Source organism: Pinus tabuliformis, chromosome 4_1 (assembly GCF_031772625.1).
Source record: "Pinus tabuliformis cultivar Carrire ecotype Pingquan chromosome 4_1, CPIR1, whole genome shotgun sequence".
Classification (NCBI taxonomy): Eukaryota; Viridiplantae; Streptophyta; class Pinopsida; order Pinales; family Pinaceae; genus Pinus; species Pinus tabuliformis.
The window spans coordinates 798,242,989-798,315,077 of NC_142303.1; the positions used below are offsets into that span (position 1 = coordinate 798,242,989).

General features: G+C 35.2%; 1 protein-coding gene and 2 pseudogenes across 2 annotated transcripts; 2 read left to right on the forward strand and 1 right to left on the reverse strand.

Moving 5' to 3' along the window:
- The first annotated feature begins 7,164 nt into the window (after positions 1-7,164).
- Positions 7,165-7,966, forward strand: LOC149178608 (uncharacterized; annotated as a pseudogene).
- A 5,899-nt stretch (positions 7,967-13,865) lies between these two features.
- LOC149178609 (uncharacterized) lies at positions 13,866-27,745 on the reverse strand. Its single transcript, XM_089422168.1, has 2 exons — positions 27,205-27,745; positions 13,866-14,029 (listed from the first exon to the last, which is right to left on the reverse strand). Exons 1-2 carry the CDS (start codon positions 27,743-27,745, stop codon positions 13,866-13,868), a joined length of 705 nt encoding a protein of 234 aa, XP_089278294.1.
- Positions 27,746-39,522: 11,777 nt separating this feature from the next.
- LOC149178610 (luminal-binding protein 3-like) lies at positions 39,523-40,714 on the forward strand (annotated as a pseudogene). The gene is made up of 4 exons (XR_016258863.1): positions 39,523-39,625; positions 39,731-39,885; positions 40,000-40,082; positions 40,170-40,714. The product of XR_016258863.1 is annotated as a luminal-binding protein 3-like (transcript).
- The last annotated feature ends 31,375 nt before the right edge of the window (positions 40,715-72,089 follow it).

Sequence of the window (72,089 nt, forward strand, 5' to 3'; positions counted from 1 at the left end):
TAACTCATGAACCGATCTGTTTCACTTGTCTCGTGGTGATGTGTCTAAGGAACACCTTTCCTTTACTGAAGATAACATCATAGCCTTTATCCTCCAACATCACAGTCGATACCAAGTTCTTCTTCAGTCCAGGCACATACTTCACATATGTTAAGGTGATAGGAGGTCCATGCTCCCTCTGAAAAGCAACCATGCGCACTCCTGAAACACTATACCTTTCGTCATCACCCATATCTATGCGCATCTTGAGGTCTTTCTCCTCCAAGGTACTGAATAAAATTTTGTCACTGGTCATGTGGAATGAGGCTCCACTGTCAAGATACCAACCACAACCCATCATCGATGACACCATGCATGCGATGAGGGTAAAGTCCATTTCAAACTGAGAGGCTAATGCCTCACCTTCTGATCCTTCCGAGGATCCCTTCTTGGGCTTCTTCGATGGGCAATTAGTTGCATAATGTCCCATCTCGTGACAATTAAAGCATCTCTCTTTAGACTTTCCACCCTTCTTCCCTCCATGAGAAGAATTTGATTTGGAATGGGAAGTCTTCCCCTTCCCTTTCCTTGCCTTACTTGCTAAGGCCAGATTTTCTTCATCATCATCCTTAGATGAAGAACCATCTCGTATGATCCTCTTGATCTCCTCCTGCATGAGATCCGACCACAGTCATTCCCAATCAGGAAGTTTCTCCATTCCATTCATAGAGTCCTGGTAGTTATTCTAGCTCTTTGGAAGGCCAAGGAGAGCGAGGCTCAACATATCATCATCGGCAATAGTTATTCCCACACTGCTAAGCTCATCTCTGCAAGTGGTGAGCTTGTTCAAATATGTGGAAATAGTATCACCGTTCTCCGTCTTGATTCTTTGAAGCTTATCCTTGAGTGCCAATTTCCTCTGATCGCTACTGTTCTGGTAAAGGTCCTTCAATGTATTCCACATTTAAAATGGAGTATCCTTCCCATGGAGACTCAAGACAATATGGTCTTGAACTCCCTCAAGGATGATCCGTCTCACCTTCACCACACACTTCTTCCACTCAGCCAACTCTTGTGCATTAGTTGAGCTTGGCTTTGGGATTTCTTGATTGATGAATTCCTTAAAGCCGTTGTCTTCTAATACAACCTCCATGCAATCTTTCCATGGTATGTAATTCGAGTTGCCTTCCAAGGAATACTCGAGTCTCAAGCCATAGAACACCATTGGCCAACTTGGAAGTATGATAAGAATTCGATTTGCACCTGCAACCCCGAACTTCAAACTTCGAATTCTCTTCTCAATATATTGTTCACAACTCCAATAAACTAAGCTTTGATACCATGTAGAAATTCTACAAATTCTCTACAACTCTCGCACCAAGATCATGTAGAAAATCTAACTGTAGATTAACCCAATAATGTAATATAACTAAAGCAAAATACTATAATCTACTTCTACTATCAATTTGTGGAAGCTTGAAGATTGAGCAAGATCGAGCTGAACACATATAACCATAAGAAGAAGAATCAATGCACATGAAACACAAAAAATACTCAGGGGAAAGCCTCAAATAAAAACCCCACTATATGTATTATCATGCAAGGTGGAAATACAACATTCATGGGTAGGGAAGTGCTACTGAAGAAGACTAAGAAAATGAATAAAAAAGAAGAAGCAGAGATTGTTCCCATGGTTAGAGAGGTTCAGGCCGTAGCCGAGGAACTGAAAAGTCTAACATAAAACAAAGAAGAAATCGAGGGTGATTGGTGTAGCTTTGATCTGCTACCACCTCCTATGTTTACAGGTGAATATTTTTATCATTGAGTTATCAAGATGTTAACTTTTCTTAGAGCTAAAGAGTTAATTGAGTATGAATCTAATAACCCATATGATGAAGTATTTGATGTTTTAGGATTGAATTTTATAAAATATGCATTGGATGAGAAGTGTTTGTGCAAGGTAGCAAAAGCTATAACTTCCTTGGAAGCATGGAAGATCTTGGAAGCGGAGTTTGACACAAAGGAGGGTGACATGCAACAACAGGTTATGTCACAAGTAAAAGCCGCAGATCTGAGAGTAGATGAGCAAGACTTTGAGAAGAAAACAGAGCTTAGAGAACCCATAAAATTGAAACCCATTATGCAAGCATGCATATGGGTGAAGAAGATACGACAAAGATTGCAGAGAGAGAAGTTGAAGCCTCTATGTGTGAAAGAGAGCAAGAGCAAATAAATGCTTAAGGACTCCACTGTAAGGTGGATGATGCAGATGATTGTGAATCCCATTGTGATGAGACACATGTGTATGATGACTATAAAGTGATATGTAAATTGGTGAATCCAGCCACAGTTGATGGATTTAGTGAAGTTGAAATTGACAATGAGCACATGGATGCTCAAATATCCCACCATAGTGTGGATGAACATTATGTTAATGATATGTGTGGTTTCTTTTTTGAAACGGGGATTGATTGTGACAATATGGTAAGCGCAATGTTTGATGAAACATTGAAGGTTGAAGTTGCCAATGTAGCAGCAAGATATGAAGAAGTTGGAACTGCTCATGAAGCAATGTGTCATCTAGCAGGAGTTGATGATCAAAAACAAGATAAAATGATTGAAGAGTTTTTTATGAGAATATCCACTAACAACATAACAGTGGAAGACAATCTCCATGCAGTTGAAAAGAAGGCATATGTAGAACAGGAAGCTCTCACTGAAGATCATAATAAACATGTTTTTAACATTGTCTTTGAATATGCAGGTGTTTAGAATAGCATGGGCAAAGAAGTTGAAAGCAAGGTCGTTAATAAATTTGATGCAAATTTGAAGCTCATTGAAGAATGGATTTAGAAACCAATAGAACAAATTGAAGTGAGTCAAAGTCATGAATATAAAGCACAAGAAGCAAAGCAAAGAAGACAATTTGAAGATGCAATGTTTTGGCAGCAGCCTGTGGTTGAACAAATATTTGAAGAGGAAGTTGTAGAAGACATGATCCAATTGTTTTTTAGAAGAAGCTCAAGACAAGTCAAAGAAAAATGGCAGCAACAACGAGTCAATAAAGCCTACTTCAAGAAAGTTCAACAAAGAATGAAGAAATTTCGAAGATACAGAATCTGGAAGAAGAGAAAAAGAAAATGCAAAATTTTAAAAGTTTTGAGTCATTGTAAACCTAGCTGAGACATAGACTAGCAGGCATGTTTGTGTGATAGTTAACTCATGTTGAGTCATACAGTCGTAATTAACGAGGAGTGTTAGAAATTGTAATTACTCCCGCATGTGGTGTTAGCTAAAATTAGAGACCCAGTTAACTTAGTGTTGAGTGTTGAGCGTTGAGTCAAGTCGAGTGATGGATGAAGAGTTAAGTGCAGTTCATATTTACAGTGTGAGTTAACTAAGTTAAATGTGTGTGCATGTTAAAATATTTTAGGCAAGTTGCTAGTTGGAAAAGGTTAAATACCCTTCACCGAGTTCATTGTAAATATCATGTTTTGTGTGATCAATAGAGTATCATGTTTTGTGTGATCAATAGAAGAGGAGCAGCTAGTGTTTTATGTGTGAATAGTTCATGTTTTGTCTTTTCCGCCTTTCCAACACAATCCATTATGTTGGGAGATTTACTCGTGGCCAAATCCAAACCTAAGTGGTGAGTTTTAGCGTAGTTTAAAGAACTTATAAATTAGTTTAGAAAATAATAGAAAAATTATGATAAAATCAAATAGAAATTTTTGAAAATATAGATTGTAGTTGTCAAACTTGGATTTTGAGCGTCTACACATTCTTGAAAGTTTTTAATAAAGTTAAATCCGTCTCTATCTTTAAGAAAAAAAGCATTTTGATTTTTTAAAATTGTTTTTGCTTCCCAGCCAAATTTGTGAGATCATCTACTCTAGAAATTTGCGGTCCCATCCAATTTGTTTCACTTCACGCCACGAGACTCCTATACCTGCCAAAACCCAACTAAGCTCCGGGTTCAAGAAATCTAAGACTATCCCATACCTGCCAAATTCCAAACCTAAAGCCCGGGTTCAAGAAATCGACAATGGAACGATGCTTGACGCTTACATAACCTAATGGCCAGCGCAACGCAGAACGTGCGATCTGAACATACACTCAATAATTTAATACTGCAGTAATTACAGGTTAAAAACACAACACAACAATATACAATCAAATTGACAGGGCAACAATAATTAAATACTACAGTAATTAAAGGCTAAAAACACAACAATAGTAAACTAAAAATCAAATTGTCAGCAGAACAATAATTTAATAGCAGTGAATGGCAGATGATAAAGTCAATTTCTAAAGGAAGGTGAATTTTTTGGCTGGACGCTGGAATTTGGTGATATTTCTTTTGAAAAAAAAATAATTATAAGAATGTTTATTTTTTATTTTATTTTTTTTTTGTAAAAATGGATTAAGTACTGTCAAAATTTTTTGTAACATCAAAACCTTAAAATTTAACTACACCTAAGATTTTCTAAGGTTTTTTTAAACTTCATACCAAAATTTCTATTATTTTCTAAGCGCAATTACAGCTGGTTTAGATTACGGGATTAACAACACCTAAGATTTTCTAAGGTTTCTTTAAACTTCATACCAAATTTTCTATTATTTTCTAAGCGCAATTACAGCTGGTTTAGATTACGGGATTAACTTTTTTGAAAATTTACACAGCACTACAATATTGGTATCCTTGTCCCATTCAGAAAAAACGCATTTAATCGTCGTGAAATCCCTCCCACTATGGCAAATCTTAAATCTTATGAATCACTCTCGTGCTTATTTTTTACAAACATTCATGTGACGTTTGTCTGAAGCAGGGCAGACAATCAAAATTTCATTCATGACATTAGATTATTAAATTTAAACAATGAAGACGGATGACACTTACATTATTTTTCTTCTGTAGAAAATCATGTAAAATATATTTTTGCACACATTTCGAGTGTTCCAGATTTTAAAGTGCCATTATCTCAAGAGGCCGAGTGATCAATAAATAAATAAAATGATGTAAAATACATATGATGAGGACAACATCGTAAAGATCAGAAATTTAAAGCATCTAAAGTTAGAAGAATGTAATAGTTTAATGGGTATTCCAGATGGTTTGTGTCACCTCTATTCATTGAACAAGCTGTTCTTGCCATCGAGCAAGAGATGTGCTATAAATGTGTGGGATTTTGCAAAATTTCTAGAATCTGATGGAGCTGAGGGCAAGAGTCAGAGTAAAACCAGAAATTAAAGAAAGTACAATGACTACATGGACGGACCTAACGAGGTTGGATGTAAGGTGCGTCCACGATGCAGTTACGGATGTAGCGGAGGATATTTTTCCCTTCAACATGGAGAATGTGAAGAAGTTGGAACATTTTTCCCTGCACAGTTATGAGGGGGTAAGTTTACCCAGTTGCATTTCTCAGTTTCAAAATCTGAGAACTATATATTTGTCAGTGTGTCCCCAACTTAGGGAGCTTCCTGCGTGCAAAATTTGGAATGGAATTCTGGGCTGAGGTTTTCCAATGTTGAAAAGATTGAATCTTCGGATGTTAGACAAGTTAGAAAGTATGGTGGGATCGTCTGTTGTGTCTAGTGAAGAAACAATGCCAGAGCTAGAAGATATAGAGATAAGATATTGTAGATCGTTGAAGAGATTGGGAATAAAGAAATTACGTAGCTTAAAGAAGTTAGACATATCCGATTGCCGAGAGTTTGAAGCACTAGAAATTGAGACTGGTGGTCTTCCGCTGTTAGAGGACTTGAGCCTTCGCGAGCTGTACAAGTTTCAGACTATAGTGGGGCCCTCTGGTGTAATCAATGACGGAGTAATGCCCAAACTTCAAGTTTTGATAAATGATTGTCCACTGTTGAGAAGATTGGTATTAGAGAAGTTACCGAATCTGAGGTACATTTCAATATGGCGGTGCCGTGAGCTTAGGGAGTCACAGGTTAGGAGTGGTGGCCTTCCCATGTTAGAGAGACTGGAGCTGCAATTGTGTGTGAAGCTAGAGAATATTGTGGGACTCCATGATGTGTGGGATGACAAAACAATGCCTAAACTTCAATCCATGAAGATAAGGAGGTGTCCATTATTGAGAAGATTGCCCAGAGGAATGGAGAAACTCTCCATGTTACAGCAAATTATTGCAGAGACTGAGTGGTGGCAAAAATTATTTTGGGAAAATGAGAATGTGGAAAGGAATATTTCTGGGCTTTTCAATGAATGCTGATAACATTTTCAATGTTTTACCATACAATATATGAATTGTAATGTTACTTTTTATATGAAAAAAATCTGTTTCATTAATATAAATATAGTTTTGTTTCATCCTTTTTATCTTTCAGCATCTTCCATCAGTCTCTGGACCCTTCATTTGCTTCACACCTCAACAAATAGCGCTAGTTGTCCGTTTATGACATTAGTTGAAAATGATCGGTTTCATGACTAAACAGATTTTATTAAATTTTTTGACCCTCTGTGTTTTTATTTATTTATTTGGTTGATGTGGAAATTTTCTTTCATTTCCATTTAGTATGGTTTTCTGGTATAATAATGATCAGTTAATCTACATTCAGAAATAATAGTTATTAATAATTATTCCACAACCCATTTAATCGCTAAATTATCATAATTTTTTCTAAATTTTTCTCATTATGTAAATATAATAATAACGATATATTTCTTCTTTCCCTATATTATTGTTTTAATGAAAAGTTTAACTCTGCGAGAGATTTTTGCCTGCCTTATCATGCGAACCTTAAAATTCGGAGTCAAAGTCAACTTGAAATTTAGTGACATTTTAAAAATGATATCACTGAAATATAGAATTATTGTTATTATAAATATATATTTTTAAACATATAATAATATGTTTTCCGTAATTTTATATTTTTAATATAAATTTAAGTTATATAATTATAATTTTTCCCACTCTATAGTTGTTAAAGCAAAGGGTTTTCAATGACGAATTTGGCATATTAATTTTTATGGGTAAATATAATTAAGATGATAGGATTTTTATTATGAGATTCATCCTCATGACATTGTAGCAGATTTGTTGGCCTAGAAAGAATATGTTTTTCATAGTTCACTACGATAATGAAAGACACGGGTAGTTGTGTAAGTTGTGTACCTAGCTCTTTCACTACGTACAACAGAGCATGCTCTTTCACTGCGTAATGGGTTTGTTCATGTGCCTCCTGCCTACATCCCATTGTCCTACAGAGGCACCGTTTTTTTTCCTACAGAGCAAGACAAGAGGGTCATTGAGACTTCTTTTTAACTTGTAATTTATAAACAAAGAGTGGAGATGTACATGGGCGGTGGTGGTTAGAGTTTACCCTACTTGCACCAGAGGATTCAACAATGTGTTTTATTGAGGTGCACAGATGATAAGGTTGAAGTGCATTATAATTCAGCCATGGTATTGATGGCGATTATAGTTGTACCAGAGGAGTATCCTAACTTCAGAAGATCTAAATTTAAGACCAAATCTCTTGTTGCTGAGGCATTGGTTGATCAACTTCTCATAATTATACAAGAAGATGATTTTGAATCTCAACTTTTGATTCCCTGCATAAAATCGATTGGATGCCTTGCTCGGACCTTCCCTGCTAGAGAAACCAGGCTCATCCATCCCCTTGTGAAACATCTAGATCATAGGGACTTATCTATGGGCGGAGAGGTAACCACTGCACTCGGAAATTTTTCCTACAGGGAAAATTATCTACATATAGAGCATTCCCAGGCCATCATTGAGTCGTCTTTTCCTCCGCTCTTGGTCTAAATTGTGTGCCTTGGAGAAGGATGGCTTAGGTTCCTACATTGATTCTTCTTTGTTACTTCACTTTACATGTTGGTGAAAGAGCATCTAAGGAGGTATCTCTCGTCCAGAATATTGATTTGGAGAGCCTGCTTCCAGAGGCCAAAAGCCATCTCGAACTCTACTAGTCCAGAGGAACAAAACAGATTTTAGCTTAAAGGCTAAAAATGAAATTGTTGTCAAGATAGGGGAAGGGAAGGTGAATGGTTTTCAGAAGCTGATTGAAGTTGATTGATCACATAGATCCTTCCTAATCGACATTGGGCTCTTCCCTCTATCACATGTATCAGAGATCATATTAAAATAGGAGAAAAGCATAATCAGAAACCAAACAAAAACTAATGCCCACAAAACCATCAGATATAGCGACTTTCAATTACTATAAGAATGGCCTCATAGGAGGGTGAAAAGTGGCAACAACAGAGGGTATCAGAGGAATGGATGTTAGAACTTATTATAATGCGCACAAACAAAAAAACATCGATATTGGGAGGGTACGATATGGAGCGGATGCGATATCGTATTTGAATTCCGTTTATAGACCATATTGGATCCGCATATCGAAGGGGAAACATATATAGGAGATCGGAATGAAATGACATATCAGAGGTGCATTGGGATATCGGTGATCGGAGATTGGAGGGATATGATTATCGGAAGTCGAACATCAGAGGTTATATCACTATCGGACATCGAAGATCAGAGAGAGTGTTGTATCGGTGATTGGAGATTTGAGATCGGAGGGGATATGTTGTATCGACATATATGTGGGATTCACATATCAGAATGTCGACGGGAACACCAAAATCAGAGTATCGGAGAATGGTGTTATCATAGTTTTTAAAATGTGTCTCGAAAGGAAATCTCCAATATGTGGGAGTGGAAGCAATGACGTGGAATGTGGGTCCTCCCTCCAATAAAATACAACCACTGTTGAATGGGCCCACGACTTATGATATTGAGGATTTTGAAAGGGATTCCTCCGATATCATAAATCTAGAAACTATGATATATCATATATTTTGTTAATAAAATATCTTCGTTGATTTATGATAAAGGGCTATGGCCTATAGTCATTTTAAAATAGATCTTGGTCTCAGGGGCTATTTTCATAATTAATTAAATTGATTAAATCCATCCCCTTGTGAAACATCTAGATCATAGAGACTTATCTATGGTCAGAGAGGCAGCCATTGCACTCGGAATTTTTTCCTACAGCGGAAGTTATCTAGATATGGAACATTCCAAGGCCATCATTGAGTCATTTTTCCTCCACTCTTGGTCCAAATTGTGTTCTTTGGAGAAGGATGGCTTCAATTCCTACATTGATTATTCTCTGTTACTTCGCTTTACATGTTGATGAAAGGGAATCTAAGTAGGTTTCTCTCATTCATGATATCGATTGGAGAGCCTGCTTCTAGAGGCCAAAAGCAATCTCAAACTCTGCCAGTCTAAAGGATGAAAAAAAAATTCTAGCTTAAAGCCTAGAAATGAAAGTGTTGCCAAGATAGCTGAAGGGAAGGTGAATGGTTTTCAGACGTTGATTGAAACAATGGTTTTTAGAAGCTAATTGATTGCATATATCCTTCCTAATCGACATTGGGCTCTTCCCTGTATCACAAGTAACAGAGATAATATAAAAATAGGAGAAAAACATAATAGGAAACCAAACAAAAAATAATGCCCACAAAACCATCAGATATAGAAACTTTTAATTATTGTAACAATGGCCGCATAGGAGAGTGAAATGTGGCAACAATAGAGGGTCTCAGAGGAATGGATATCGAAACATTTTATATTGCGCATAAACAAAAAAAACGTCGATATTGGGAGGCTGCGATATGAAGCCGACACGATATCATATTTGAAGTCTGTTTATAGACCATATCGGATCCACATATCGAAGGGGGAATATATATCGAAGATCGAAATGAAATGATATATCAGAGGTCAGAGATCAGAGGTGCATTGGGATATCGGCAATCAGAGATCAAAGGGATATGATTATTAGAAGTTGGAGGTCAGAGGTTATATCACTATCGGAGATCATAGATCCGAGAGAATGTTGTATCAGAGATCGAAGGGATATGTTGTATCAACATATCGGTGGGATTGGCATATCAAAATATCAACGGGAACACCATATCGGAGTATCGAAGAATGGTGTTATCAGAGTTTTTTAAATGTGTCTCGAAAGGAAATCTCCTATATGCAGGAGCGGAAACAATGACGTCGAGTGTGTCCTCCCTCCAATAAACTACAACCATTGTTGAATGGGCCCAGGACTTATGATATCGAGGATTTTGAAAGGAATTCCTCTAATATCCAAAATCTAGAAACTATGATATATGATATATTTTTTTAATAAAATATCTCCATTGATTTATGATAAACGGTTATGGCCTATAGCCCCTTTACAATAGATATTGGTCTTGGGGGCTATTTTCATAATTAATTAAATTGATTAAAAACAAAACAAAACAAAACAAAAAACTAGTATTTACAAATAAAAGTTTATTATTTAGAAACGAATAAGTTTATAAAACAACAGTAATATACATTTTATACATTTAGTAGAACAAGGCAGTGAAAATGTTCAATCTTCGTTTAAGCACCATTTGCAAACCAAACAACCAAATGAGATAAAAAAGTTATGATGGGAAGATAGGAATAGATTGAACTCATTGAAGCAATCCAAACTCTCAAAATCAAATAGTAATATGGCCAACTATTCAATTAAAGGGTCCCCATAGTGATAGTTAAGTGAATAATGGGGGGGTTCTGTTTTTACCACAACAATGACGACACATTGGGAAGAACCAGTTATCTCTGGTTTATTATTAATGAAATCCTCAAAGGAAAAGGAGCAAGGTTGAATAAAATCAAAATGCGAAGATTCAGACTCTATGAAATCCCTTAAAACAAATTTTATTCATTTTGAACATTTTGAAGATCATGTTTACAATAACCATTAATTAATGACAACATAAACTAAAGGACAAAAGTTTAGCATTGTGTTTGGTAAGAAAGGTGAACTCTCATTATCATAGGTAGAGACACTATTGTGATCAAGAGTTCATAGCCTCGACAAGGTTACCTTTTTAACCCAAAGGAATGTCAATATCCCATATATTATTTAGTATTTTAGAAAAGACATATTTCATTAATAACTCTGAAAACCATTATCGTGACTTGGTGACCAGTTTTACCAATGCCATTCACAAGTGTTTATAGTCATGAACAAGTTGACTCCTGATGAGATCTCTTGTCTTACAGAGAAGTGCTATGAGCCATTATCTTAGCTTGGTGACCAAATACAGTAATTTCATAACAATCAAAGCCCATGATCATGGTAGGCTGACCATTGCGGAGACCCCCTATCTTTCAGGTTTTTCACACAACTTTTAATTTATACTTTGATATTTTGTGCTAATAGATGGGGAGACAATTGCTCTCCTTAAGACATGGGGATGTCATGGAAGAGTTATAGAATACTAAACTGGTGTGGTGCTTTTGTAACCTTAGTATATTTTTTATGATATGACTTATTGTAAAGTATTTTTCTTATGTGTATTAAGGTAAGAGAGCATTCAAATACTAATAGAAGATAATGATGTTAGAAATTCAATATGAACCTGAAAAATAATAGTTTAATTATCTTCCTTTTACTAATGGATTCCATTAGATAAGAGTAAAAATTTCCCAAGTATTAACCAAAGGTGGGTGGAAAAGGGCCTCCAACTGAAATATTGGTAATATCACCAGGATTAATCCCAAACAAAGGTGAAATATACACACAAGGGGATTGCAAAAGGGTCTAAGAAATATTGTGGAAACAAATCCAACCAAGAGACAAGAGAAAATAAATCCAAATTAAAAAAAAAAAAAAAAAAACCATAGAAGCCAACCTACTACAAGCAAAATCATGAAATAAGCAAAACTCGAGTGAAACAATATAGAAGTAATATCTTGATATAAGAAATAAAGATTTTGTTATGTTCTTTGCATTATGTCAAGCATATGAAATGTTGTCTCTCTTGGTGAGTTTGTTATTCAAGACTTTTATTTAAATGGATTGTCTAACTAAAAGGAGAGTTGTGATTAAAGTTTGCATACGAAAATTTAACAGGAATGTTATTGCCTTTATCAAATATCGCTTTAAAACATGTAACTTTGAATAAACATATCTCGAAAGAGAATAAGAAGGATGATAAGAAAAACTCATAAGTAAAGGAAATCTCCTTGAATGAGTTTTAAAAATTGCTCCTTTTAGCATTAAGATTTGTCACAACTACTTTATTGGTAAAAGTTGATCTTCTAACTCAAGCCAATACTTGCTAGAAGAACAACACAATATAAGAAAGAAACAATGATTAAAAGAGAAAATAAATTCTAGAAAACTAAGAACATATGGAAATGAACATGTAAATGTGTACCTGGGAGAATTTGATCATAGCTTTACCTGATGAATCTTCATATTCTCCCATGTATTTATCAAAGTTCAAAACCATCTTCTTATTTAATTTAAACTAACTGCTAAACTACACCTAATCCTAATCTAAAAAGTAGACTAAGACTAAGTAAAGTCGTGCTTCCAATGTAACCATTTATGTTAGATGATCCAAAAATAAATATTATCATAGGTTATTAAGTTAGAAAAAAATAATTATTAATTTAAGATATTAGATTAATAATTATTAATCTAGAATATTTAATTATTTAATGGAGACATTTAGAATTAGTATATTGTTGTAAAAGATATGACTCTACAAATGTGTCGTATCTTAGGCTCTATTTTAGGAGAATTGTTAGTAAGATTGTTTGAATAGCTTTTATTGTAAGTGGACACTTGTTATTGCATAAGTGATCCATAATTAGAGGTAGTTAGGACATTGAGCTTATAAATAGCTCATTGCAAGAGTGTTTGGTTGTTCGGGTGTAAACTTTTGCAAAATTCCAAATTTGATTGTTTTTTTTATTAATAAAATTATGTGTCTGAGGACACTTCTGCCATTATTGTGGTATCAGAGCTCTAGTAATGCTGTAGTGGATGTGAGGAGGATATTCCAGCTCAATAATGTCCTGGAAAACTCCATTCAATTGACCAGCAAATGATTGGTATGGAAATTGTCCAATTTTTGTTTAAAAAAGAAAATAAATTTTATCATTGATTTTAGATTTTTAAAATCTGAAAATCATTTTTTATTATTATAAAAAAATTCCTCTGTTTTTGGAATTTTTGTTGTTACTCTACTCCAACACACTGAGGAACTGAGGCGGCCCGTGGCCTGTCCAACGCTTAGGGCTCCACCAGAACCACCACCCAAATATCCATTGCTGTCATTATCATTATTATAACCATTTCGATTAAAACGGTCACCATTGTAGCTGCCACAACCACGATTGCTATAGCCCACATCTTGATTGCGGTCTCCTCCTCGCCTGCCTCGACCTCCTCAGCCCACTCCATTTCTCGACTCTCTCACACCCTTATGTTGGTGGCAATCTGAGCCTAAAACATGCAGATCTTATCTGGAACGCAAAGATCTGAGATCTCACAGCATGAGCTGGAGGTAGGGGTTTGGACGGGAGCTTGACCGGAACCGATGCCCCGCTTCCTTGCATCATCATTTGCTAGCATACGCAGATTCGCTAAGTCCTCTGCCCCCAGTCCTTGTTGATCCTCTTTGATCTGTCGATGCCATTAGTGTATTAATTACAACTCACCCATATTAGATACTGATTGAGATTACAAACATCATTCAAATGGTAAAAAAAACTACAACAATCGGTATACCAAAGCATTACATACAACATTTCTTTGATCTTTTTTGTCATGATAAATGAATCAGCACGGCTTGGATTTGGTTTTATAACCCGGTAGGATGAGTTCGAATTCTGGTGATGGATAGAGAGCCTGTGCCTGGTGCACCTGCATCCCAAGAGATCAATCACGTGCAGTTTTTTGTTGGTTCTTATTGTTGTACTGGTCGCGATATGTATTCCAGCGTCAGCCAGCCAGCGTGAGCATTTCCAACAAAAATTCATTCCAGACATCTATTGGCCCAGTGTCAGTGTGAAACCAGCAGAAGAAGCTAGCAAAGCCAGAGTGAAACCAGCAGAAGAAGCCAGCAAAGCCAGTGTGAAACCAGCAGAAGAAGCCAGCGTGAAGCCAACAAGAAGCCATCTTGAGCTAGTTAGCAGCCAGCGTAGAGGACAGCCTAAAACAAAAAAATTCAGCCTCTTAAAGAGTTTTTTATTTGGAAGTTTAAAGTTGAAGTCTTTCCTGGAGAGAAGGATTTTTAATTTGTAATTTGGAGAGATAAGGTAACTAAAATTAATTTCTTTTTTTTACTTTGGGGGGGGGGGGGGGGGGGGGCTAACAAGTTTTTTAACCAGGATTTGCAAGAGCATTGTAAAAGTCAAATTTCGAAAGTTACCTTGTAAATTTTTGAGAAATTGACTAGAGCCAAGTGCAAAGCTCAGTCATTTTCCTCCTCCAACGACTATACGACGGTCAAGGCCAAGCCGTGATAGATCATTTTTTGCGTAGTGTGTTGCATGTTGTGTTGCCCATCTTGATTTTATTTTAGCCAGATTCTTGGTGTGAAGCTTCAACACTACAATGTCAAAGCTGATTAATTTGTTTTCTGATTTCGACAAACTTGAAGGCACAAAATCTTACAAAACATGGCAACGCCTCATCGAAAGCACTCTCATTTATAATGAACTGTGGCATGGTATATGCGACAGTGATATTAAGCCAAATAAACCCATAGATGCAGCTGCACTAGCAAAATGGGAAGTTAAGAATGGAAAAGCATTAGCTCTCATTAAATCTTCTGTCAATGATGAAATGTATGTCCATATAGCAAATGCTACAGATGCATGGTCTGCTTTGAGAACTTTTAAATAATTCTTTGATACTCAGCCTGAATCAAAGAAAGTTGATCTACAATTAAAATTGTTGCAACAAAAATTGACCGAGGGAGGTGATGTTCTTGAATATATCTCCGGGCTTAAGAATATTAAGCAGGAAATCATTAATGTTGGTTTTCAAGCAGTGGATGATAGTTTTATGGTCACAATTTGAATTGGACTTCCTTCTTCCTACACACATTTTTTGGAGACTCTACAATTAACTGGTAAGTTAGAGAAACTAAAGTTTGATGAGCTCTGCAAAATGTTGACCCAACATGATAAAACCTTTGGGAAGAAAAATAAAGTTGGTGAATATATCTTTTTCACAAAGCCTAGCACTAGTAAATCATCAACTGACAGTTCTAGAAACATAGGTAGAGAGAATTTCAATCAAAATCAAGCAACACATAATGTACAAAGTACAGGTAGAAGCCAAAGCAGAGGAAACAACCTCAATAGTGGCAGCAGTTCAGGCAGGAGTAATTTTCAAGGCAGAGGAAACAATCAAGGAAGAGGCTATTTCCAAGGAAAAGGAAATAATAATCAAGGTAGAGGACAACCTCAAAACAGAAGTCAAAGCAAAGGTAGAGGGAAATCTCCAGGAAGAGGAAGAGACTTAAGTCAAATTGTGTGTCGAAGATGTAACAAAGTTGGACATTATGCTGAAGATTATCGAACTTCTCTTAATAAAATTCTCAAGTTTCATGAGCACTCAACAAAATTTGCAAATGATCAAGATGATGATAACTCAGAATATGTTTTTACTTCTTCGCTGGCATTACAACTTTCATCCCATATTAGAAGTGATTATGAAGATGCTTGGAGCTTGGATTCAGGGGCAACTCAGCACATGACTTGTCGACGTGATTTTTTTTGGAATTTTCAGGATTGCCAACTTAATTCCATTTTTCTTGTAGATCATACAAAACATACTCCTTATGGAAAAGGAACAGTTAACGTTTTTCTCCCTGGAATTGGAGAAAAAATGATTTCAAATGTATGGTATGTACCAACCTTTAAGAAAAATTTATTATCTTTAGTCACGATTCAACAAGCAAGACATCAGGTAATTATGGAAGATGGCCTAGTTAAGATTAATTCAGTCAAACACAGCTTGAAAACTATGATGATAGGTTATGAAGATGGAAAATTGTTAAGGATGAAAGGGACAATTATTCCAAGGCATTCTGATTTTGCAGAGGCAGTGACTACAGGAATTTCACCTATAAGATTATGGCATGTGAGATATGGACATTTAAATTTTGATAGTCTTTCTCAATTGCAGAAACAAGGGATGGTTAAAGGACTTCCCACTTTCAAAAAGGAAAATGAAAAATGTGAAGCTTGCATTTATGGAAAACAAAGTCGAGACAGCTTTCCAACAAGTTCATGGCATGCAAACAGGCTGTTGCAACTAGTTCACAGTGATGTTTGTGGACCACTACAAACTTCATTCGATGGTTGAAAATATTTCTTACTATTCATTGACAATTTCAGTAGAATGACTTAGGTTTATTTCTTAAAGCAAAAGTCAGAAGCATTTGAAAAGTTTAAAAAATTTCGCCAACTTGTTGAAAATGAAATCAAAGAAAAGATAGGTACTCTCAGAATAGATAATGGTGGAGAATTCACTTCAACTGAATTCAAAACTTATTGCAGCGATAATGGCATAAGAAGATATCTTACAAATGTTTACACTCCACAACAAAATGGAGTAGTAGAAAGAATGAATCGCTCCTTGTTAGGAATGGCGAGATCTATGTTAACTTTTAAAAGGTTAAGTCCAACATATTGGGCAGAAGCAATTCATACAGTTGTCTACTAAAGAAACAAATCTCCAACTGCTTCTTTAGATGGAATCACACCTTATGAAGCCTGGTTTGGTTTCAAACCTCGAGTTAAACATCTTCAAGTTTTTGGATCAGTATGTTATGCCTTAGTTCCGAAAGAAAAATGAACTAAGCTTGAATCAAGAACTTTGAAATGCACAACGATTGGCTATTCTGATGAGAAGAAAGGGTACCGTCTTTTGACCTATGGAAAATTTATTGTGAGCAGGGATGTAATTTTTGATGAAACATAGAGTAAGAGTGCTGAAGAAATCGAAAGTCTTCTTCAAATGTTAGAAATTAAAGGCAGTCAAAGAAAAGGAAATATGCAAAGTCAACCAAATTCACAAAATTGGTATGAACTTGATTTTCCTTCATCTGAAGACGATTCCTCCAATCCATCTAATTCAACAACACCATCAGGATCTTCTGGTAGTTCATCCACATCTTCAAGAAGCAACAGTTCTTCAGACAGTTATTCTCCACCTCCAGAGTCTTCAACTGATCGACGAACGTCAATTTATATTAATCCACTTTACAATGATGGTGACTTTTCAGAATCTCAAACAAGTGAGCATCAAGTACCAAAATGGGCAGTTCAACTTTTGAAAGATGTAAGGCCTGATGAGCAAAATAAAACAGGAACAAGTCACACAGAAGTGAAGGAAATTTGCACTGATAGCACATGATTTTACAGAACATCCACATGCAACGAAACAGTAAAACATAAAGAATGGCAAGAGGCTATGATTGAAGAATATCGAGCTGTAATTGATAACAACATTTGGAAACTTGTTGATTGTCCTCAAAATGTTAAACCCATAGGATGCAAATGGGTTTACAAAATTAAGTACAACCAAAAGGGTGAACTTGAAAAGTATAAAGCAAGACTTGTCACTAAAGGTTTTGCGTAGCAGGAAGGCATTGATTATGAGGAAACTTTTTCTCCTATAGCTAAATGGAACACCATCTGATTAACACTTGCATTGGCCGCTCAGAAAGGATGGAAAGTTCATCAAATGGATGTGAAAAGTGGTTTTCTCAACGGGGATTTACAGGAATAAGCGTATATGACACAACCACCAGGTTTTGAAATTGAAGGGCAAGAACATAAAGTCTGCCAATTGATCAAGGCTTTATATGGGTTAAAACAAGCTCCCTGAGCTTGGTATGCAAAAATGGATGAATACCTTAGGAAAGTTGGTTTTCAACGTAGTGAATCTGATGATACTTTGTATGTGTGACAACAGGGCAAATATCTGGTGATTCTTGTTATGTATGTAGATGATTTGATCATTATTGGAGATAATGATGATCATATTGCCTAGGTGAAAAAGGAGTTACATGCAGATTTTAAGATGACAGATTTGGGATTATTTCACTACTATCTTGGAGGTGAAGTCTTCCAATGTCCACATCATATTTTCATTTCTCAGAGTAAGTATGTGACAAAGGTTCTTCAGCAATTTGGTATGTAGGATTGCAAGCTTATTCTTACGCCCATGGAGCAAAACTTGAAACTTTCAAAATTTGAAAGGGGGGAAAGGTGGACAACACTACTTACAGACAAATGATTGGCGGCTTGATTTATTTAACAAACACTCGCCCTGATCTATCTTATGCAGTTAATATTCTTTCACGTTTTATTCAGGAACCACGAGACAACCACTGGAATGTAGCCAAAAGAGTTCTTCGATATATCCAAGGAACAAAAGATTTTGGTCTTCTTTACACAAATACTAAAAACTTCGTACTTGGTGGATTTTCAGATGCCAACTTTGCTGGAAGTATTGATGATTGAGCATCAACATCAGGTTATTTAATGAACATGGAGTCAGTAGCAGTGTCTTGGAGTTGTAAGAAACAAGCTACAGTGACCACTTCTTAAGCAAAAGCGGAGTACATTTCAACATGGGAAGCAACGTGTGAAATTGTTTGTTTGAGTAGAATTTTGCAGGACTTGGGCATTTCTCAGGCAGAAGCTACATCATTATTCATTGACAGCCAATCAGCGATCAAACTTGCCAAGAAACCAATTTTTCATTCAAAGACAAAGCATGTGGACACCAAGTATCATCATATCAGATCTCTCATTGCAAAATATGTCCTCAAGCCAATTTATTGTCCTTCAGAAGATCAAATCTCCGACATTTTCACGAAACCACTTGGCAGAATAAAATTTACTAAGTTCAGGGATGAACTTGGTATCTGTTGTAATGTATCTTTGGATCATAGGGGGGATGTTGGATGATCCAAAAATAAATATTATCATAGGTTATTAAGTTAGAATAAAATAATTATTAATTTAAGATATTAATCTAGAATATTTAATTATTTAATGGAGACATTTAAAATTAGTATATTGTTGTAAAAGATATCTCTACAAATGTGTTGTATCTTAGGCTCTATTTTAGGAAAATTGTTAGTAAGATTGTTTGAATAGTTTTTATTGTAAGCGGACACTTGTTATTGTATACGTGATCCATAATTAGAGGTAGTTAGGACATTGAGCTTATAAATAGCTCATTGCAAGAGTGTTTGGTTGTTCGGGTGTAAACTCTTGCAAAATTTCAAATGTAATTGTTTTTTTTTTATTAATAAAATTACGTGTCTAAAGACACTTCTGCCATTAAAACTGAATATATTATGTGCATCTAATGCTAATTTATGTACAAGAAGAAACTTATTTACACAATCCCTTCCCTGAAATTATTCCAAACATCTGTTGATATGATCATAAAGATAAATATGTGATTCAAATGTTTGAAAAGAATTCAGAGAAAGAGGAAACATCAAACCAATATTCAATGTTAAATCCTTGCAAATGAAAGGTTGTTGTAAAGGAAAAAAAAATCAGAAATCTTCTTTCCAAAAAATCGAGTGGATAACAATGAGGAAGATTTCTGAAAGGAATCCATGGCTGGTCAAAATGTATAGATGTACTCTCGAGTGTTATCATTTGTGTAGAATGCATTTGGAAATATGAAATCAATTGTCTAATCATAAGATAAAACCTCAACCTAAGAAGAAATTGAAATAGATGATTGAAATTTTGAAATTGATTATTGCATGTACCAATTAATGCATTTGATGAGAGTGTGGAACTTTGTTGCTCAAGATGCCAACATAGTATGTGCACGAAATCAAAAATAGAATTGAACAAAGAAAGAATTGAAAAGAATGAGAGAAAGATAATTTGTAATATATAGCTATGTTACAAATTATGTTACAACATAGTGGAAGTTTGTTTTCAAAGATTTCCTTTTTACAAGTGATTTTAAATTTAAAATCAAAATTATCCTCAAGATGAAAACTACAAAAAGGTATATTATTATTTTGTTGAAGGCTCGAAAATATATGCCTACAACAATATAAGGGATACCACTCAATAAGAAGTTAGAGAAACTCCTTTTTCATTGAAATGGTGGTTCTGAGGTCCAGTTACCTTCTCTCCATATCCACTAGCTTAAAGTATGACTTTCATCTACCAATAGACAAGAGACATAAGATCAACCCTCTTGTTGATCAGGCAAGGAAGTGATCCTTAAGCTAATCTAGGGCTCAGACAAGCCACAAATAAAGTTTGCCTCTTTAGGAAGAGGACTTCTAGGAATGTATTAATTAATCTAAATATAAACTAACACTAGAATACAAGCAAAAGTATAGAAAACCTAAAGCTATCTAATTAGGAAGTTGTAGATCTAACCCAACTGAGAGCAAGATAACTAATTGGATTGAGATTTAAATATGTCTAGCTTATATTGAATATCAAGTTGACAAGCCCATGGGGCTTTGGATTGACGGTGAATGGGTGCGCTGTTAAGGCACTCCTTGCGATAGGTCACCGGTTCAAATCCCCCATGGGTACTTAGGTTAGTCTTAACTAGAAAAAAAAAAAAAAAAAAAAAAAAAAAAAAAAAAAAAAAAAAAAAAAATCAACTTGACAAAGTAGTTTAATCAGTTGATATTATGATTACCAAACATATCCTGTTCAGAGATCCTTTCACCAGAATTATTAATCAACAACATTTAGGAAGTAGTTCACAAAAATGATGATGATTAGTAATCCAACGACTCAAATGATTAAACAATAATACAAGGAAATTGTGCACACTATATTACTGTTTGTTAACGCAGAATTAAAAGGTTGATCTTTGAGTAAATAGTTACTTAGAAATCAGAGTTCAACACATAAGAGCAGAGATAAACAACAATAATTGAAATAAATCACTCACATAGACAATAGTGCACAAATATGACTGAAAATCACAAGTCTCTGCTATAATAAAATGAAACTAGTATTAAAACATTAGTATCTTGAATACCAATTTATTAATTCGAATTCCCTTTCTTTGATCTTCAAGATTCCTCTACAACTCATAAACTTTGCTAAAGAAACAAGAGTTTCAATAGTGTAAGCTCTTCTCAGCATACATAATTTAGATATGTAAAAGATAAATATCTCTATTCCTCATATAAGACATTAAACTCTCCTCTCCTCTACAACCCTAAATCCCTATTACAATAGTGCTTTTAGAGTCCTGAATTGTAGAGTAGAGAAGGCCTTTTTCCATGGTTTGAATCCCTATTACAAAGGCAAGAGATGGTATTTGTACATACTGGGAATAATAACAATCTCCCTTGATTTTCTCAACAGATGAAGCAAATAAAGGTAAAATAGAAATGAATTATTCCTTTAGATCACATTCTGGCTGAATATGAATGGCTAGTACTTGAGGAGATGCCCAATTTTTCTCATGCTTGGATAAGACCACATTCAATTGCTTCAACAACGATAGTAATTTCCTACCCATTTTAGATCCGCTTTTCCACCTTGAGGAGTTCTTTAGAGATAAGTTGGATCTGTTAGTATATTTCTTCCTCAAAGCTTCTCTGCCAATACAGGGCCAAAATTAGTCGAAATTGGGGAGAAAAACAAGCCAAAGTATAAACAAACTATAAAATCAAAAATATGAGTCGTGAGACCGAATTAAAATAAGTTAAATGATTTTTTTCATATTTAAACATTACAACCGTACCAAATAGTGACACGTGGCAGCATTTGAGTGGAATCGGAGGTAAGCCCATCAGGAATTTTTATAATGTGCCTAAACAAAAAGCACCGATATTGGGAGGATCTGATATGGAGTGGATGCGATTTCAAATTTAATTATTTTTTAAAAACTATATCAAGTCCAAATATTGAAGGTGAATGGTTATCGGGGGTTTTACGAATTTTACCATTTAAAAGTTTTGATATACAAGAGGATGTGATATTCCGATTTGACCATCGTTAATACGCATATCAAGTTCGGATGTCGGAGCCTGATAGATATCGGAAGTTAGAGGGAGAGGAACATTGGAATATCGACGATGAAGAGATTATAATAAAATCTTTCGGAAAAGATCACATAAGAGATATTATCGTCGACGTGTTTTGAACCAGCTAGTGTGGTTCATCTTCAGGACAAGATGAGGAATAAAATCCAGGCATTTAGATAAATAGATGTAGATGGTTGCTAACTAGCCATTAGGGATAACATCCTATTTGACTAAGGGTAGGAATTAGAAAAGATTTTGACCAAAAAAGGTTAAGGGAAAAGAAATTAAAAATAATTGGATAAAATAATGATGTAAAAATTTATAGTTTAGAAAAAATAATAACCACTTATAACTGTAGAAATTTCTCTATAGATCAGCTGGCTCTGATACCATGTAGAAATTCTGCAAATTCTCTACAAATCTCACACTAAGATCATGTAGAAAATCTGACTGTAGATTAACCCAATAATGCAATATAACCAAAGAAAAATGCTACAATCTACTTCTACTATCAATTTGTGGAAGCTTAAATATTGAGCAAGATCGAGCTGAACACATATAACCATAAGAAGAAGAATCAATGCACATGAAACACAAAAAATACTTAGGGGAAAGCCTCAGCTAAAAACCCCACTATCTGTATTATCATACAAGGTGGAAATACATAAGAATTATACAAAGCCTTAGCTCTCAAAGCTATCCAACTCTCAGTACAATCCTCCTAGATGCTCACAGGAAATCAAAGCTTCTCACAAGCCTTCTCCTCTGCCCTCCAAGCTCCTATTTCCTTGCACAATTCCTCTAGGATGATCTTCTTCACCCAATGGAAAACCGCTCTCAAACACTGCTCTAACACACTGTCAGAACTGCACAATCCTCAAGGAACCTTACCTTGACTGCATGCATGAGTTTCCTTTATAGGAGAAAACATGCAACTAATAGTACATTGTCCTTGACATTTAGCTCAACTGGGTCTTTCTCAGAATAGACATGCATGAGTTTTTGATGAGGGAATCTTCAGTTATCTGGAGTACACTAGTTGAGTGCATGCATGCATCAACTGACTGATAACTCACAATTAGTTCCTCAAATAGTTTGGAACTAATTTAACTGGACTTAAATCAGTAAACTAAGCTAACTAATTACAACTCAAATATAACTCAATCTTATCTCCTTAATTAAGGGATAATCTCCTTAATTTAAGGGATAACTGTTGCATGGCTTCAAGAAGACTTCTAACTTGAATTCCTCCAACTAATTAATCCATAATGAATTAATTAATTATTTACAAGTAGCTGGTGAGACTAAATTCGATTTGAATTCAAAATTTTAATTCAAGGACAAATTAAAATTGGAATTTCTGGATTCTGTTTTTATCATTTCTTGTTTCTATTTTCAACACTCCCTCTCAACAAGAAAGGAATACAACTTGATCCCGATCATGAACCTTTGGAATGTTATGCATGCAACACTTCTCCCAAGTGTTGTTGCTCCAGAAACTCCAAAAAAAAAACATCCAACCTTAATCAATACGATGCATCTGTCATCAAAGTCTCTGACTGCTATTGCCTCTGTCAACTGAAAAATTTGTGCTTCGGCTGACTCTGCCTTTCTACAATATTGTCAATCCTTCTCTACACTCTTCAGTGTCTGACTGCTCTAGCCTTCGTCACTTTGATCTCTGACTGCATCAATCCCACTGATTCCTCCCACTACTATGTACTTTGGGCTCCCGTAGCAAGGTACAATCCATGAGATAAAACCTCTCAATGGACCCTGCCCAATTTCAGCCTTCTTGGGACTATCACTTCACATCACCCCACCTCACACCTGTAGGTATGGCTGCATGTGATCCCTCTTCCCACTTTTCTAATTGTGGCTCCTCCATAATTGTCTGATACTTCTTCTTGGACTACATGTTGAGAGGTAATTTACTCTCCCTCTCAATCACCAAGTCCCTAACATTTGCCTTGCTCCTCAAGGCTTTGCATGCATCTTGAACCTCAAGAGCATACAGGTTCTTAACTCGTGAACCGATCTATTTCACCTGTCATGTGGTGATGTGTCTAAGGAACACCTTTCCTTTACTGAAGACAACATCATTGCCTTTATCCTCCAACATCGCAACCGATACCAAGTTCTTCTTCAGTCCAGGCACATACTTCACATATGTCAAGGTGATAGGAGGTCCATGCTCCCTCTGAAAAGCAATCGTGCCCACTCCTGAAACACTATACCTTTCGTCATCACCCATCTCTATGCGCATCTTGAGGTCTTTCTCCTCCAAGGTACTGAATAAACTTTTATCACCGGTCATGTGGAATGAGGCTCCACTGTCAAGATACCAACCACAACCCATCATCGATGACACCATGCATGCGATGAGGGTAAAATCCATTTCAAACTGAGAGGCTAATGCCTCACCTTTTGATCCTTCTGAGGATCCCTTCTTGTGCTTCTTCGATGGGCAATTAGTTGCATAATGTCCCATCTCGTGACAATTAAAGCATCTCACTTTAGACTTGCCACCCTTCTTCCCTCCATGAGAAGAATTTGATTTGGATTGGGAAGTCTTCCCCTTCCCTTTCCTTGCCTTACTTTCTAAGGCCAAATTTTCTTCATCATCATCCTTAGATGAAGAACCATCTCGTGTGCTCCTCTTGATCTCCTCCTGCATGAGATCCGACCACAGTTGTTCCCAATTTAGAAGTTTCTCCCTTCCATTCACACAGTCCTGGTAGTTATTCCAGCTCTTTGGAAGGCCAAGGAGAATGAGGCTCAACATATCATCATTGACAATAGTTATTCCCACACTGTTAAGCTCATCTGTGCAAGTGGTGAGCTTGTTCAGATATGTGGAAATAGTATCACCGTTCTCCATCTTGATTCTTGGAGGCTTATCCTTGAGTCCCAATTTCCTCTGATCGCTACTATTCTGGTAGAGGTCCTTCAATGTCTTCCACATTTAAAATGGAGTATCCTTCCCATGGAGACTCAAGACAATATGGTCTTGAACTCCCTCAAGGATGATCCATCTCACCTTCACCACACACTTCTTCCACTCAGCCAACTCTTGTGCATTAGTTGAACCTGGCTTTGGGATTTCTTGATCAATGAATTCCTTCAAGCCATTGTCTTCTAATACAGCCTCCATGCGATATTTCCATGGTATGTAATTCGAGTTTCCTTCCAAGGAATACTCAAGTCTCAAGCCATAGAACGCCATTGGCCAACCTGGAAGTATGATAAGAATTTGATTTGCACCTGCAACCCCAAACTTCAAACTTCGAATTCTCTTCTCAATATACTGTTCACAGCTCCGATAAACTAGGCTTTGATACCATGTAGAAATTTCTCTATAGATCAGCTAGCTCTGATACCATGTAGAAATTCTGCAAATTCTCTACAAATCTCGCACTAAGATCATGTAGAAAATCTAACTGTAGATTAACCCGATAATGCAATATAACTAAAGCAAAATACTATAATCTACTTCTACTATCAATTTTCGGAAGCTTAAAGATTGAGAAAGATCAAGCTGAACACATATAACCATAAGAAGAAGAATCAATGCACATGAAACACAAAAAATACTCAGGGGAAAGCCTCAACTAAAAACCCCACTATCTGTATTATCATACAAGGTGGAAATACATAAGAATTATACAAAGCCTTAGCTCTCACAACTAGCCAGCTCTCAGTACAATCCTCCTGGATGCTCACAGGCAATCAAAGCTTCTCACAAGCCTTCTCCTCTGCCCTCCAAGCTCCTATTTCCTTGCGCAGTTCCTCTGGGATGATCTCCTTCACCCAGTGGAACACTGCTCTCACACACTACTCTAACACACTATCAGAACTGCGCAATCCTCAAGGAACCTTACCTTGACTGCATGCATGAGTTTCCTTTATAGGAGAAAACATGCAACTGATATTACACTTTCCTTGACATTTAGCTCAACTGGGTCTTTCTCATAATAGACATTCATGAGTTTCTGATGAGGGAATCTTCAATTCTCTGGAGTACACTAGTTGAGTGCATGCATGCATCAACTGACTGATAACTCACAATTAGTTCCTCAAGTAGTTTGGAACTAATTTAACTGGACTTAACTCAGTAAACTGAGCTAACTAACTACAATTCAAATATAACTCAATCTTATCTCCTTAATTAAGGGATAACTGTTGTATGACTTCAAAAAGACTTCTAACTTGAATTTCTCCAACTAATTAATCCATAATGAATTAATTAATTATTTCCAAGCAGCTCATGAGACTAAATTCGATTTTAATTCACAATTTTAATTCAAGGACAAATTAAAATTGGAATTTCTGGATTCTATTTTCATCATTTCTTGTTGCTATTTTCAACAATAACTAAATTAATCAATATAATATTCTAAAAAATCAATAAATAATTTTAAGAGCCATAAATTAGATACTATTAATAAATGATATTCTAAAAAGTATTAATATTTTAATCTTATTCATATAATTATTAAATAATCTTAGATAGTCATAAATTAGATAATAGGAGGATTAACAAACAACATTATAAAATTATATAATATAATCATATTGAATAGGGTAAAAAATAGAAAGGGTTTTTACCAAAAGGTTAAGGGAAACTAATTAAGGAGAATAAATTACTATAAAGAAAGAGGTTAAATAAGTTGAACACACAAAAAAATAAATATATAAAAAATGATTAACTCCCTATATAACCTCATTAATGAATATAAAATTAAATAAATATTAAAGATTAATCCTATTCATATCACCAAAAATAAAAATAATTTAAGAGAGCCAAATATATATATATATATATATATATATAAATTAATCTATAAATAAATAAGAAAAATTTTAGGAAGAAAGCACAGGAATCCAGTTTCTGCTGATACTCCAGCCATCATCTCTATTTAAATTAACAGGCCTCTTTTCAATTTCTAAGGCCTCCCTAAATTTATGATGATGAAAATGGTCAATCCTTGCAATAACCTTAGCCTCTTCAATGCAGATGTGATGATTTGTTTTTTCTACATGCTCTGCCAAAGCGGAGGAGCGAGACCTTCGATGCCTGATGTCAATAGCATGTTCACAAATCCTTTGGTTTATGGATCAACCGGTCTCACCAATATAGGGAGTTCCACAAGAACAAGGAATAATGTAAACACCCTTTCCATCCCTGGGGTTAATCGGGTCTTTAACAGAATGAAGAGAACTTCGGATAGTGTTAAGGGGTCTAAAGGAAGAATGAATCCTATGCTTCCTCAAGATCCTAGCGATTCTATCCGTGGTCCCTTGAATAAAAGGAAGACGCACACCAGAAGACCAATCCTTGGGGTCAATTTTACTCTTAGGGCCTTTTTCAGCATTTTGAAAAGCCTTAAGACCTTGAGACCTACTATAACCATTCTTATTAAAAACTTTTAGGAGGTGGGATTTCTCATCTTCAAGGTGATTTTCATCAGAAACTCGCAATGCCCGAGTGGCTAAGGTGTTGAGAACGCCTAGATTTTGAGCAGGAAAATGATGGGAACTAGCATGGAGATATTGCTCTGTGTGAGTTTTCTTCCGAAAAACTTGATGGGAAAAAGAACCATCATCCTTCTTTGAGATAAGAACATCAAGAAAAGGTAGGCTACCATCAACTTCGAATTCCATGGTGAACTTTATATGGTTTGATTGACTATTAAGATGATGGTAAAACAACTCCAACTTCTCTTTACCATGAGACCAGACGACACAAGTGTCATCCACAAACCTTTTCCAAAGTTTGGGTTGGTAAAGGGTCGAAGACAAGGCTTTGGATTCAAAATGCTCCATGAAGAGATTGGCCACAATGGGGGAAAGGGGAGAACCCATAGCCACTCCGCAGGTCTACTTGTAGAATTCACCCTCGAAACTAAAGAAAGTAGAGGTGAGACAAATCTTAACTAAAAAAGCAGTATCGGGATCAGTGATGCGATAGATAACATCAATGGCCTCATTAATGGGAATATTAGTGAATAAGGAGACCACATCGAAACTCACTAGTTGATCCTCAGGGTCAAATCTAAAATCCTTTAACTCGTTAACGAATGAAGATGAATCTTTAACAAAAGATTATGTCTGGCCAACGAGGGGTTTGAGCTTATTAGCAAGAAATTTCACTAAAAGATAAGTAGGCCCACCAATAGTATTGACAATGGGGCGAAGAGGGACCCCTTCCTTATGGATCTTGGGGAGACCATAGATCTTGGGGGTAAGAGGGTTGCCTTCAATAAGCTTCTTGCTAAGGGAGCTAACAGAGCTACTCGATTTTATGGCTAGAGCGACTGCCTTAGAAATCATTTTTAGGGGGTTCTTAGCGAGCTTTCTGTAGTTTCCACTATTATAAAGGTGATCTAACATATTCTTCCGGTAATCCTCCTTGTTAAGAATGATAGTTGCACCCCCTTTGTCAGATGTCCCTGTTATTGTTTAAAGATTTGAGAGCTTCAAACTCTGGCTTGCTAAGGTTTCTCCTAGGGGGTTTAACCTTTCTAAGGATTACCGCACAATCCTGCCTGATAATATCTTTAATGGAATCAGGTAAATCTCGAATCCCGGATTCAATGTCACAAATAATATCATTCACAGGATTTTTTCTAGGAGCCATAACAAAGTTTAGACCTTTTTCTAAAAGATTAAAAATATGGGAATCGAAAGAGAAACTGGACATATTAACAAACTTATTACTAGAATAAGAAGCCTTTTTAATACTAGTACTATCATCTAAAGAAGAAAGATAATTATTATTAGTTCCAAGTTAATAACGATTTTTATTGTTGTTAATAATAAGTTCAAATTTATTATTATTATTATTAATATTACTATAATGATCAAAATCATTAATATTATTGTTATTATTAAATACATTGTTATTATTATTATATTTATTACTATTATTAAATACATTGATATTATTAATATTTTTATAACTATTATTATTACTAGTTTTATTATTAAGGTAGAAGTTAAAGGAATTAACAAAGGAAGAAGGTTGAAGGGGCATTGGACTATTCAAAACCCTAATATCTGGGATCTCCAGGTCAACCAACAACTGACACTCAAAGCAGGCAAGGGAAGATTGGGATCGGTCGAAGAAGGAATAGGAGAGGCCGAGGGAGAAGGGCGCAGGTTGGGGGAGGGATGGGTGATAATGGAAGGTAGACTGGTCAAAACCAGAGGATGTTGGATAGAAGGGAGAAGCGGATTAGAGCAAGGAGGATCTGTTGTGAAAGGAGGACGTTGGACAGAAAGACGCAGGGGAATCCATAGATTCGCTCAGAGAGGAGGGCCCATCTTTAACCATTGCGGAAGTTAGTGGAACAGAAGATGAATGAGAAATCGAGCAAGGAGGGGGCGACGAAGAAGTGGACGGGATTCCACCGCATCAGTGAGAAGAGGAGGATTGAGAAATCACAAACAGAGAGGAAGATGGACCATGGAAAGAACTAGGTAAGCTGCATGAATAGTTATTCGAAACAAACGATGGGGCCGAACCGGATGGGGAGCGAAGGAATGCTAAAAAGGAATTTGCAGAACCCGCAAAATCACACGAGTTTAATCTGGCCGGGGGCGAGTAGCAATGGAGCATAGAAGGAGAAGACCGAATAGGAGCCCTGATTGATGAGCCTTTAGGAAACAAACCAATAAAATCTGGAACAACGATCGCCTGAGCTGACAGATTTAGTTCTGATGGGGGTGACAAGTTTATAACCCACGCTTGCAGAGTAGAGATCTGATATCTACTTAATTTTCTGGCGGAGACCGGAGAGTTGCCATCTCAGATGGAAGAGGGGATTGGAGGACTAAAAAGACCCGAGGAATTGGTAATCTTGAGAAACTTAGAAGATTGTTTCCTCTTCCAAATATCCTCCAGACGCAGTGCCTTTAATGTTGAACACACATCAATTCTTTCCCAAAGAGCAACAGAAAAAATATTGGAGAGCTCCAAATGAAGAGCTAGAAGTTTCCTGGAGACAAGATCAAGTTTTTTTCTTACCCGTGCTATCTCAGAACAAATTAGGGCCATGCTAGCAGCTAAGAATATCTGATTGTTCCTGGAATTCATTAGGTGATGCTTAATATTAGCAAATGCAGAACAACGGAAGAGTCTCTACATCTTTTGGGGAACACCAGATCAGATTTCATCTTTGCTACCTGCAAACCCGCCTTCTTGAAAATATTAACATTGATAACAATAGCCCTCCCGTGCAGGGTTGAAATTTTTGAACTTAGACTTCTGTGATCAATAATAATTTTAATAACATCTTTTGGAAAAAATCACATAAGAGATATTCTTGTCGACGCATTTCGAACCAGCTAATGTGGTTCATCTTCATGACAAGATGAGGAATTAGATCCAGGAATTTAGATAAATAGATGTAGAGAGCTGCTAACTAGCCATTAGGGATAACAACTAGTTTGACTAAGGGTAGGAATTAGAAAAGGTTTTGACCAAAAAAGGTTAAGGGAAAAGAAATTAAAAATAATTGGATAAAATAATGATGTAAAAAGTTATAATTTAGAAAAAATAATAACCCCTTATAACTAAATTAATTAATATAATATTCTAAAAAATCATTAAATAATTTTAAGAGTCATAAATTAGATAAAAGGAGGATTAACAAACAACATTATAAAATTATATAATATAAACATACTGAATACGGTAAAAAATAGAAAGGGTCTTTACCAAAAGGTTAAGAGAAACTAATTAAGGAGAATAAATTACTATAAAGAAAGAGGTTAAATAAGTTGAATATATATATGTAGAATTTTCTCTACAAATCAGCTAGCTCACTGATATCATGTAGAAATTTCACCTGCAGATCAAACTGATATATGCAATGTACTAAAGCATAATACTAGATCTACATCTACCATAAACTTTACGGAAGCTAATCAACCATGAGCAACATCAAGCATGGACACATATAACTGATAAGAAGGAATCAATCACACATAACACAAAAGAATTTATCCGGGAAAAGCACCAACCTAAAACCCCATCTCTGTATTATCAATCAAGTTGAAATCCTCAACAACATACAAAAAGAATCAGCTCAAAAGCTATCCTTCTCTCTCTGTACTCTGATGATGTAGATCATAAACTACTGAGGTCTCAATATATAGGCCACAAGTCCTCCAATCCCCTATTTCCTTGCGCAATTTTAATTGGGGTCCAATTACATAACATGTGTGAATTGGTCAAATCATACATGTTGTCACCTCAGGTCAAACTAGGCAATACTAGAAGGAATAATATTCCTTCCTCATGCAAGGAATATTCACTAGGAATATCCTAGCAACTGATAGTACATTGTCCCTCATTTGATCTCAACTAGGTCTCTGTTTGAACTACCATGCATCAGTTATCCATGAGTGAATACTAAGTTATCTGAAAATACCAATTGTCACATGCATGCAAGCATCAACAAAATGAATCTCATTAATTTAACAACTTGTTAAATTAATCTAACTGGAATTGGCTAAGTTAAACTAAGTCAACTGATCCTCTCAATATAGAACTCATCCTTAATTCCTCAATCAGTGGAGAAAATCAAGGACACATTCCCCAATCAGTGGAGAAATTATTGCATGTTCTCACAAAGACTTCAAGTTTGATTTTCCTTAACTAATTAACTCAAACTGAATTAATTAATTAATATTCAAACTACTGGTAAGACCAAATTCGAATTTTACTTCCTATTTCTAGTCCAGGGATTGACTAAAATAGGAATCCACACTGCACTGCTAAAAATAGAACTTCTATTTTTAGCACTTCCATTTTTCATTCCCTGTTGCCCAATCCAGCACTGATGCCCAAACTGCTATTTTTAGTAGTGCTATTTTTAGCACTTCTATTTTTAGCAATTTCTTGTTGCCAATTTTCAACACTCCCTCTCAACAAGAAAGGCTTCCTCTTGAACCCGATGCTGTACCTCTGCAATGTTTTGCATGCAACACATATACCAAGTGTGGGTTGCTCCAACAACTCTCGGAACATAAAAACTCCCAACTGACCTCTCCGTTGGGATAGAAACATACTCTGATGTTGAAGCTCTACCTGCTGCTGACAAGTGCTCCCTCTCTGACCTCTGCGCTACTGCAACATATCCATGCATCTCGCACCGTTGCACCCTTCTCTGTGCTACCCTGCACTGTGCAACACACTTGTGCCTCTCACATTGCTGCAGCGTACATGCTCTGCGTTGTCCTGGGATTCCCTGCACTGTAGCTCTCTCTGCCGCTCCATTTGCATCTGTCTCTACCCAATTAGTCAGTTCCTACTACTCCACATCGGGGCTCCCGTAGCAAGGTCTCATCCAAGAGGTTGGGTACATCAAGGATCCTGCCCCTCATCCTTGGGACGATCACTCTACATCGCCCCACCTCCTACCTAGAGGTATGGCTGCATGTGATCCCTCTACCCACCTGGCTCGAAGTTTCCCCCTATTGGAGGTCTCTGCATGAGTAGATGTCTCTACTCAATCTCCTCTCATCTTCCCCTGTTGTGGCTGCTCCACAACCTCCTGAAGCTGCTGCACCAATCGTGGCTCCTCCACAATCATCTGAGACTTCTTCTGGCACTGCATGTTGAGAGGTAATATACTCTCCCTCTCAACCACCAAGTCTCCATCAGTTGCCTTACTACTCAAGGCTTTGCATGCATCTTGAACCTCAAGAGCATATAGGTTCTTGACCCGTGAACCGATCTGCTTCACCTGTCTAGTGATGATGTGTCTAAGGAAAACCTTTCCCTTACTGAAGACTACATCATAGCCTCTATCTTCCAGCATCACGATCGACACCAAGTTTCTCTTCAGTCCTGGTACATACTTGACATCGGTCAAGGTAAGGCGAGCCCCATGCTCCCTCTGAAAAATAACCGTGCCTTCACCTGAGACACTATACTTTTCATCATTACCCATCGCTATAAGTATCTAAAGATATTTCTCCTCCAAAGTACTGAACAAACTCTTGTCGCCAGTCATGTGGAAAGAAGCTCCACTGTCAAGAAACCAAAGACTTCCCACCATGGATGAAACCATGCATGCGAAGAGTGTGAAATCTAACTCGAACTGTGAAGCAAGTGTCTCACCTTGAGATCCTTCCCCGGATCCCTTCTTGGATTTCCTCAGTGGACAATTTATAAGAAAATGGCCCACCTCATGACAACGAAGCATCACACTTTCGATTTGTCAACCTTCTTACCACCATGGGAAGAACTGGATTCGGGAAGGGAAACCTTCTCCTTCCCCTTCTTCACCTTAGTTGCTAAGGCACAGTTCTCCTCATCCTCCATGGATGAAGAACCGTCTCTGGTGCTCCGTCTGATCTCCTCCTGCATCAAATCCGACCATAGTCGTTCCTAATTTGGCAGTTTCTCCCGTCCATTAACTGAGTCCTGGTAGCTATGAAAGCTGTTAGGAAGGCCAACGAGTACTAGACTCACCATATCATCATCAGATGTCACGACCAATACACTTGCAATCTCATCCCTGCATGAGGTGAGCTTGGTCAGATACATAGAGATCGTGTCGCCCTTTTCACACTTGATCTTTCGAAGTTTGTCCTTCAGTGCTAGCTTCCTCTAATCACTGTTGTTCTGATAAAGATCTTTTAATGTTTTCCACATCGAAAATGGAGTATCCTTCCCATGGAGGCTCGAGACTATGTGATCTCGAACTCCCTCCAGGATGATTCTCCTAGCTCTAGCCACACACTTCCTCCATTATGCCAACTCTTGGTCATTAGATCCTGAGGGCCTGGGGACTTCTTGATTAATGAAGTCCTTCACCTTTTTATCCTCTAATACTGCCTCCATGCGATCCTTCCAGGATATATAGTTTGAGCTGCCATCCAATGCATACTCAAGCCTCAAACCATAGAATGCCATTGATGAAATCTGAAATGTGATAAGAACTCGATATCTATATCTAGAAACCACAAAATTCTTCCTTCTTGTATATTGTTCTTCCTTGATAACCTATGCTCTAATACCATGTAGAATTTTCTCTACAAATTAGATAGCTCACTGATATCATGTAGAAATTTCACCTGCAGATCAAACTGATATATGCAATGTACTAAAGCATAATACTAGATCTACATCTACCATAAACTTTGCAGAAGCTAATCAACCATGAGCAACATCAAGCATGAACACATATCACTAATAAGAAGGAATTAATCACACATAACACAAAAGAATTTATCCAGGAAAAGCACCATCCTAAAACCCCATCTCTGTATTATCAATCAAGTGGAAATCCTCGACAACATACAAAAAGAATCAGCTCAAAAGCTATCCCACTCTCTCTGTACTCTGATGATGTAGATCATAGACTACCTAAGCCTCAATATATAGGCCACAAGTTCTCCAATCCCCTATTTCCTTTCGCAATTTTGATTGGGGTCCAATTACATAACATGTGTGAATTGGCAAAATCATACCTGCTATCACCTCAGGTCCAACTATGTAGTACTAGAAGGAATAATATTCCTTCCTCATGAAAGGAATATTCACTAGGAATATCCTAGCAATTGATAGTACACTGTCCCTCATCTGATCTCAACTGGGTCTTTGTCTGAACTGCCGTGCATTAGTTATCCATGAGTGAATACTCAGTTATATGAAAATACCAGTTGTCACATGCATGCAAGCATCAACAAACTAAATCTCATTAATTTAACAACTTGTTAAATTAATCTAACTGGACTTGACTAAGTTAAACTAAGTCAATTGATCCTCTCAATATAGAACTCATCCTTAATTCCTCAATTAGTGGAGAAAATCAAGGACACATCCCCAATCAATGGAGAAATTATTGCATGTTCTCACAAAGACTTCAAGTTTGATTTTCCTTAACTAATTAACTGAAACTGAATTAATTAATTAATATTCAAACTGCTGGTAAGACCAAATTCGAATTTTACTTCCTATTTCTAGTCTAGGGACTGACTAAAATAGGAATCCACACTGCACTGTTAAAAATAGAACTTCCATTTTTCATTCCCAGTTGCCCAATCCAGCACTCATGCCCAAACTGCTATTTTTAGCAGTGCTATTTTTAGCAATTTCTTGTTGCCAATTTTCAACTATATATATATATATATATATATATATATATATATATATATATAAAGAAAGAGGCAAACTCCCTATATAACCCCATTAATGAATATAATATTATATTAAATAACCCCCTATATAACCTCATTAATGAATATAAAATTAAATTAATATTAACAATTAATCCTATTCATATCACCAAAAATAAAAATAATTTAAGAGAGCCAAAAACACACACACACACACACATATATAAATAAATAAGAAAATTTTTAGGAAGAAAGCGTAGGAATCCAGTTTCTGCTGATACTCCAGCCATCATCTCTATTTAAATTAACATGTCTCTTTTCAATTTCTAAGGCCTCTCTGAATTTACGATGATGAAAATGGTCAATCCTCACAATAATCTTAGCCTTTATATGTGATGATTTATTTTTTTATCATGCTCTGCCAAAGCGAAGGAGTGAGACCTTCGATGCCTGATGTCAGTAGCATGTTCACAAATCCTTTGGTTTATGGATCAACCAGTCTCACCAATATAGGGAGTTCCACAAGAACAGGGAATAATGTAAACACCCTTTCCATCCCTGGGGTTAATTGGGTCTTTAACAGAACGAAGATAACTTCATATAGTGTTAAGGGGTCTAAAGGAAGAATGAATCACATGCTTCCTCAAGATCCTAGTGATTCTATTAGTGGTCCCTTGAATTAAAGGAAGACGCACACCAGAAGACCAATCCTTGGGGTCAATTTTACTCTTAGGGCCTTTTTCAGCATTTTGGAAAACCTTAAGACCTTGAGACCTACTATAACCATTCTTATTAAAAACTTTTAAGAGGTGGGATTTCTCATCTTTAAGGTGATTTTCATCGGAAACTCGCAACGCCCGAGTGGCTAAGGTGTTGAGAATGCCTAGCTTTTGAGCAGGAAAATGATGAGATTAGAGCAAGAGGTTATATCGCTATCGTAGATCGAAGATTGGAGGGATATGTTGTATCAACATATCAAAAATAAGATGATATCGGAGATTTTATAGTGTAACCACGTCAAAAGTTATGATAAATGACGGAGACGATGTTACAATTAAACCAATTTTATATTCATATCGGGTCTAGAGGTGGAGATGAATATCGGATAATGGAGGATTGGGTTATCGAAGAAATCCTGATATCAGAAAATCTTATATGTGTACCATATAAAAGTTGCGATATAAGTTGAGACCTGGTAATAGGGAGTGAAGTAGTGACGTGGAAAGGCAAGGCGTCGGAGAAGTGGGCCCAAAGCTTTATGCACTCAAGTCTTTATATGTTTAACGTTATAACATAAAGGCACAAGTTATAATAAGTATTAAGGCCTTGGTTGGGGCGCCTATAAACAATAACACAACCACTTTGTTAAATGAGCCCGGGACTTTAGATTATCATTTTATTATGCCACATTAATATTATTGATCGAACTTTGGTTTATGTAAAGTTTAAACCATTTAACAATTTATTTGAATATGCCAAAAGTCACATTAATAATATGAATCAGACTTTGGTTTATATGATTTAATATGCCTCTTTATATGGCTCAAACTTTGGATATCGAAGATTTCCAAAATGATTTTTCCGATGACAAAGTTTTGATGCCCAAAAGCTCCGATTGATGGTTTATTATACATGCCACATTGTTTAATTAATGATTAAGGCTAAAATCCTATGAATACTTCTTGGTCTCGGGGGCTATGTATAAAATAAAAATAAAATATTTACAAAATATAAATTAATATTTACAATTGAAAATTAATTATTTACAAAAATTAAAATAATATACACCTTGTACATTTTTTAACCAAGGCGACAAAATGATCAAACTTCAAAGGAGTGCCATTTGCAAACTGGATAACCAAATGAGACGAAATAGTATTGATGGAAAGCTTGCTAAAATTTGAATTCAATGAAATAGTCAAAATAGAAATCTGATGAAAATGAAAAAATGGCAAAATTGTAGGATACTTAATCAAATGAAAATCATAAAAGGTGGTTTAGCCAAAAATTTAAGGAAAGGGTCCCCATTATTTGAAATAAATATTTCAAATAATGGGGGGTGTTGGGTTTTCCCTGCAACAAGCTTAAAGCCTATGAATGATTCTTGATCTTGGGGGCTATATATAAAATAAAAATAATTTATTTACAAAATATTTACAATTGAAATTTAAATTTTTGCAGATAAATAAATTTATGAAACAAAAGTACAATTTATATATTTTAACAGGCCAAGGCAGTGAAAAATATTCAATCTTCAATTAGGCGCCATGGACCAAACGTTGAATGAGACCATAAAAAATATGGTAGGAAAATAGAAGCATATTGAACTCATTGAAGCAATCCAAATTCTCAAAATCAAATAGTAATATGACCAACCATGCAATTAAAGTGTCCCCATAGTAAAAAATAAGTGAAGAATGAGGGGGTTGTGTTTTTGCCACAATACGTTGGCAATATAGTAAAAGACACAAGGTAGCCCCTTACAAAGTTGCACAATACAACTAGTCCCACTATACTAGTTGGAACAACCACTTAAAGAGATATAGGTCTAAGTTACAAATATTGACTTCGTGGATTTCCCCAAATGTTGATCAAGACATTTTTCCCGATCAACACCGCCGAATAAAACAAATATGTCCTAGTAGTTTTTTACAATGTTTTATCTAGGAAGATTCAATCTGATATATGATTAACAATAAGATCTTCCATTTTGTAAGTGCTTTATAATGTTTTATCTAGGAAGATTCAATCTAATGTATCATTAACAATAAGACCTTCCATTTTGTAATCCTATTAGATTGTCTTATAGAATGAGTTAGCATGATGTTTTATGTTTTATGTTTTCTATATTTATTATTGACAAGGATTGGATTAAAAATGAGAAGTATTGGTCGATAACTAGTAACTTAATTGAGTGGTCGGATATTGGAGTGGCTTATTATAATAATTTTTCAATGGTTCACTATGTATAATGACTCTATTTATTATGAGGTTTAAGGTTTAATTATGTTTTATTAAATTTATTATTATTTTTTAATTTTAAATTATTATTCAAAATTATATATATATATATATATATATAGATGAATTGGTCATAAAGTTTGAGAATTTATTTCAATGACCTAAAATTTATTAATAAATTATTTTTTAATTTGTTATTGTGTTAATAAATTAGGGGTTGATATATAACTTTTTAAAATTAATTTTATATCAGCTTAGATCCATCTAACTCTGAATCTATCATGGTTGACATGATCAAATCCCTCAAGGTGTAAACTTTTTTTGGAGTGTAGAACGTGAGAATAGGTTTGGACTTAGAGGGATTTAAACTTTTTTTGGAGTGTAGAACGTGAGAATAGGTTTGGACTTAGAGGGATTTGATTCCTCTCAAAGCATGATAGATCCAGAGTTAGATTGATCTAAGTTGGTTCCAATTGTTGGAAACAATATCACCATGACCAATTTGAAATTACCATTATTATGCATATTTGAGATGAATTTCATAATTTGAAATTTTCGTGATTAGGAATACAAATAGTAACAAATAATAATGATGTAACAATGTTTGATATATTGAATATGTTTAGTAATCAACAAAATGAACTATATTGAATAACAAATATTATGCATCATATCATTTAGATGTGATCTTAGGAAGATAATGAAATCTGTTTATTTATTTATGGTTGAGAATGTGTACAAATTTTTTTTACCAGAGCAACAAGTATGATTGCTTTCAATTAAAATTAACTAAATCATTTTATTCATTTTTAATGTTTTATTATAATTGATATTGTTTTTTATTTCGAGAATATTTTATTTTTATTTTAGAAATCACAAGTGCCAACTTAAGATTAAGCACAAAAAGAAATACACATTTATCACATACTAAAATTGAACACAAAAAAAATTCCACATCTCCCCCATACTAAATTGTAAAATACACCTCTCAATACAATAATTAAATTAATTTTAATTTTAACAAAAAAAAATTAATATCGTTATAATTAAATGAAGATTTCAATTTTGATAAAAAAATTAATATCATTATAATTAAATATTCATTTATTTAGCATTAAATATATTTGAATGTGCCACGATGTTGTGTTATTCAAAAATTTAAATGATGGAGTGGTTTTAAACATTAGGTGAAATAATATGTGTAAAATCATTTTAGTATTATTTTATTTCAATAAATTTATTTGATTTTCCCAATGCTGCATAATTTAATTATTAAAAAATTAAAAAACATAACTTATATAATTAGGCCGATAAGCTTTTTTTTTTAATCAGTTCAATAGTCTACACTTTTGTTTTCCTTTTAACACCTAACACACATTTTTTAAAATAGTTGTATGGTTAAACTTTAGACATGTCATTTTTTTTTTTGCTACACGTATCCATGCACTGCTCGAGTTTTTCTAAACACCACCTGCAATAACAATGAATTAGTTAGAGTAATAATGAAAGTAAGGAGCTGTAACTGATTTTTTCTCGTTGGTTTTGATGGCAAAGAACCAAACAAGGGTGTAAACCCTGATGAGTTCGTTGAATTTGGTGCAGTAGTGCAAGGTAGCATTCTTAGTGGAGAAGGTGGAGAAGAAACTAAAGGTAAAGTAGGTCCACAGTTTCTGCATTTTATATTGTTCAGTTCTAAACGAATTTTTGGTTTTTTATCCAGTGATTTAAAATATTGTTGCTCTTATTTATGTGCAGAAATACTTTTACTGGATGTGGCTCCTCTAACCTTGGGTATTGAGACTATTGGTGGAGTGATGACAAAGCTAATTCCAAGGAACACTGTTATTCCTACAAAGAAGTCTCAGGTGTTTACAACCTATCAGGACCAACAAACAACTGTGTCAATTCAGGTTGGTCTAAAATCTTTTATATCGTTCTTCTAAAAACTGCCTGATGGGTTATTTCAATTTTTACAATAGCACGGGCGTAGGGAGGATGATTGACTCAGTCATTTTCCTTTGCAGGTCTTCGAAGGTGAACGAAGTTTAACAAAAGATTGTAGAGAACTTGGGAGATTTGAGCTCTCTGGAATTCCTCCGGCTCCAAGGTTTGTTTCTATTCCTTTGTTCATGTTTCTGTTTTTGGTGAGTCGAGTCTGGTGGACTGGAGAATCAAACCTGTAATATGTTAGCAGGGGAGTTCCTCAAATTGAAGTTACATTTGAAGTGGATGCCAATGGTATCTTGAATGTTAAAGTAGAGGACAAGGGCACCAGAAAATCTGAGAAAATCACCATCACAAATGAGAAAGGAAGACTGAGCCAGGAGGAAATTGAAAGAATGGTGAGAAAGGCCGAAGAGTTCGCAGAGGAGGAAAAAAAGGTCAAGGAATGTATTGATGCCTGTAACGGTTTGGAAACATATGTTATAACATGAAAAACACAATTAACAACAAGGACAAGCTTGCTGAGAAAATCGACTCTGATGATAAGGAGAAAATAGATGCAGCATTGAAGGAGGCCCTCGAATGGCTAGACGAGAACCAGTCAACCGAGAAGGAAGATTATGAGGAGAAGCTCAAGGAAGTGGAGTATGTTTGCAACCCTCTTGTGACCAAAGTTTATCAACAGTTTATCAACAATCAGGGGGATCCTCCTCTGAAGGAGACATTGATGATGATGATTCCAATGACGAACTTTAAATGGGTGTTTTTCTTGTTGGATTTTGGTTTTGAGCAATATAAAACAATGTAGCAAGTAGGATGAAATTTGTGGTTGCGGAAAGCGCAAATAGTGTAGGATGAAATTGCTTCTGTAGAAAACAATATTGTCGATTTATTTGGTTTTGAGCAATATAAAACACTGTAGCCTGTAGGATGAAATTTGTGGTTGTGGAAAGCGTAAATAGTGTAGGATGAAATTGCTTCTGCAGAAAACAAATATTATCGATTTATTTTATCTGTTAGGACTAATGTAATAGTTGAACATTCAAACCAGTAAATCACCTATTAAAGGATGAGAAATCTGGCATTAAAGGATGAGCAATCTGGCATCAAGATAATGCCAACAATTTCACACCTATTGGTGTTGTGGTGTACTTGGTGTTTTGGTGTACTTGGTGGAAAGGAATTCACTTGAGCTCTTCTCTGGAAAGGAACTATTTTGAGTTCTTCTTTATGTGAATACTCATTTTTGGTATAATGATATTTTGTTCAATTTGCTATTGCAATTTTGGCCATTCGATTGTCTAATTTTATGTTTTTGAATTTCTATTCAAAAGAATGCAACAATCTGTGTTTTTGACTTTTTGGAATCTACCTACCAAACTGCTTCCTTTTCCAATTTTTACTGCTGTCTCTTTCTGGCTAGACAAGATGTACAAACTCCATCTGCTTCTTTAACTTAGTGCAGAGTCAGACTATAAAAACTATTAAATGCCCATACTAGATAAAAATTCAACAAATCAAGATAAAAAATTATTTAAATGCCAATACCTCTCATGCCAAAGTTTGTCTCAAATGCATCCGTTTCTCACTGTTTTACTACAGTATCAGCAAATGTGAATAAGCCTGCTTCTTCAAAACCCATTGCAACTGCCCTGTAGCAGTTTTGCTAATCTCTAGTGACACACTTGTTGGAGTTGATTTCAATTTTAAAGGCTTGCTTAGCAATTTGACTAATAGGAAGCAAACTCTTCTTTAAACCAGGTACAAACTAGACATTACTATTGTTTTGTATCTCACTATTGGGTATTCTAATAGGAACAAAATCTGTATCTCACTATTGGGTATTCTTATAGGAACATAATCAACTCGTGGACCTCATGTGTATTTCCATCTCCAAGTGTGTGTTACAATCTCTTCTCTACACTTGTGTCACACTTGTGTCCATAAAAGATAAGTGAACCATTCTTTTATGTTTGTTATGTGTTGTGTGGCACCTGAGTCGTACCATGTGTCCTTTGACTCTTTCCTATCAACTGAATTATTATCGACATAATTATTTTTGTCTATTAAACTTTTCACATGAAAGATCATATAGGTTTTCCCTACATTCTTCTTCAAATAGCCTGTCTCACCACAATAGAAACAAATCAAATATTATTATAATTTGAATGAAAATTTTCTCTCCTACTTTATTTGTTTCTGATTGGGTTTTCTGTCATATCTTGGTCTGAAATTTTCCTTCTTACATTGTTCTGAAATATTTTCTGCTTTCTTTTTCCTTTTTTGTCGGTTTAGCAACAAAAATGTTATCATTTTCCTTGGTTGTTTTCGTCCTCAAAATTGTTTATTGTGCTGCTCATTTTGCAGCGACAACTCTTCAAGCTCTTCAAAGGACAAAGACAGTGTTGTTACTATAATTGTCAAAGTCGTTGCAAAATCTTTGAAAGAACAAGGCAAACTACTTAAAATAATTAAGTTCAATGCTCTCTTTTGTCCTCTGTCAACCTACAATTTAATGATCTCTAACATGTTAGCTGATTGGTTATTGAACCTTCTTCTTAAATTATCAAGTGTCACAATTTGAGAGTTTCATGTACTACTAAAAGCTTTTCCCAATCTTGAAGGGTATCCTCAACATCCTAGACATGGGGAATATGTCGACTGCAATTGATAGGGTGACAATCGTCAAAGCCTCTCTTAAATTGTTGTATGTATGAATTGTCCTCATCCTTTATTCCCTAACAGCATAATTATTCCCATGTAATTTATGATAGTCAGAAAGCATTCCTCCTTGTGTAAGTCCTGCCATAACTGCTCCATCCTAGACACATATCAGTGCTAATAAACCCTCAACCCTGTGTGTCGGTTTCAACTCTTTGGAGGAAAGCAAGGACAGAGAATCTAGTCCTGACTTCAAACACCAAAACCCAGTTTTTGTTGGTTGTACTGAGGGAACATTTAATGAACTGTTTCACCCTGTCAACCAGAGGTTTCAATGTGTGACCAGCAAACCAAACAACACTTTCCATTTAATAAATTTACTCTCTTATCGTACCAGCAATCTTCCAATGCTACAATCAACTAGTAGTCATCCATATTCATGCGACAGACCATACAAACAGCAATGATTTTCTCCAATCAGTAGCATGAAAATAACATATACGATACCTTCATATTTTTCCTCTTTGTTTTCTTGATGATAAAGTTTTAAGAATACTGTGAATCTGAAGATATGACCTGTTGCCTCCAGATAGCAGTAAACATGAATAGCATCCAAGGACAGGAGCAACAACGAACTCTACCTTCAACTTTTTCCTCTTTGTTTTTTTGATGATCAAATTTTAAGAATACCTGGAATCTGAAGAGACAACCTGTTGCCTTCAGATAACAGCAAACATCAATAGCAGTCGTTGGACAAGAGCAACAACAAACTTGTGTAATTGGCATCTGGTCACAAAAGCCTCCAGAAAACAAACCAAAATGATGATTTTTTGAGCAGAAATGTATTATTATTACCATTAACTACTTCTTCACTTCTTCATGATGGCAGCAACATCATCTTCTGGAGGGCAACTCCTAAAAACAAGTCACTAAGGCAGTCATTGCCTTAGTGATTCACCAACATGCATGCATAGTAACATACATGCCCATACATCATGATTTATTTTCCGGCGATTTCCATAGCTCCGACTGCGGCAGGCTCCACCACCGCTCCCGCTCTGACAGGCTCCTCCGCTCCAACTTAATCAATTGGATGTACTTAATGCAAGTGGATGTAGTTAATGAAAATGCACTATCCACCTATACACATTCAACGAAACCTCTGTGGGCAAGTTTTCAAACTCGCAGTCCCGCTCAAAATTTCAAACTCACAGTCCCGCTCGAAATGAAATGTGAGAGGGTGGGCTGTGCCGTGTAAATTTTTTAAATTGAAATGAAAAATGCCCTCTAATTTCTCTGACTCAATTAGTTAATGTATCTAAGTTGGCAATATATTCTCACATGCCGACAACATTAACGTTTCTCCTTGTCGAGACATTTTGAATTTCAATTGTATTGCATCACCGCGCTTATTTGAATTTCAAATTTACCCGCGCATCGAGTAGAATTTTCAGTTGGTTTGAATTCAAACATTCATTTCGCTCAGGCCCAGTTCCTTCTAATTTTCAACAGAACCCCATGGATATCCACCATAGGTGGTAGCACTATCGGCCGAGAGTTTCCACCTCCCATGGTGTGGTAGCAGAATATATTGTAGGATTTCTGCTGCCTATTAACAAGTCCTTCTATAAAACTTCTGATACCATCCATTGAATTTCCATTTGAATGAGAATATTCAATTTATTTATCATCTTGTGTAAACATTTCGAATTAGTAGAATATGGCCCGTGTAGAGGTACATCAATGAGGCTCTGCAGGTTGACATTGTAATTTTATGCCTCGTACTCATTTTGATTTCATAGTCTTTAGTTTAGATCGATTGATCCGTAGCGAGATTTATGGATCCCAACTTCCACTTAAAATTGCATGAATCAAACTCTTACCAAGTATTTGATCATACCATGATGCATTGTTTCTTTGTGCAGGTTACCACATCAATTGAATTGATGGCAAGCAAAGAACAAGTGAAACCCCTAGAGGAAGTTGTGAAGGTTATTGAGGTTGAACCCATGATTGAAGGGCCTACTGAAGAAGAAGCTCATGCCTGCAGTCCCACACAAGAGGTTCCTGTGGCTGAGAAAAAAGTAGATGAAAGCTTCCCCATCGTAGAGAAATCTGCAGAGGAAATAACTGTAATGTCGCATGCCACGGAGCTTGAAGCAGAATCGGCTCTGGTGGAATTCGACGAAGTGTCAAAACTCAACAATTCCACCAAAATGCCCGAACAAGCCGAACCTACAAAACGAGAGACTGTTGGTAAACCATCCGTCGAGGGTGTGGGCATTGAAGAAAAAGCTAAAGGAGCTCCCACCAAAGAGAAGGCCGAGGTTGTGGGTAAGTCTGAATAATAGGTTAATAGGTATGGAAGGCAAATAAATAGATCTGTGAATGTGCCAATAGTGGGTGTAATGATATGGACCATATTCAGTTTAGTTCGTAATGTATTGAGCGGGTTCGTTTCAGTTTAATTCATGGTCTCTTCTACTATTAGTTGAACAGGCTAAACGATCATATCGGCCTTTCTCTCACATATTCAAAGTTAAGTTTGTACAACCATTTCAAAATATTGGTAGCAGAGGTTGTATTACTCGTATTTTTTTGGTTAGGCTCAGATGACATATTTTGCAGCAGTATCATGTTTGATATTCCACCATTTCGATTTTATGTTTTGACGAAATAAATTAAATTAAATGTAGTATTATAAGTAAGAAAATATAAAAGTAATAATATAAGTAATATGGGATCAAATTCGATAGAAGGGGTTAGTTCATAATGTGGAAGGTGGAAGGCTGAGTAAATTTTACACAATCACAATATTAATGATAAAGTATAAATTATTTTTCATAGACTAAATCATAAATAAAATTTCAATTATAAATATTTTCAATTTTAATGAATGAATGTGTCTGTTTTTCTTTTAAAAAGTTTAAAGCTTCAAATCAAGAGTTAGTTGGAATAGGTATGTTTTAGTAAATTTTAATAGTAAAAAAATATTGTATATAAGTGGGTCTCTTGTCTATTAATGAGGAAGAGTTTGGAGCTTTATTTAATTATGACTTTTACACTTAAAATTTAGTTATTTCTTATTTTTAAAATTAGGAATAGAAATATTTTTTAAAATTATAAAAGTATTATGATTAAGATATTTCTTTTAATTACAAGATTATTATAATTAGCTAATTAACCCACCTCACTAGGCCATTATTTTGGAAAAAGAAAATATGACACGTTGACTTTAAGAAATATCATTCAATTGTGTATTATCTTTCAACTTTAATTAACATTCCATAAGGGTGCATTATAATAGAACTAATATCCTTTGTCGTCTCATCTGCTATAATGTTTGACATCTCACACTTACAATTGTCGACTATGAAGCCGTAGTATTTGAAGGTCTAAAATTTGCTTCCCTAAAATTTGTTGGAATTATAATTTAATTTGTAATTTTATATTTAAAGTTTCTTATGTGTTAAGAGTTATTTTTGTAAGGCTATATCGAAGTATCATTACCATGTTTTAGAACATTCAAAGATGGTTGGAAGAAATTAATTGTAATATACTAGTCAAACAAGGTTGTCTCATGTTCTCCATTTTTTTGGCATTTACATTGATAAGATAGAATGTTGGTTAAAAGAAGCTAGTTGTATTGGGCCAACTCTTGTTGGTATAGCCATCATCCTTCCTTTTTATACTAATGATATTGTTCCTTTGACCTTAATAATGATTTAAGAATCCTTAAAGACTTTTGTTCTAGTATAGGTATAACTATGGACATAGAAAAAATAAAGGTTATGTTAATCAAATGTCATCAGATCATTTATGACACTTTCATATATATGATAATAATAGTTTGGAGGAAGTGTGCTCATACAAATATCTTGAAATCTATATTAATCATAAAATCAATTTTAACTATAGTGTTAAAAAAGGATAAATGAGGGATGAAAATTTTAGTATGGACTTGAAAAAAGTGTAAATTAGAAAAACTTTAGTGGTGGGATAAGAAAAATTTTCTATTTGATACTCTTGTCACTCCTTTTATCTTATACAAATATGAACTCTTGGGATGCAATATTTCTAGAGAATCTTGGATAAGCAAGGACAAAATCCAAAAGAATGTTATAAGTTAAAAACATGATATTAAAACAAACTTACCCTATCTTATCCTCCTTACAAAAGTGAACCTATCCCCCATTTAGTAGGTGGCCATGGTTAGGTACTTAATGTATAAGAACAATATAAACAACAGGGATGACAAGAGCCTCCCCAAAATTGCTTCCAACTCTAAGCATAACCACCAATGGCTCAACGTGAGAATGACATTGAGACGCCATGTATGGGTTAAGTTTTTGGGGATTATAGGAAGATGTCACCATGTAGGGATAATATTAAATTATTATTAGTAAATAAAAATAAGTTAAGATAATATAAGGACACGATCAACCCTAATCTACAAGATCAAAAGTATATTTCAATTTCTACTAGCACAAAGAATGAAACCAACATTGCTAAAATACTAACCAATTCCCTTAAGCTACATAATGAAATTAAATGTTAGACATTTCCAAAACATTGAGATGCAAGAATATGTAATCTTTTTAACACTAAGAAGGTTGAGAATAAAAACTACTTTTTCTTAAAATACCTTCAATACCCCCAAAATTAAAACTCAATTTCAAAATATTTATTACAACCTTGTCCTTTATAAATTATTGAAACATAAAAAATATAATAAGTTTGAAAAAAAATTCTAATAATTTTGTTAAAATTAAGATTTAAAAAAAATCGAATGTCAAATATATTAATTATGTTTTTCAATAAATATTATCGTCACATTATATTAAAGTATAAAATATATTTCTTCATCTTTCCATTTCAATGTTAAATTTAAAATATGTATTTAAAATTATGTAATTGATATTTATCGTGGAAAGAGTCATTTCAAATATTAATTTACTTAATTAAAAACTTGATTTTTTGATATGAAGCTGATTTAGTTATCATTAATATTTTCATGCTAGAATGTCGATCGACTACAAATATAGATATACTATAACATTTCAAATTTGTCTCTCTAACATCATAATTTTTTATGTTTATGTTAAGTTGGTTGATGTACGGTTTATTAGTAAATTAATTTTTTAAATAACATGTTTTATATTGGTTTATAAATCATTATTTTATGAGAAATTTTAAAAAATAGGAAATAATAATTTACATTATAGGGATGGAATTAAATATACTTCTAAAAGAATAATATTTTTTTTAATAATACCTTTTTTGGTTTAAATAAGTTTATTTTATGAAATTATATCAAAATTTATTTTCCATGATTTTTGAGGCTAGAAATTGTATTTACGAAGCTTAATTTTATTTTTTTTTTTTTGTCTACAAAATAGTTTATTAGTCCAAATTTCATTATACAAAAAATTATGTTATAATATTGGTAAATTCTAACTGAAGTAGAAAAACCATAAGTTAAGTGAGACCGATGAGGAAGTATCAATAATGCCTAGAATGAGTGGATTAACTAAAACTTCATGGCTTGGATTGTGGTGAAGTTGTTCCAATCCAATTCTTCATATTCTTTCACCCCAATAAAACAACAATAATTTATATTCTATAAGTTTATTAAAATTATAAAATATTTTATAAAAGAAAATGGAATTTAAAAATAAAATATTTAAATGTTCATTTAATTTGAATTGTTTAACTCAAATAATTTATTATTAAAATTTTTATATAAATTACATTTTTTTGGGTTAAAGATTGAAATTATAACAGTTTAAGTTTAATATATATATATATATATATATATATATATATATATATATATATATATATATATATAATTTATTAAAAGAATATAGTTTAAATATTATAATTTTATATGTAAATTAGTTTATTAGAAGTTAATTATATATAAGTATAATATTTATAAGTTGGTAAAATTGAATTTTTTTGTGTAAGGGTTAGATTTTTATTAGAAAAACAGTACAAGTTTCAAGCGATAGCTTAATTGGTCGAGTTCATGTTGCTAAATACCTTGCCTATCCGGAGGTCATGGGGTCAAATCTCCTCGACGCCCTTGGGGTTAGGCCTTTGTAGTTTGGTCGGTGGATAGATCCGTTCAGGTTGATCTGCCAAGATTTTCCCATGGATGTAGCAGCCACTCAGTGCTCGTGAACCACCCTTAAAAAAAAATTAGAAAAACAATACAGAGAAACTGTATTTGTGCTACTGGTCTGTAGGCTCCCAGGCTTAGCATTTCTAATAAAAATTGAGTAAATACCATAACACTCTTGTCATTCCATAGAGTCATTCATGAATGCTATGGAAAGCAAGGCACTATTAATATAGGATTGGGACTGATATGGCCAATTATGCATAAGACCACTTGATACTTATGCCTGAGAGAGGCATGCTGCTAGCAAAAATGCAAATGAGAGGAGAGCTGACTGTAGACCAACCAAGAAGCCCTTTGTCGATGACTTGAACCCTGGTTGGTATAGCTAGTGACAAGCCCTTGACCATATTAGCACCACACATAATATACTCGAAAGGAACCCAAGCCATTCTCATGCCCAAGTGGAATGTCTAAGAGATCGAGCAGTAATGTGAACATATGCACCTTGGCACTTCAAAAATCCTTCACTTTAATGAGAAAATCGATAGAAATGTGATGCCCAATACACAAAAACTAAAAATGCCTTCTCTTTCACTCTTAAACACTAGTGAAATATGTGTTCACAAATCCCTTTGGTTTAATTGAAAACTCAAGCTAATCACAAAAGTGTGCAGTTGACTTTTATAAAATTACCATTAGCCTTGCTATATGCATAGGATATTGCATTGAGTTTTTGGTCAAACCCAAATTAGTTTGGGGTTGACCTGAAAAAATTATAAAATTTCCATAGTTTAACTTTTTACATTAAAAGTTAGTATTTTTTTGAATGTGTATATATATATATATATATATATATATATATATATATATTTCTTCTTCATAATAATAATTTAATTCGAAGTGTCCGACTGTTGTTTAAAAAATTACTATTTTATGTATTTAATGGTGTCAATTTAGTAGTTATAAAATATTAAATTTTCGATGTTATAATATAATATAGTATTTATAAAATAATTTGAAATTTACAATTAAGTTGATCTATCAATTAAAGTATTGGACTTAAATAATGATGTAATTGCAAAAATGCATGCATCACTTACCTTTTGAAGTTTTGGAGTATAGGGCCTCGTTGATGTATTGCAACCATCTGTTGTCCTCTATCTTCATCTCATCATCTATTGTGTTCGCCTCAATCATGGAAGTTCAAGGAGAGTGTGACAAGATCCCTCTCACTCTCGAGCAACTTGCAAAGTTATTTGGGCTTTGTTGTATTGTGTTAGTATTCATTGTCCTTCTCGGAATGGATACAATGAAGGAAAGAAAGAAGAGAGCCCATTGGGATCCTGACAATGCACTCGTCCTTAGTGGTCTAACCATCCAAGTTATGAACATGGTGAACAAACATAACTTTACTAAAAGAGATCTTGAAAAATCCATAGCCATTGAGTGGTGAGGTAATTAGGAATAACTTATTTATGATACATTGGAGCAGGGTAATGTTAATTGCGATAATAACCTACATGTTTTCAAGGATGGCCCATCCCAGTTATGAAGATTCATGGGGAAAATTAACTCCTCTAGGACTCACTGTGTTCATCTACATTTTCCCTGAGTTCTCCACCATACATCATTTCTTAGGTCACTCTAGCTTATCTTTCATTCCCTATTTCTTCTATTTTTTGCCACACATCAAGGAGGTTACTAAATATTCGTTCATAGTATGGAGTGTGCTAATATCAATGTTATTGGTATGGCTTCTCCTCCTCCTCAGCTATGCAACAATAGCCAATAGAAGCATACTAGATATCATTTCTTAAAAAAATCCCATAATCATTTCTAGAGGCCAGGAGAAATTTTGTAAGGGCCAACAAGTAATTTTTCGAGGTTGAGTTGGGTTAGACGTCTTGATAAGAGGATCTTCTAGGTAGTGCATGTGAGGGGCTACACAACATTGGCACAGAGGTTGATGTAGGGGTTTTGAGCAACCCAATTTGTGCCAGCTTTGGAGCTGGATCAGTGTTGGGCTAGGCAATATTTGTCTCACTAATTTTTGTGGCCAGTTTATCATGTAGAGGATTGTTAGTTTTGGGCATCTAGAGGTTGTAGTCATAATTTCATTATTGCATAATAATAAAACCCTCAGTTGTTGGACTAGTTTTCCCACATTGGGTTCTTCTAGGGACAATTGTCCAAAAATAACGTGTCAATTTTATTGTGTGTGCTATCATTTTCTCAGTGTCCAGTTTATTTCTGCAATGTACTTTATGTGTGAAAATTTACGATGTGATTTATTCATTATTTTTTTGTAACAAAATAAACTGCATAATTTAATTAGCGAGAAGAATAAATTTATAGTTGCTACAATTTAAGGAAATTTTCACATTGGTAAAACTAGTAATGCCACTCCTGTTGCTAATCTATTCTTTCAAGAATTTGTAAGATTACATGGAATTCCCAAAAGTATTGTCTTTGATCAAGACATCATATTTTTGGGACATTTCTGAAGAATATTGTGGAGGAAACTGGGCACATAATTGAACTTTAGTTCAGCATACTACCCACAAACTAGTGGTCAAACTGAAGTGGTGAATAAAATTTTAAGCAATATTTTGCGCAGTTTGGTTGGAGATCATCCCAAGCAGTGGGATCAAGTCTTGGCTCAAGTTGAGTTTGCTTATAATGACACTCCACTTCTCTTTTACCAAGCACATAGATTCTATATACCTTTGAAGTTTCACTGTAGCCACGTTGCTCCCCCATGCATGAAAAGGGTGATGTAGGGCCTCTTTTGGATGATGCCACAATGGAGAAGACACCTTTTGGAGATGTACACATGCACTTTGGGACTTTATTGGAGTTAGGATCACTCTTGTACCTTTGCATCGGTTCCTTGATAAATTATTGTCTACTATGGAGGATGATGTCATGGTGGAGACCATTCTTTCTCCAACCTGTTTTAGTTATTTTTGGTATTATGTTATGTTTTAAAACTATTTCAAGGTCATCTTATGACCTTTGGCCTAGTTGAATGCTCAAGTAAAGTTGTTTAGGGGTTTTACTTGTAAAATCATGAAAAAGTGACTTGATTACCCTCCTATACGCGAAAGAGAACCATGCACATTTCTGTATACGCACAATTTCTGTATATGGAAGTTGCGCATATACTGTAGATTTACATATATAAAATACATGCATATATGGAAGATATACACATATAAGAAAGTTGCGCATATATGGTTGATGCACATATACAAAAGATGCACGTACATGGAAGTTATATATACTAAAGTTTCACATACATGGAGGTTATGTGTATATACAGAAGTTGCACATATACCTGGAGGATATGTTCATATAGAAAAGTTTCACATATACAGAAGATATGCGCATATCTTCCGTATATGCACAATTTCCGTATATGCAAAATTTCCATATATGGAAGTTGCACATGTACGGTAGATGCACATACATAAAAGACGTACATATATGGAAGATATTCACATATAAGAAAGTTACACATATATAGTAGATATGCGAATATCTTCCGTATATGCACAATTTTTGTATATGGAACTTGCACATATATAAAAGACGTGCATATATGGAAGATATGCACATATAAGAAATTTATGCATATACAGAATATATGCGCATAAACGGAAGTTGCACATATACGGTAGAAGCACATATACAAAAGATGGACATATACGAAAAATATGTGCATATATTGCGTATATGCACAGTTTCCGTATATGTACAATTTCTGTATATGGAATTTGCGTATATACAGTAGATGAACATACATAAAAGACATGCATATAAAAAAGATATGCACATATAAGAAAGTTATGTATATACGGAAGATATGCACATATCTTCCATATATGCACAATTTTCGTATATGCGCAATTTTTGTATATGGAATTTGCACATATACGATGCAGATACATATGTATACAATGCAGATATATAAACGATGTGCATATATGGAAGATATGTGCATATCTTCCGTATATACATAAATATGTTGTTTATGTATATGATGCAGATACATAAACGACGTGCATATACGAAATATATGCACATATAAGAAAGTTAGGGATATACCAAAGATATGCGCATAACTTCCATATATGCACAATTCCGTATATGCGCAATTTCTGTATATGGAAATTGTGCATATCTTCCGTATATACATAACTTTCTTATATGTGGACATTTCCGTATATGTGCAATTTCTGTATATGGAAGTTGCGCATATACTGTAGATTTACATATATAAAAGACATGCATATACAGAAGATATACACATATAAGAAGGTTACGCATATACAAAAAATATGTGCATATACGAAAGTTGCACATATACAAAAGATGCACATATACAAAAGTTATATATACTAAAGTTTCAAATACATGGAGGTTATGTGTGTATATGGAAGTTGCACATATACCTGGAAGATATGTGCATATAGAAAAATTTCGCATATACAAAAGATATGCGCATATCTTCCGTATATACACAATTTCTGTATATGAAAATTTTCCATATATGGAAGTTGCACATGTATGGTAGATGCAAATACATTAAAGATGTATATATATGGAAGATATGCATATATAAGAAAGTTACGCATATACAGAAGATATGCACATATCTTCCGTATATGCACAATTTCTGTATATGGAAGTTGCGCATATACGGTAGATGCACATATACAAAAGATGCACATATACGAAAGATATGCGCATATCTTCCGTATATGCACAATTTCCATATATGCACAAAAATGCAGCCTCTATATAGGTGCAACCTCTGTATATACACATCTTCTATATATACACAACTTTCTTATATGCACATATCTTCTATATATGGATAAACTTTTGTATTTGCACATATATGAAAGTTGTGCATATACAAAAGAGATGCACATATATGGAAGTTGCACATATACGAAAGATATGTGATACAGAAGATGTGCACATCTTTAGTATATGCGTAACTTTTGTATATGTGTATATCTTCCATATATGCACTTATTTAGTATATGCTCATTTCTTTTGTATATGTTCATACTTGGAAGTTTCACATTTATAATAGATGTGTATATACAATAGATGTGCATATACGGAAGAGATGTGCATATACAAAAGCTGCGCATATACGGAAGAGATGTGCATATACAAAAGTAATCTCTACTTCCCTTTCGTCTTGTAGGCGAACCTGAGTTAGCATATGAAAGTCTTCTTACACACTTGTGTTTTCCACCTCCCTTTAGTCACACATGATGTAGTAGGAGAAAGAGTAAGCGGCCCATTATCCGCACATCATTTATTTTTCATGCAAGGAACAATTGAAATATAGTGTAATTAGGAAGATACTGTAACAGATCACCGAATATCCACATCTTATCACACTTTTCATGCTCGCATGATCACTTGCACACAATTACACATCTCACACTAAGCTTCTATAAGCTTTGTATTAGAAATTACATTATCTTTATTTTTGTTTTTATTTGCAAATTCTCACATATCTTAATTAGAGAGAAACGTAAGTGGCCAAATTCAACACAAATTTTTCAATCTATTTTTTTAGTTTTTACAAATAACATAGCTTAATTAGTAAAAGAGTAAGTGGCCTATCATCCACAAATCTTGTCACTAACCAAAAAATTTATTCATTTAATTAGTTTTGGGACTAAGGCCAAGTGTCATTACAGAAAGCAAGTATATGAAAGAAATTGTGCATATACAAAAATTCTACATATATGGAGGTTGCATATATACAGTGACTAAAGTTACGCATAAATTATCTATATATGCATCTTCCATATATGCACAACTTTTGTATATGTGCATCTACCGTACATGTTCAACTTCCATATGTGTGCATATACAAAAGTTACACATATAAATAGTCGTGCACAACTTCAACCTATGTACATACATAGCCTTCATATATGCACAACTTCCGTATATACATATATGAATGTTGTGCATATACAAAAGATATGTGATGCAAAAGATATGCATATCTTTCGTATATGTGTAACTTTTGTATATGCACATATTTTTCATATATACGTTTATTTTGTATATGTGAATTTCTTCTGTATATGTGCATATTTGGAAGTTGCGCATATACAATAGATGTGCATATACGGAACATATGCATATATACAAAAGTTACGCATCTACAGAAGATATGCGCATATACGGAAGCTGTGAATATATGGAGACTGTCGTATATGCATGTTACGAATGTTGCACACTTATGTCTATGCACACTTTATGTGTATGTGCATATACAGAAGATATGTGCATATTTAGAAGTTGTACATATACAAAAGATATGCACATATACATAATATATTCACATATACAGAATTTGTGCATATATGAAAGATATGCATATCTTCTGTATATGACCAACCTCCGTATATGTGAATATTTTCCGTATATGCGCATATTTTCCGTATATGCGCATATTTCTGAGCTTATATATGTTGATATAGGGTGTATATCTAAGGAATATGTTAGGTGTGTAGTTGAACATATTTTTAGGTGATAGATTTCCTAAGAAATGGGTATCAACTAGGCCTTTGTGTTGCACATAGTGTTGCCATTGATGACAACAATATGTCATTGTTTTCAAAGGGAATGTATGAGACAATAGCAACATGTCTCTTTATGAAGTGATATGATAGTTGGATCTTTCAGAAAGTCTCATTACATGAAGATTTAGGTGCTTGAAGTTGTTTTAGTTTTTGACAAAGTTATGTTGTACAAAATAGTCTACAAATAGAATGGTTGCATAGATCTCCTAAATAGATTTCCAATGGTATTTCCTTCTTAGAAAAACCCCTCCCAGATGAGAGGTTATGGCTAGTTAAAAATCATCATTAGTTGTATTGAATTAAAAGAACCAAAGTGTTAGGTCCCTATAATACTAGTGTATTCCCCTTATTGTTATTAGTGTATCCCCCTATTTTTATTTGTGTGCCCATGTATCCCCCATGTTGTTACTATTGTGCCCCATAGAAGCCCACTATTGTTATTATTGTGCCCTTACATTATTATTGTTATGTAGGCTCTAATTATATTATGAAATGACTCCATTTGCGCATATATGGAAGATATGTGCACATCGGAAGTTGTGCATATATAGAGACTAAATTTTTGCACAATTTCTGTATATGCGCATATCTTCTATATATGCACAGTTTCTCTATATGCACATATCTTTTGTATATGTGCAGCTTCCGTATATGCACATAACTTCCATGTATGCACAACTTCAGTATATGCACATATATGGAAACTATACATATACAGAAGCAATGTACAACTTTCGTAATATGCCTATACGACAACCTCCATACATGCGTAACTTCCATATATGCACGTCTTTTGTATATGTGCATATCTTCCATATATATATATATATATATATATATATATATATATATATATATATATATGTCTTCCGTATATGCATATATTCTGTATATGCACATCCTCTGTATATGCACGGATTCCGTATATGAATATATTCCGTATATGTTCATATCTTCTATATATGCATGTCTTCTGTATATGGGCATCTACCGTATTGGCGCAACTTCCACATATGCACATATAAGGAAGATATGCGAATCTACACAAAATATTCTTATACAAATGATATGTGCATCTACATAATACATGTGCATATACGAAATATGTGCACATACGAAAGTCGCGCAAATTCTATATATGTGCATCTCATGTATTGCATATCTTTCGTATATGCACAACTCATGCGCAACTTTCGTTTATGTGATTTAAAGAGGAACCCATTAAGTCACTCACTTAAGTCATTCACCTCACTTCTCTCAAACTCTTCACGGAGCTCCTTCAGATAGAGCTGCTCAACGACCTTCATATCCCCTCCAATTAGAAAATTTCTCCCTAGTTGAGCAAAGATGGGACATGATATGGGAGAGTGAACAGGTGGAATTCTCCCTAGTTGAGAGGGAGTGTTAAAATTATACAACTACAATAAAATTCTACTTTGGATAGTTTATTTAATGGAGATGATGATTTAATTGAATTCCTATTTTATAGAGGACAAAAATTGACCTAAAGATCACTCAAATTGGATAAGGGAAAGTGTACTTATGAAGGAAAGCCCACATATGCACATTTAGACAAGGTCGGCCCTAAAGAAAATTGGACACCCATGGAAGCCTATAAATACAAGTGGCCTCAAGATCATTTGGATATCACCAAGCATCTTATTCTTATTTTCTTATTGATTGGTTTGCACAGGTCTGAAGCAAGGACGATGAAAGAAGTTCGCAAAGGTCCAAAATTATAGGCTCTGAGGTTTGCATCTGATTTAGGGTTTTGAGCTATAGGCGCAGACTTTTCACTGAGAAATTTCGACCCCAGATGCTGGCACACAAGCATCAATCAAGCGACTGGGCTCTTATAGTTTCTTGAACAACTCCTCATGCATGCGACCGTGGAGTTTGACTGAAATTGACCATTGACCGAAGTTGACAACAGATGGGAAAAGTTGTCTCTAATATATTCTGACACTAGAAACTTGTTTTTGAAGTTTATTGGGTTGTATTTCTAGATGATATTGTATTGGGCTCATTGTAATCTATGCTAAACATTTTATGACAATCTAATAGAAGAAGAATTTCAAAAGGTTTCCCCCCTAGTGGGGCTTTTACTTGGTCCTTAACCAAATCTAGAGTTTCTTGTTGATGTATGCATATACGAAAGTTGCACACATATGGAAGATATACACATAATATATGGAATACATGTGATATAGAAAATGTGCATATATAGAAGGTGCGTGACTTTCGTATATGCACATCTTTCATATATGTGCATGTCTTCCATATATGCGCATCTTTTGCATATGCACATACCTTTCGTGTATGCGTATATATGGAAGTTTCACATATACGGAAGATGCGCATATACAGAAGATATACACATATACGAAAGTTGCGCATATACAGAAGATGTGTATAAATTTAGCCTCTATATAGGCATAGCTTCCATATATGCACATATATTTAATTTCTATATATGTGCATATATTTAGTATATGCACAAAGATATCTTTAGTATATGTGCATATACGAAAGTTGCACATATATGGAAATTGTGCATATACAGTGGCTAAAGTTGCGCATAAATTATGTATATGTGCATCTTCCATATATGCACAACTTCTATATATGTGCATCTATTGTATATGCACAACTTCTATATATGTGCATATATAGAAGTTTTGCATATACAAAAGTTGTACACAACTTCAACCTCTATATATAGGCAACCTCCATATATGTGCAACTTCAACCTCTGTATATACACAACCTCCGTATATGCACAAATTTTAACATTCTATATATGACTTTTGGACTTCCACTTTTCATTACATTTGTGATATATTGGAATTACATAATCCTTGAATGATGTGGAAAATGATGACTCATATACATCTTGACATGACACCTTGACGAGACATGACATGACATTGATGACATAGACCGCATGATGATATGACAATGTTAAGTCATTCTTTCTGTTGTTGTCTTCATGTCTTCTTGAGAGATAGTACATGTTCTTCTTCTTCCTCCATAAGGCTTGAAGGTAGGGACTGTTCAATGTGATCTTGATCTCTAGCTGTTGTCACAATTTGGTGTCCCTTTATCTTTTTTGATTAATCAACTTGTTTTTGCAGCTACAAAGGTGTCTTCTAGCATGGTCTCCTTCTTTATCTCCTCCATCATCATCTTGTCACAAAATTATATAATACCTACAACTGAAATCCACTCATAACAAGACGACATCAGTCCGATAAGGCCCTAGTCTAACATGCTTCATGACAACCATTAACTGAGCTGGAACCAAGTGATAGGCTGAGACAGTAGATCAAGGATTACGCAGTTGCGCAGATCAGGGGGTCCAGGTCTAGGACTGAGCCTTGATACTATGCAATGGATAGTTTAGGCTAGCCAGGGGAAGAAAATTACGTAGTTGAGGAGGTCAGGCGGTAAGGATGGAGGCTTGAGGCTTTAGGTTGTCCACTGCGCAGTTCTTGATGAACAGTGGCTAAGGGCTTATGTAGTTGCACAGTTCAAGTGGTGAAGGTTGAGGCTTTTTTATTGAGACTCTACAATGCACAGGGAAGGTGACTAAAAGGTAGGGATCGTGCAGTTTCGGAGCTCAAGGGTTAGGGTTGAGCACTAAGACAGCGCAATGCGTAGTTTTGGAAGGCAAGATCTAAGAATTAAGGTATGAGCTTGAGGGCTTATACTGTGCAATTCAAGAAGGCTGAGTGAAATCAGGTTGCTCAAGTATGTACTTTTCCAGATTTAGTTAAGTGTGGGATCAGTAAATCCAAAGTGAAAAAAGACAAAACTTGAGCATGATCACACACTTATAACAGTTGATGACGTAACATTGATCACCCAGAACACATGAACAACATACTTCAATTAGTGCAATGACATAAAATATAAAGGCCTATCCAAACTTTCCCTTTATGGCTCTTAACATAGAAGGAATGCCTTCCATGTGAGACATGTAGATGAAACAACCTACATATTAAACATGTAGAATTGAAGTTGACATCATGACATTGATTAAGAGTCTTATTTTATACATGTTTGTTCAGGGAACAAAACAAGATTGCTTGGTCCTAGGTCATGGTCATCAAGTTGTAATCCAATTCCAAATTGGAGTGATTAACTCACTCTACATATAAGAATGAAGTGAAATTGCTGCAATCATTATCTCTTTCAAAGTTCACCTCACCAATATCAAGTAATACACATATGAATGAAAAATGCTTCTATTCACATTACAAATAATATCCAATGAAAAAGATTACCATGCACATTACAAATGCACTACCATGATGAATGCGTACATGTTGGTCTAGTAATAAAGAAAGGTCATGCATTGAAGAATGATATGACACCCTTGGTCAAGTACATAGTTAGTTTTCCTACACTTAATTTCAAGAAAGGTTTTATGACTAATAAAAATAAGTTGAGCACAACTTGATGGTAGAAAAAATTTAGCTCCTAATAAATCAAAACAATTAAATAACATTCAAATTAAAATCCTTTAAATTAGACATTTATGATCGCAATTTAATACTTGTATAACAATTTCCACATAGTTTGTGGAAAATGGCTTTAACCCAAAAAATCAATTTTAACTTTGTGTTATAATATTTTTCAATTTTTAAAATGTAATTTATTTTATATTTTATTGACAGTGTAAAAGTCACACGTGAGATCCAAAAAATCTATGCATATTTATACTGATGTATTCCAAAATCATTCTAATTGGTATTCAATTGTCAATTAATAACTATAATATAAATTCAATGTACATACACAAATGAAATTATGAAGTTTTTTAACTATAAAACTTCAATGTACATACACAAATGTAATTATGAAGTTTTCACAAAATTTTAAGGCAGTTTGCTTAAACAATGACTATAATTTGACGTTACATTCAAACCTTATATTCCATAAATAAAAAATAAAGAAAAATTCTAAAATCATATTATAACTAAATAAATTTGTGAAATATATGTGTGTGTATGGGCTCTTTTATGATTACGCTTATCCTGGGAGTAGTCATATGGTTGTCTCAATGATTAAGCCATGGGAGTAGTCATATAGTTGTCTCAATGATTAAGCCATGCATGTACTGTGAATGACTCATTAAATCAGTTATTATAAAATACAATGTTAAAAAATAAAAAATAAAACAAAATTAAGTTATATTGATAGTTGCTATAATATTTAAATATTTATTTGTGATGTTCTCATTGTAAAAATAATAATTTGTGTTTATAGTTTGCACATGGTTTTGGATCTATTGTTTGGGACTCATGGTTTTGGTTACACATGGTATTGTGGTCCACTGGCAAAAAAAATAGAGAGTGGAAGGCATAGGACATTGGAGTGGAGGTGAAGTTTGATGTATATTGTATTATTAATAAAAATAATTGTTGATCATTTCCCATGGTTTTCCACGTAAACTCTTTGTGTTGTCTTAATAAATTATTATTGATTTAAGATTTATTGTAATTTATTTATTGATTGGTGTTCAAAATAAAGAATATTGAGAACATTTTTAAACATGGTTACAATGTCTAATCAAACAAATTAGAGATTTTCACAAATTTTTTAAATATATTTATTTTCGGCTTTTTAGGTGATTAAATAGTTTGTCTTTATCTATTTAAAGTTGATATAAAATTGTATTCTGTTTTGTTTTTTTCCGGGTAATTCTTAATAGAGACATTGGTAATGCTTAATAGACACATTGGTAATGTTTAATAGAGACATTGAATTGCTTTATTTATAACTTATTCAAAAATATTTTTTAGTTATTAATATATATATTTTTAAATATTACATATCAACTTTATATTAAACATAAAAAAAAATACGCATTTATTTGGTATTTAACTGGATATTGAAGTATGAGGATGAGAAGGAAAATATACAAAAATATTTCCACATACTTTTAAGGACATGATAGAGTTTGATGAGTCACAAAATTCTGAGGAGGCTATTACAAAAATGAAGTACTACTACGAGCAATCTAAGCTAGGAATTATTGGAAAGAAAAAGGAAGCCTCAAATTCAAAAGAAGGAAGTGCAATCTAAGATAGGAATGATTGGAAAGAAAAATGAAGCCTCAAATTCAAAGGAAAGAAGCATGCAATTGCGCAGAAACTACTTGGAAAAAAGGAAGAGAATTCAATCACCATTAGCAACGGTGAGTTTTAGAAAAACTAATGTAGAGAGAGACCTATTCACTCAGACTATGAGAGAAGAGGCTAAGGGCTATGGAGGGGAACCACATAAATGTTGAACTTATGATAAAAACCATAGAAAGTGGGACTACCCATGAAACAATGATGCCCTAAGGTTATAAACTACATATTGATTTTCTTATCTAAATTAATATTATTTTATATAACTAATTAATTTATATCATATCACACTTAAAAATGAAGTGAAAACATATTTTATATATATATATATATATATATTTCTATTAAAAAATAAATAAATAATTTTATATACATATATAATTTGAAACCTATGAATTATTAGTTTTATTTTAATATTTATTAGAAAGGTTGAGTGATGTTGCTAGGTGTTTATTGGTTCCTCTGAATTTTTTATTAGATTCTATTTTTTTTATTTATTTAATTTGTATAAGTATTGGATTTAGATGCGAAACAATCATTGCCTAGATTTACAGTTAGATTTCACATCATGTTATATTTTACGTATTGAATATCTATATTTCCCCTCTTTGATGTACAAACATGTTCATGATGGTGCTCTGTTGGGAGTAATTAAAATGAAGTTGTATAATTATATGTACTTCTCAATTCTTCTCATTGTTAATATATATTCTATGATATCTTTATTTATACTTTTTGTTGCATAAGGATATGGACATGCAAAGAATATTTGTTTCCTTGAAATAGAAAGGTTTCTCGCTTAAAAAACATAGAGAAAGGATACAAATATCTTGAGTGGAACTAAGACAAGGAACTAAAAAAATCATATACACATAGAGAAAGGATACAAATATCTTGAGTAGAACTAAGACAAGGAACTAAAAAAATCATATAATAATTGTTAAAATAGAAAATCCAACTAAGAATAACATGAACGATACATATACCCATTAAATCTATACAACTAAATTGATAGAGAGAAAGGACCATATTCTTGGGATTAGAATGAACCAAAACCATAAGCATCACACTATCTATTACAATGGCGAGAGTACTAGTCCTTCTACCTTGAAAATTTTAAACAAAAGATAACTAATGAATAAACATTGTTAAACACAAATGTAATAGCAACAAGGTTATACAAATAAAGCAACTCCCCTCTTCATATGCCCATAAATCACAAAAAAAACTCTAATATTTTAGAAGAAATACCAGGGAGACTAAAGGATAAGGTACCCAATTTAAATTACAATTCTCAAAACCACAAAAATTCCCACCAATTTCCACCTTAATCAATAAATGAAAAACATCCAAGGCTCACAATAACACCTTATTTATAGCCCTAGCATAATGAATCCACTATTGCAATTGCTTTCCATTCTTGTCAGCCTACAATAATTATTCCTACAAATTTGGCACAAATGTTTACTAAATCTTTTAGCCAAATCCAAGAGAAAGTACCCAATGTGAAAAGGGTTGAGAATCATCCTCAAAACTCTCCTCTAAAATTAATATGAGATAGGGTCCTATAGAAACATTAATTACTAAAATGATGCACGTGATCAACCATTAAGGAATGTGATATATGATATTTTACTCATATTTTTATGAATTCATATAAGTTTTAAAAAATGACTAGTTTAATTTATTGTTCTAATGTCTTCCTTATAATTGAGAAATCCCCTAAAATAATTAATATCCTAAAATACAAAGTCCAATATAATATATTTTCAGTATACATTTTTAAATTATATTAAATTAGAAAATTAATTTAATATAAATAACTATTTATTTATTTTTAATATAATTTTATGAAACTTTATTACTCAGGTCAATATATTATTATGTGACTATATTTTATTTTATCATTTTTAAATATAAATAAAATATAAATTTATGTAATATTAAATACAAATTTAATAGGCTTAAATTTTATATTTTAATATATAAATTTACATTAAATAAATCTACATTACAACATAACTATAGTAAATGAAAATATGAATAATATTACATCTATTTTCAATATATTGATTCTCCTATAAAATAATTTTAATATATTAAATGTATATATGAATAATAATACATCTACCTTCAATATATCGATTCTCCTATACAATTCTTCTATCTTCAATATATCGATTCTCCTATAAAATTCTTTTAGGTCATCTAACGTTGTTCACCTATACTTCGAGTCGAATCTTATGGCAACCGACGTCCAAGGTTTCCATCATGCTCACCGTAAGGTAAGGTGTAAGGTAAGGTTTTGTAATTTGATCCATTATTGCTCTTTCCTTCTTCAAAGAATCAAATTCTATTTTTAATGAGGATATTAATTGTTAAATTTGAGTATTTTTAAAGTAATCTTAGATGATTCCAATACAAGGAATTGAAACATACATTGTGTAGACCATTAAGTCGTCTCACGAGAAAACCCTAAACCCTTATGAATGTTACTTTGATTCAAAAATTATCACAAGGCCAAAAATGTATGTGCAGCTTTTGAACTTGACATTATACATACCACTCAGTAGTCTCATAAAAAAAACCCTTATGAACTTCAATTTAATTAAAAAATTACAGTGATGAAATGGGAGACTACGACTTAGCAAGCAAGCTTTCTCCTCGATCTTCCAATTTTTGTGCAACGATAACTTACAACACTAAATTCAAAATCCTTCCACCAATAACGCAAATAATTTCACTTGCAAGCTAAGCTTTTACTGAAGGATTTCCGCCTGGATATTGAGAGAAATTTGAGGAAATGAAACCCTGTATACTGCAATGAAGATTTATATTTCAGTAGCGTTTGACATTGCAATCAACATTTATATTTGGGTAGTGTTTGAAATTCCAATTAATCATTCTTTGTGCCATGTTTAAACAGATTTATTATTTTCTCAATACCTGGTGTCGGTGCGTGCGAATACGGAACTATATTAGAATTCAGGCGTATATTATGCTCACAAGAGTCGCACATTCATATGGTTCATTTTGTATTATTTTAACTGTTTCACATGTAATTTAGTTGTGATATCCGCAAATCTCTCATATGAATCAGTAAGAATTCAAAATGCTTGGAGTTAAGGGTTGTGTTTAAGTAACTGAGCTGCCGAGCTGGAGAGCACCTGTCTGGAAGCTATAGGTAACTCTCTAGCCTTCCATTGTTCTCCTTCAGTATTTCACTGGACCCTATCATTTGCTCCCTTGGATGCGGGGAAATATCTCTGAGATGATTGGCTTTTCTCCTATTTTCGCCATCCATTGGGCGTTTATCATGCTACAGGCGACCCTGAACGTGGCGTCACCTCCCTCTCTTTTTCCGATAATTGGCCTTTTCCCTTCCCTCTTACATCTCTATCTTCCTTATTACATCTCTATCTCCCTTATTGTTTCCCTCTTCTGGCAGCGGTTTAAGAATTTGCTTTACATAGGGTCACCCCTGGTCTGATAAATACTCCCACAACACTTCGAACGTATGCTCTAATCCTTCTAGCATATGAAGCTTTTACTGTATTCACCCAGGGTGCTCTCCACTCGGTTTCGCTCGAGGCTCTGGTTCTAGTTTTACCATAACACTTTAACTCTGGTTTTTTACAAATATATGATTGAATCTGATCCGGCAAGCTGGTGGGGGGCAGCCAAATTTTTTTTCAGAAGATTTATATTCATCTCCAAACCGTGCTCTGATTGTCGTATCAGCATTGGTTCATGGTGGTGCGTGATAGAATTTTTTTGTTGCTGCATTGTATGTCAAGAAGTGCCTTCCTGAAGATCGTCTCACAACAGGAGTCATCTGCTAGAGCTCATCCATTCCTGTCGCCGGAAATTTTGAATTTTCTGGTTTTCTGTTTTGTGCTGGCGGTATTGCTGGGATATCTTGTCTCTGATTACTGCTCGCAGCCACTTCCCTACTTTTCACTGATGATTTTTGCCTCGCATTTATATCTTTGTCAGAAGGGATGTTTCTGGTGTCTCAGGTCCTTTTCCTAAGGCAGAATTCCCCTATTTCTCCCTCAGTGCCTTACTGTTCTGGACTAGCAGGTACTGTTTTCTTGACTAATTTTGGTCCTTTTCCCTTTTTATATAAATCCTGGAGGTACTGATCCATTTTTTGGTTCTTGCATATAGCTTCTGTCCTCCGGCATGGAATTTCCATCAGATCAATCCGTGGCTTCGGCATTGGTTCGTGCAACCATTGAGGCGGAAAATGTACACGTCAGTCAGTCTGCTAAATCTGAATGGATGGCCAAGCTGGATGCTGACATCTTTCCCTCGTCTCAACAGGAACAATTCTCCAAGGGTGACGGTCCTGGTCCACGTCCGAGACATAGAACATACCGGCCTGTCAAAACCTCCTCACCGCCTGATGCCATTAACCTGGACGAGCCACTTCTATCTGACACAATATCAAGCCCGCAAAAGAGAGCCTTAGTGGGTCGCTGGTTTTTCCCGACCATGGAGGAGACTCAAATCCGAGCCTGGATTGCTGCCAAATGGGCTCCCCTGATTGATTACTCTCCTACCATTGTCTGGCTAATGAACAACTGGTATAGTTTCCATTTCCTACATGAACGTGACCTGGAATACATTATCTCAAAGCCATGGGTTCGGGATCGAAGTTTTTTGGCTTTATACAGGTGGTACATTGGTTTTAACCCTCTCAGGAGCACTCCACAGAATAATTATATTTAGTTGAAGCTGTGTGGATTGCCCATTGAGTTGTGGACCAAAGAATCCTTGGAGAAAATCGGCAATGCGGTCGGTAGATTCATCTATGTTGATCCAAGGTGCATCGGTGCTAAGGACAAGCGTGTAGCTTGGATCCTTATAGAGAAGGCTTTTAGGGGAGGATTTCCGGAGTCAATAGATCTCATCTGGAACAGGTCACAGGTCCATCAGCGTTTAGACTACTGGGGAGTGCCTTTCAGGTGCTCTGCATGCCACAAAATGGGACATCTCCTTCCACAATGCCCTCGTCGACATTCTGTCAGTTTTAATAAAAGGTTCTTTTCTAGGAACAACGCTGGAATCTCAAATTCTAGTGATTCTAAGGAGCAGTTTCTTGGGGAGGACCACTTCCGACTATCATCTGTTCTAAAATTCCAGTCATCCTCGCAGACAGGTACATCTAAGGAAAGACCTTCGCGTGCTCCTTCGTTGCCAGTGGAGCCAACCAAAGGGACTAATTCAAGGAATACAGTCAGTGGCTCTTATACAGGAAATTTAAAGGAATAGTCTCTCGGTGTGAACCCCTCCCAATCTCCCCCGCATATAGGTCTGTTCAAGGAAAGACCTTTGCATGCCCGATTGTTATCAATGGAACCGTCAGGGTGGGGAAGCGATTATATTGCATGTCGTCCACGGTCAGCTCTCTCTCCTAAACATTTCCGGCCTATCATTGAATCGATTTCTCCCCGGGTGGATCTTCTTATTCCACCTTGTTATCGGGAAAAGTGTCCATTCGGAACGACCCTATCCCGCTAAGGTGTGACAGTGACCTTAGAAACAAATAGAGAAAACTACTTGTATATTCTTCTTTATGAACTGTAAACGAAGAGGAATAGGATGAACTAACCGGTGTCTTGCGCTAGTCCCTTTGATCCAATTTCTCTCCTCTTTGATAGCTTCCAAACACTTGCTCCTTCACTTGCCCAGCTTCACAATACCTGCAAGATCACAAAAGAAAGAAACTATACAAAGACATGGGTTTATGTTCATAAAAAGCTTAGGATCAGATTTAAGCTAAACATACAAATGTAACAAACATCAATGATACACAAGCATGTAGGAGAAACTCAAATAGTTTTATTGATAAAACAAGAAGATCCAGGAGGAGTTACAACCGATGATTCCTGATCCAGCATCAACCTCCCAGCATAGAAGCCCCTCTTCACCTCCAACAAAGCATAAATCACCCAATAGTCTGATTATCTCTCTCAAAACCAACAACAATTCTTTGCAATATCAAAATTCCAGCCTCTGGATCTCTGGGATGAGGGATCCATATATAGATGTATGCAAGGAAGATGAGTCAGCTTATGATTTGACTAGTGGCTTCTCTATGTCAGTTCTTTCTTCCACTTGGAGACTGAGAGCCTCTTACTCATCCTTGGTCGAGCTCAGTGAGGCAAGTGTCATTGGAGAAGATTCTGGAAGCTTCCATTGTCTTTCCACCTTGCGGAATGGCACTTCCATTTGTCATTTCCCGCTCAACGCACCCTGGTAGTGCATTCAAGTGCGTTGCAATGCACCTAGCCAGTGTATTTGGGTGCTATGCAACGCAACTAGCCAGTGGAGCAGCTGAAATGATCCTGATTTGACTGATTCTGAGCAGTTTCTGGTGGAGAACTTCTGGGAGAAGCTGTAATTTGTTGACCTTGTTCCTTTAGGGGTCGGAACAAAACTTTTAGGGACTTTGGATCCCTTGGTTTATGAACATTTCATGCTTAGAGCTGTAAGGCACAAAAATGTCTATAACAGTTGCCCCCTAAAGTATGATGTCGTTTATCGGGTGAAATTCTTTATTAGGAGGATCCGAAGTTCTTTCAATGCTGGGAGGAGACCTGTAATAAGATACAATACAATACATTATCTTCATACTATTTTCATGATCTAGCGGAGGCGGGCATTCCCATGCTCAGCTTTATAAATTCATTTTCATGTACATAGGACAGACAACCGTCTGATGGTAGACTGATGATTCTGATAGAGCCATCATCATTTCGGTACGATGATTATCTGTGCTGCAATGCTGTACATTTCAATGTCTTTATTTTCCTAAATATATATCGCAGCCCGGGTGGATGAAACTAGATCCGGGGTCTTCAATCTCGTCCGATCTTCACTCGAAGTACAAATCGATCCATGTGAGAAATGTTTTGAAGTCGAACATGGAAAGACATCGCTTGATTACCAGTCAATGATGTAAACTGGTAACAAGCGCGAGAGGAATCACCGATAATGATAATGACCCTCAAGGTACTGCAGTACAATTCACGTGGTGTGAATAAAGGACTTGGCGTCGAACACCACGCAAAATCTTTCGGTCGAAGGTCATTGAGGTATACTTGTCGCTGGAAGTGAGAAACTTGCCATTGAGGCATGCAAGCTTCAAAGTACTGAATGGGGTGTCCCTAGATCAACTTCTTGGATAATGAGCTGATGTCGACAAGAAGTGATCCGTCAAAGGAGGGCCTTAATGAATCCCACATCAATGACACAGAACGGAGCAAATGATTTTGATGGAGGTGAAAACAATCTGATGATATATGGTTTAGGATGGCGGTCATGAAAGAATGAAGTATAATGTATAGTAGTGGATGGGACACAGGTGACTTCTCTGGATGACTTCTCTTGAACATGTTGGCGACACTTATGTGATGGATTGGTAGCATTTACCCCAAATGTGGATGGTATGGCGTGACCATGGTGATGTGACCGGTGAACGAAACAACCCAACTCGACTCGGGCACGGAGTGGAAGTGTCATGTTCAAGAGCGACTTGCTACCAATAAAGATTCTTTGAGTTTTCTTCCCAATTTTTCCCCAGTCATTGCTGACCAGTACCTCTTTATTTTTGTCAAGCTTGAGGAGGATAAAATATGCTTGTTCTATAACGAGCCTAGCGATAGTGAAACTCGTTCTCGTCTAAAGACAAGTTTGTCTCTATTAATATTTTTAACGAGTCTAACGACAAAGATAACTCGGTCCTTTTCATTTTTAGAGAGTCTGAAAAGGTACGTAAAGGTAACTCTGAAGTTCCTTTTTCGTCATCTAATCCCTTAAGTCCGAAAAATTATAAAACAATACAGAAGGGATGAATTTTCGATAGTTTTAACGAGCCGAACTAAACAAACGCTCGATCTTTTTGTGCAATAATCCCTCAGGTCCAAAAAGATTAAAATCTAGAGGAGGGATAGCTCTTCATGTCGCTTTAACAAGATGGAAGGCCAAAACTCGGCAATCTTTTCATATTTTACGAGTCAATTGAAAAGAGCTTAAAGAAGACTCGTCTTTTGAGGAACGAGTGATAAACAGGGTAGCAGCTGATTCCAGGTAAGGTTTGGAATTTTCCAATCACGGCAGTGTCACAAGGATGGCTAGTGAAATCACTCTTCGCAGCTGTTCCTCAAAATGGGTAAACAATCAAATGGAGGTGAACGATCGGCCAATGGAAAAGTGGAGGTGATGGTGCAAACACGACCAAGGCTTTAACGGCTGAAGTACTACATTCACGGTGGTTATTTACCGGGGAATAGTTCATTTTTTAATGAGCTTAAACGCGGGTGGAACATTTGCTCGGTCCGGGTTTATTTTTTAACTAGCTTGAACCTCGCGGTAAACACTGCTCGATTAATCCAGTCATATGATAAGAATGTCTCATATAAAAAACGACAATCTTTCGAGTGTTGCCCCACATCCTTTATTTATGCAAGTTAGGAAACGACTAATCCAAAAAACAGATAAATAATCGCTCTTTGCTTGCACTCCAAAAGGTTTGCATGCCCCCAGGTATAAACAGAGTTTCAAGGTTACCTCTACTTCTTTCCGCCAAAACATTTGTTTTACCGAGAGAGGCCTACCTCTTACAGGTTACCCAAATATTGTTCTATTTACGGCGTAAACAAAACACTTCTTCGGTGATGTTTCTCGAAATAAACAAAGGTGAGTGACGATGCCCGCCAACTCACATAACTTTGAAAAGAGAATCTTATTCTAGAATAACCCTTCTTCCAATCACGGACGGGGTACAGACTAGTCATATTCTCCCGTGGAAACCTACCCTATACCTGAAGTTTTCCTGCCGAAGCAGACCAGGACACATGCCCCCTGGGTTTCAGTCATATCCCTCCGAATTACTCACGCTGATCGAGAGGACGGACTGGAGATTGAAACATTTCTTGCGTGAACAGACCATTTAGGGATGGTATATGACTATTTGCTATGCGTGATCCGGGAAATGAAAGTTGGTCCACGAGCTTGACCACTCTTCCTTCGTACAGAAAACGCATTACTCTAAAGAGTGAGGAGACAATTGCTTCCATGCAATAAATATAGTCTCGTCTAAGGAGTAGGTTATAATCCAAGGGTCCTTGAACGACCATTACATTCATTTGAACTGTCTTCCTTCTCAATGTTATGGGCACATTGGGAAGGATCCCTAAAGGTCGACTAGTTCCTTTATCAAAGCCTGTCAGATTTCTCATCTCAGGCAAAAGCGATGGCGAACCAAGCGCTTCCCAAGCAGTTGAGGAAAGGATACTCACAGAAGCCCCTTCATCAATGATGGTACCAACCATGACCATTCTATATATTTGAACGATAATTCTGAATGGTATGCTTGCTGGTAAACAGGGTCTGCCTAGTTGATTCCAGTCGAAGGAGACAACTAGGTTGCTTGAAGGTGGGACCGAATAGACGGCCGGGTATGACTCTGACGAACTTCCTTCCTGCGGTAAAGGAACGGGTAAATTGCCCCCATGTTCGTTGGAGTCTGTGTTGATGAAGAGAATTTGGATGGTGTCATCCTTGTTCTCTTCAGTGACTGTATCATCCGAAGATAAAACCTCTGAAGGCAAGACCGAGTCAACTGCCGCCTCGAACTTTTGACTTTCGTCTGGTATGGATTCAGATGGTTCATCCTCAATGATAGGTGCTTCGGCCGACCATTTGAGCGGGCCAGCTGGATTTTCGACTAGTGACGGACTCGGCAAGAGTTTTTTATATCCATGAGGGAGTCGTAACGGTGAAACCGGACGATCATCCAAAACTCTTTTAGCTTCGTCTAAGAAGGGACAACGGTGGACGACATGATCGCCTTCGCACAGTTTACAAGGAAATCTATATTTTCCTTTTTGTCCTTGGGCTTCACTTTCACTAGTCGACGGTGTGCTTTCAACATGATCACCAGAGGTTGATGACACCGGGTTGTGCAAACGAGGAGACCAGTCCCTTAGTATCCGAGGGATGTAAGGACAATCTCTGTGAAAGTGGTCTCCTCTGCAAATGACACATGGCGATTTAGGCCTAGTCGGTGCGGTGTGTGGATTTTCGTTAGACGATGCTTGTTTGCCCCCATTCACTTTTGGCTCCTTCTTCTTCTTCCCTTTCTTCTTCTTTTCCTTCTTCTCCTTAGGAACTTGACTTTTGGCTTTACCAGCCCCATCAAGCGAAGATGAAGGATGAGAGGAAGAGTTAGAAGAAGTAGAAGGTTGGTGGGCAACTTTGGACTCGTCTAGTTGCTGATTCGACTATTCAGGAATAGTGGTGTGCTGAACAACATTGGTTAAGAAGAGCCATACTGGCAAGCCAATTGTCAGTCCTGGAAGCGACAATGTGGCCATATGGGGTGCACCAACATCTCCCCAAGAGGAGGAGGGACTAGGATTTCCACCAAGGGGAATTCCTTGGTTGGTAGGATCCATTTTCTCAACCCAAAGATCAACGTAGGAAAAGGGTATGATTGTTCCGTTTAAAATAAATTTTAACACGCTTTGACACAACTTGTTTTTTTAGTTTTTAAGAGTCGAGAAAAAACAAAAGATGACTCTAGTCTCCTTCGATTTTTAATGTGCCTG

Coding starts and splice junctions, on each gene's coding strand:
- LOC149178609 (XM_089422168.1), bottom strand. CDS start 27,745: ATGGGTTCTCCCCTTTCCCCCATTGTGGCCAATCTCTTCATGGAGCAT. Junction 14,030..27,204: donor CCCCAAGGATTGGTCTTCTG/GTGTGCGTCTTC, acceptor TTTTTGTTTTAG/GCTGTCCTCTACGCTGGCTG.